The 72,089-nt window shown below is 37.2% G+C and overlaps 1 protein-coding gene across 1 annotated transcript; it reads right to left on the reverse strand.

The window, feature by feature from the left end:
- Positions 1-53,174: 53,174 nt before the first annotated feature.
- On the reverse strand, positions 53,175-59,813 carry LOC133522682 (uncharacterized). The gene has a single exon (XM_061858083.1). It carries the CDS (start codon positions 58,727-58,729, stop codon positions 53,441-53,443), a length of 5,289 nt encoding a protein of 1,762 aa, XP_061714067.1. The 5' UTR covers positions 58,730-59,813; the 3' UTR covers positions 53,175-53,440.
- Positions 59,814-72,089: the final 12,276 nt, after the last annotated feature.

A 72,089-nucleotide genomic window follows, 5' to 3' on the forward strand; every position in this document is an offset into this window, starting at 1 on the left:
GTTACAGAAAATGAGTGTTACCTAATTCTAGGCGAAGTCGAAAATCATACAATTTTCTTCGTACAAAAATCGCATTTGGCAGTTGATGCGCAGTTGACATACAATAGAGCTCCTAACGATAATAATTAATAAATAAAAAAAATTGACAATTTTCATAGGCCAGTGTCCATACAAATCTGTCCAACCTCCTTTGTTTGTTTATATCATTTTGCATTTATATTGAACTCCACTTTATATTTATATTCCGTCGCTGTAGCCAACATTACCAATAGCATTGTATAGTACAAAATAACATTACAGGTACCTATAAGCCTAATTAAAATTCATATTGGCTAATTAAGATTACATTGGTGCGATTCGCGCAGACGCAGACGAGTCTTTAGAAAGGTCACAGATAAAGGATGAAATACTAATGTGCTGATACACACGAGAGCAATGAAAATGGGTGTGTACATGATTTTCAAGTAAAGTAGTAAATTTTTATTGCTCTTGAGTATATGAATTGTTCGGCGTAGGAACAGCAAAAAATCCATACGTAAGGTCAGGGAATCATTTTCAAAATTACATATATTACAGGCTTAGATTATATACAAAAAATGCGAGGATACATTTTTTTTTAAACTGTGCTATTTACAATTATATTTTTTTAAATTGAAAGAACTCCATAAAAGCTAGCATGAGGTTAGGATATCAGCCAATTTTGTTTAAAATTAGCAAATAAAATGATACATTATTATATGTACCACAAAGTTATGCGGGTTTTTCTCTGATGTTAAAGGAACGAACAATAAACAATATATTTTCTCGCACCTTTGTGGAAAAGCATTATAGGTACATCCGGAACAGGAATTGCTAGCGTCTTGTTACTTATAGAGTTAGCTTTGCTCGACTTTTTAAATTACACTCGTCCGGCAATCCCTATTGTTGTTGTTGTGAAGTGTATGCAGTGTTGGCCGAACGTTAATTGGAATTGACCAATAACCATTACAAATTGAACCGTAAACCGTAACCGACGGTTGTAGCCGGCTAACTAAATCGGTATTAACTAAATGAAAACAGGTTCCTATAGTAAAAATATAATAGTAAAAATATGTACAATAAATTAAACTAATATCCGTCAGTGCGCGAGTCCACTCTAAAACAATAAAATATCGTCACTGGCCTTAACGTTCTTGAATCTTCATGGAACCAAATGATGAATCCTGGCAGCAAGTGCTACTGAGGGCTACGCGGTCCCACCAGGCGCAAGCAGATGAAAACTTCAGCAGCGATTGTCAAGAAAATAAGTAGTCTTCAATTTTAAACGAGAAGAAAGGGCTGCAACAATCCAGAACATTCGTGAATTTAAGAACGCACGCGTGTGTTCTCAAATTTCCGGTCGGAACCTAACCCAAGCCTCATTCGGTTACAAGAGCCAGTGACGTACAAATAAGACTTGGATTAGGTTAAAACACAAGCAGAATTTAAAACTATTATACATAAAGAGAAAAACTGAGAAACTTCCTGCCTCGCACACGTAAACTATGTTCTAAATCAACGTACCTATCATTGCAATTCCACGTTGTAATAAGCTTTAAGACACTTTATATTATGCCTTTCACAGTTAAACTGAGAAAACTGAGAAAAGAACTGTCGCCAGCGGTATTTACGGTCTGTACCTCTAGTGTAACTTCCATTCGATAGCGTAACGTAACTTTCGCGTTTACGTTAAGTCTCATTTTGTATGGGATTTTGAAGAGCGCGCCAAGCGGGACGTTTTGGAAACTCAAAGAGCGAGTGTAAATTATAAGTACGTTTACTCAAATTGTCGCTCACGTTTACGTTTCGTATCGTATTTATAAGGGATCGCAAACCGTTTTATTTTTTAAACCGTTTTTGTACAATTACTCGGGAACGAAAAGGTTTTCGTTTTCGCTTGCGGTTACCGGTTAAAGAACTATTCTAATGAGGTACCAGTTTATGACAAATTAGTTTTATTTTGTGTTTGTGGAAAGAAATTAACCGGTTAAATTGAATATATCTACAAGATACAACGGCAAATATTGCTATCTTATTAACATACATGCAAATGAGTTTAACCGAGAGTCTCCGAAAGTCGAGAGTAACAAATATGAGGTACATCGTTCCGGCGAACCATAAAAGCTCGTTTCCTCTTATTTTTGGGAAAAAAGCAGACATAGGCAGATGTTACAAAAAAGAGGATACTTATTGGTTTTTAAATTATAAGTGCAACCTACATCCTGAGACAATTCCCACTAAGATTTATGAACATATTTAAGTGGCATTGTCCTCGGATTGAGGAATAAAATTTTAGGTAAAATAGGTACTAAACTAATATTAGTACGAGTACACTGACGATAATCTCTTCTTAACGATTCAATTCAATTCAATTCAATAAGCCTTTATTTAACAATCTTATTAACTAGTTTGCAAAATATAATAAACATCTTATTTCCTAGTTTCACTTATCCTTAGTTTAAAAACTATTATTATATATCAATGCTCAGTTTCAGACATCGGAGTCGAGATTGTCTTGCTTTCCAGCATAGGCCTTTCCCAAGTTTCTCCAAAGTTCCCGATCATGGGCTTTCCTCCGCCAAGTGGCACCAGCAAGAGCTTTGAAGTCGTCTTCCCATCTTCGTAGAGGTCTATGATTTTTTCTGCCACCTTCTTAACGATAAGGAGAGAGAACTAAGTTTTTTAGTTCATGTTCAATCAATAAACCCGTCACAAATGATAAAACTTAGTAATGTCATGTTTAAATATACCTACTTATAAATTTCTGAAAAGATTGGACATAAATAATAAAATATTTTTATTTAACTTTAATTTTATTACGGTCTATTTAAAAAACTAATAAACGTGTTTTGCACATTATATCGAAGCTAAATGATGAAAAAAATGTAGGCATGTAAATTTGTTAAATATGGTATTGAGTGAGCTCAAACTTTTACATAAGTAGTAGCTGATTGTTGATTTCATCTGCGCTAGATATATGACTTATACGGTCCAGACAATATCGAGCAGAAGTAAACTTATACATTCAAGAAATTCATTAAATTAAATTTATAAGTGACATTTATTTATTCTAATTTTATAAGTGCCGTTCAAGTATTTAACTAATCAATCTGCATAATAGAATGACTGTTTCATTTTCTATTTTATAATGATATCATTGATTTCTCCTATCTACTACTCGTTGTGGAGCCATCATCAGCAGTAAGCAGTAGTATCATAAACATGTTAAAATGTTTACAAGCCCTCGCATTAAAAATGGTGGAAATACAACACAAATTATTATTGACCTAACTGATAAAGTATTAAGGATGATATTCAAATGAACATCGAATCAAAACATCACCAAAGGCGATGAAGATAAAACCTCTTTAAGCACGTTGATTATGAAGAAAAAAATGTCACAATTGGGTGAGATACGATTATTCCAAAGTAACCAGACTCGGATGACATTCAGTTTGACACTTGTCATGTAAAAAGTTAATCGAGCAAACTACTGACGATACGTTTTACGTTAATATGCGAGTGTATTGCGCAACGTGACACTTGACAATTCTGAAAGTTAGCTCACTACTTTCATAGTTAAATTATTTTCGCATGTTGGCAGACCTGGGTGGTAATCATCAAATTACGAAGTACAGTCCATGTGGGATCTTCCAGCGTATAAAGACCGCTTCTTTATTTGTTCAAGGTATAGGTACGAGGCCAATGAGTAAAAGAGAAGCTTTAGAGTGTCGAACAAGCAATAAACTTTACATTAACGTGGATGCCATGCCAGTATGTACAGCAAAACCCTTAATAATGGTCATATAGCTGAGTACCTACTAATATTACCCGATGCCTACCTGAAGTCCGATATTTTTTCAACAGTTTCAGCATGCAATCAAAAACTGAACTGGGGGCCTACCCAAGATGACAATCGTTTGTGCTGACGTAGCTATGTATCTCTATCTCACTAATATGGAAGAGAAAGAGAACGGAAAGAGTTTTGTTATCGTAGCAAACTATTGTCATCTCGGCTAAGATGTAATCCCATCATCTTAGATCGCTCGTTGCATATCTACTTACCACTTTACGTGGCCAGTTAAAGCAAGCATGAAGAGCGTAACATATCATAATAAGCTTCAAGAAGCGGCGGCACAGAGGCAAGTAAAGTATTCTACAGGATACATCTTGCTGAGTTGTTTCTGAGTGCACATAATTTTTGTACACATAGATAAACTATACTTATATTACAAAACAAAATACCAACTGTATTGTTTATATTGGATACCTACTTCCAAGACCTGAAAAAATATTGTAATGTAGCGAACGATCAATTAAAAAAGGTGTATATTTTACTTCAACTTTTTAATAATTAACATAACTCTACTACAATAGTCCCAATGCCTATTGCGACCGGTTCATGGGTGTCTATTGTTGCGCCCGTGAACGGGTTCCAGCAGGCGTTCTACATGACATTAAAGCTCTCCAAGAGGCCTCTACGTGTTGGATCTATATCCCCACGGAAGCCTATCAAAAGACCGGGATTTATAGGCCCGTGAAATCCAAGGAGATACAATTATGTAAACAATGTCTTATTAGGTACCTATTAGGATAAAAATTGACCGAATAAGTCAAGCCTATCCACCGTTCTTCGGTCCGTAGCCTACTTCTCTCCGCTGAATGCTGGGAAGTAAATCTTCGTCCTCCTGATCCACTTGTACTTAAGCGTTTTGGGTATCAAGACAAGTAGGTAAACAATTATTTTGATGAAAAGTTCCATGCTGGAGGAGGGAATTTGCAACACGGTAATCCATGGTGTTTCACATAGGTACACATCACATACATTATGTATAATTTTCATTTTCATCACACTTACTCGAAAAAGGTTTTATTTCATGCTGGCGTACTGAAGGACAAAAGCCTATATTGTTCCCTCGGGAGTTATAGATTGTGAAAAAAAAAATAGCAACCGAATAGATCCACCGATTACCTTTATTAGGTATATTACCTCTATTTTTGTATTTTCATCGATGGTAAAGGTAAACAATATATACCTAAGCAAAGTTTTAGATAGATACGGCTATATAAAAGTAGGTAATACGGAATGGAGAGATCTAATTATATTGTTACTTTGTTACATGTAAAGTGAATTTAGGTGTGTTAATAATAACATTATTTTATTGGGAACTACGAAAATTCCGATATAAGTAATTTAACGGTCACGGTTAGTTTCACTAGACTTAAATTGACCGGGATATAAACCATGATTACCTTTTATATTGTTTTAATAATATCGGGAGTTCCATAAAATAATATAAAACCGGTCAATTAAAGTCTAATTCAACTGTCTCCTAGCCTAGACGATATTGACCCTGCTTACAAAGCTAGAGGTCCCAGGTTGAATTCCCGGTATGGGCAATTATTTGTGTGTTCATCACGAATATTTGTTCCCGAGTTATGGATGTTATCTAGGTGCATAGATAACAATGAATTTATCTATACAAGTCTGTGTATCGCCGCCTAATACCCCAAGCACAAGTTTTTCTGAATTTGGGACTAGGTCGACCTGTGTGAGATTTTTATGGACTCACGAGCTCTCACCACGTACCAGCCTCATTCCTATCGAACACGTCTGTCAAATGGGACTATAAGAACAGTAAAGTTCGTAAGCATGATCCTGCACCACCCATCCACGAGGACTTAAAACGGGTTTGCTGAAGGAATGTGTCATCATGTCACAATAATTTCTAGAATGTAATTAATTCAATGAAATAGGTACCAATTCACATGTGTCAGAAGGTCAGAGGATGGCAGTTATTTAAAAGACAAGGAATTTTGAATATAAAGGATACTATACTTATTTTTTTTAATGATTTTTGTCAAACGGTGTCTAATAAGAAAAATAAAAATATGTTTTACGGTTAGCTTTCATTTGATACCATTTTCTTCAGAGTGGCATGAAAATTGGAAAAGTTATTGAGTGAAGAACCAAATATGTGAAGTATTTAAGAATATAAAGTGCTTGCTATTTCAAAGCTAAACAAGAGATAGCTAGAGCTAGAAGAGATTTTCGGGCAGTAATCTGCACAGAAAACTATTTTTGCCTGTACAAAGTTTAATATCTAAAAATATCAAAAAGTAAGCTCTGCTTAAACTGAATATTATCGCCCTTAGTACAATGGCATAAACAGATGTTATATTTTAGACGAAATTCCTACAAATAACGTTTTCTTGCTCTCCTCAAAAATTGGTTAAAACCGAGATACAGCAGCAAATGCGACATGCCGTGGCCTCGTACGTCTGAACTTTTTCTTACTGCACGTTAAATGGGGTTGACCGGTCGAAGTATTTTACAGATGGCGCCAGCATAGGTTTTGTCAGTCCTAACGAATAGCGTCAGATTCTTGATTTTATTGTACTTTAAAACACTTTAAGCCAAATTTCAGAACAAAACTAGAGACAATTTAATAGTAAATATTTCATAAATGTTAGAAAATGTAAAAAATGGAATTGCCACCTGAGGGCGAAACTCTAAACGCAACATTTCACTCGACAACTCTCGAGTGACTAATTTAACTATTGAGTTTAGGTTTCGAAACGTTTACGAATGTCATATTTGAATTTACACTCGCCCGCAGTCAGCGCGTTTGAAAACGGATACACAATATTCTTGTTCAGAGGTCGGCAACAGGCGGCCAGCGAACCATCCTGGTTATTTTGTATATAAAATTTATATCAGGTCTACGTCTCTCAAGTCGGCGCGTTCGGTACGCAAATGATCATGACATAACATGACATGACAGGGACAACATGATTCGTGGCCTCGCGCTTACAAACATCGATTTTGTTCGTAGTACTACATGATGATGATGATGATGATGATGATGATGATAGTAAACACCCCTATAATGGAACAGGCACTAGTAATGGAATGGTATAGACAAATCCTGTAAAACAAGTATTTACCATCAGTTTTTAATCGCTGGCAACATTTTACCATAAACAAGAGCCAAAGAGCTGCTTAAGTTTAATTTTTCATTGATACGTGTTATTTTGAAAATTAATGGTGCCACAAAAACCACAGTTTTTATTGGTTAATAATATTGAAACCAATTGCAGTAGCTTTCATTAAATACATAGAACACATAAAGGACGAATTGGACATTCAACTTTTAAAGCGTAAAGCGGTAGAAACTTTACAGGTGTCGGTGAAATTACAAAAACACTCCAAATTTTCTCTTAAATGTTCCATGATTGGTGCCGTTAACATATTATAATTGTATCTGTACTTAATCTATGGTCTATTCAGATTTACTATATAAGTATCGCGAACCACGAAGAAAGGGTGCATATTTTTAAATAGCTTGATTGTAGATTTTCATTATCGAAAAGTATTACTATCAAGTAAGTAAGGCAAGCGCAAGCCCGTGCGGCATTTGAACTTGAGAGTACTGCCGCTGTCGGGAACTTTTTTTGTATCCTTTAAAATAGGTATTTGTTGACAATTGTTGTCGTTGTCAGTCGTCGTTGACATTGTCGAGTGCTCTTTGCATAATAATAAATTATCAGATATAGTGATAAAGTTGCAAATTATAAACAATGTGCATTGGCTGCTTAAAGGTTGCCGACCACTGCATTTATTCAACCGAAATATAACGCGAACCAATTAAGTGTTGATCTTATTACGCTCGAAGATCCCACATGGGCTGTACTTCGTAATTTGGCCACCTATACCACCCAGTTCTACCAACATACGAAAAAGGTAAATTACTGTCAAAATGAGCTATCTTTCGTAAAGGACGAGTTTGAGGTTGCACGTCACACTCGCATGTTAACTAAAAAGTATAGGTTTTTAGTTTCCGAGTAGTTTTCTCACCTAACGTCATCGAATAGTTAACGAATATTTTGCTGTCATGATACACTAGACCTTCTGATACAACCATCAAACATCCAAGAAAAGAGCGTACCAAGTTAAGGCCGGCAATGCACTTGGAACTTGCATAAAAAAGTGGCTGTGACATAATCGGACAGACAGACGGACATGACGAATCTGTAAGGGTTCCGTTTTTTGCCATTTGGCTACGGAACCCTAACAAGTACCTAGTTTGTAAATAGCAATATCTGTCACATACTTATTGCCAGTGATTTACGGCTATTTACACAGTGAAACTATTTCTACGAAACCAAACATTTAAAGATAACCCAAATTACACAAGTCGACACAATTCTTCTCACACATCTTCTATCTTTAGGCACATCTTGCACAACGTATATTATACATACCACGTCGGTCGCTAATAAGCATACGACCCATCTGGTAGTAAGCGGTCAAAGTGTCATATAGACGCCTGCTGCTCCGAAGGTGTTACATGCGCATTGCCGACCCTTGAAAATCATGGAGGTTTAAAGAACCCCGTACTAATAGCCCTTCGAAAAATCCTCGACAGGGAAGCTCATTCCACAGCCGGAGTGTCCGCGGGATTTTTTCTTAAAACGCACAGTGCGCGAGCATTTAGGTTCTAGGGTGTGACGATAAACACCCTGCCGACGGCGGGCAGTGCGGTGGTAGAAAGAGTCCGTTGGCATCATGTCAAACAATTATTCAAAGCACAGCCCATTACATTTATTTTTTATATTTATTTAAAGTTAATCGAAACCGGACATGGCATTAACCTGTCTCTTTGCCTTTGAAATCTTATCATCTGCTATCAAATACTAAGCTGGGGTGTTATTTTTAACGTTTACCAAGTGATCGCCTCAATGAACCAGTGCAAGGATGCCTTCGTAGTAATTCTTGTTACACACTTGGGGAAGTGACAGGCGAATGATAGACAAGATGACAACCGAACGTTTGGTAAAAAGGCGTGCTGCGCATTTGTGATATAGGGAAGACATTGAGGTAACAAATTGGCATCGGCGATTGATAATAGACATACATGACGAATTAGCTCTGCAAAATGACCTCACACACATTGTGCCGAAGCGGGCGAGGCGTCAACATTGTGCCGCGGAGCTGTTTAGGTCGCAAATGGCGGCCCGTATGACCAACGTACGGTCATATATTTTAATTGTTGTAAATACTACCGGTATGAAATGTCCAATGTAAAGTAAACCCTAAATGACTCAAAAATTAAAGTCCGTGAAGTTGTTCGTATAGTTGTGCCGTTCTCGAGAATGTTCTCCATTTACTAAGGGGAATGTACTCGCTCGAGAATATTCCCCATACAAAACGGAGAACATTCTCGAGAACGGCACAACTATAGTTCGTCTAGACACTCGCGTGTTTGCGTCGTAGAAGCTCGGAGCACGATCAGGATGCGTAGACAAAATGTCTCTGTCGCACTAATGTAGAAGAGTGATAGAGAGAGATAACTACGATACGCTACGGAGCGTGAACGATTGGCATCTTTGTCTACGCACCCAGATCATTTCTCCAAACAAAACGTACTCGACTCTTTCGTCCATGGTTTTTGACCCTAGCCTAGAGCAATGATTTTTTTCAACACAGATTAATACTTATAACATCAATATCTGTGTCGGACTGTTGTGCTTTTTTGATATTTTTGCTTTTTAAGCGTTAGAAAAACATAGTAAAAATTCAAAAGTGATATCAAAATCCAAAAAGCAAAACAGTCCGACACAAATAATTTCAGTACCATTTAGATTTCAAAATTTCGTTACGATTGGTTAATTTTTAGAGGAAAGCGAAAGAGTCGAGTACGGAACCTCGTCTTTCGAAAATTTTACGCAGGATTTCCTAAGCTGCAGTGTCCTTATCGCACTAATTTTAGGAGCCACCCCCGTTAGCGCGACGGATAATTTTTTTTAATATATTTACCTAAAATTCTCAAAAATGAGAAGCGAATAATAGTGCGAGTATCGGTTTTTATTTTATTTTTCAGTTATGGTAAAATGCCCACAACAATGTTCACAACGGTCATTCTCTCATTCTACGTTTCTGTGCGCTATGTTTCATCGAACGATTCGAGGCGATAGCGAGCGCGAGAATTTTACCGCGGAGTAGTACTACTATGCGATACGAGAATTATACTTATCGTGGTTTCAATCATGAAAACATTTGCCTCCATTTGGTAGAACAGCGATCGGGATTAAATACTTGTGTCAATAAAGTAAAGTCTACACTAAAAATAAACTTAAGAACACTTGTTACTAGTGAAAAGGGGTATACGAGTACCAACGTTTCATAAAACCAAAGAGAATTTGAAATGGAGGTGGATTGTCAAAGACAATTTTGTAGCCACAGTAAATTTACTGCCATCTTTCGACACATGATTAAAACTTTTAGAACGCCATTTGACTTATACTCTTTTTTCAGTAGAGTGACAGTTACGTACGCTCGCCACGGTCCGGTTGTATGCAAATTCAGTAGACGTACGTCAAAATTCATTATTTGGGAATCAAAGAGATTTCACGCGCCGAACGTCGGTATCGTTCGAGTCCTGATGCGTTACCATGGGAACTACACAAAAAAAAATTAGTACATCTTTTGCTGGCTTATGACGGTTTGATAAGGTATCTTTTTTTGCCGAATCGATATCGGACCCCACGAAATACTAATTTTCAGGTAGACATTTGGAGCTGTATTGGATCTGGATCTGTAAGTAAGTAAATATTCTTTATTGCACCAACAACTATACATTTTACATACATATAAAAAACAAGCAACAAGTAAGAGCGAAATGCACGTGCGAAAATGACATCATTTTGTCATTATCAGTTGTAAATATTATCTACGAGTAAGTTCTTTATTAAAATGAACGGGTCTTAAAAACAATACAATTACCTATAAATCACCACCATTCCACCATTTCGGCTTCACATCTCTATTTCTATTGTTTTGTTTATCTTTGCCCTGTATTTGCTATATGTGTTATTTGATTTTATGTGTTGTCTGTATACATGATTTCTATTCTATTCTAAATAGAACACAAGATAATATAATATGATGCGAACGTTGCGTGTTTACACGTAATGTTAGCTTTCTCTCATGCACTTATAATTGGGGCGTTGATATGTCTTCTTTTGTAGACATATTGTTAATAATAATAATAGGCCTTTTCATCTGTGTGAGATGTTTTAAGCAGCATCCTGGTAACGACACTTGCGTTCGTGGCTGTATAGCCCTATGCGAGAGAGGATCCCACGTCCACACACGCGGCAGGTGTATGCTTGCCCAGGTGGGCGAGGGTTGGAGGCCTGCTCGTGGCGCCTCATGCGTTTTTCTCTTAAAGAGATAAACCAGGCAGCGTCGTGTTTGGCTTGACCATCGTGAACAGCACGACGCCATACGGGTCGGTCTTCGGCCAGTTTTTGCCATTGGTTACATGTGATATTAAAAGCAACCATATCACGCTTGACGCAATCTTTGAAGCGCAGCATTGGCCGCCCGACCAGTCTTTTCCAGACATATTGTTACAGCGACGGAAAATATACAGTGTGGAAAGAATTAATGAGCCCTGGAGGGAAAGTACCTTAAAACCTTAAGTTTGCCCATTTTAGATTTAGATGAAAAAATTGCTTGTATCCGGGAAACAAACCGACTAAAAATTCCAAAAATAAACACTCGCTGTTACATTCCGCTAGTCGACACGGTTAATGTTAATGTTAAAATTACTCCAAGAAAATAATAAAATAAATCTAATGCAGTTATTGAGGTTCATTGAGTGATTCCTGAGTGATATTGGTAGTGCACACATCCCCGTATTCAATTATTGGTAACACCAAGGACTGCACTAACATCTTTTTCGTATTTACAGGTAGTAAGTTTATAAGTGACCTTCCGACTTGTCTCCGCGGTTTTCGCGGTTATAGCCAAGTGCATTTGAGTAGCTCGCGACACAATTCCCGTGGGATGTTTACCTAATTTTTGAGCACTTGACTTCTATAGTTACTATATCTTTGCGTAGATATGAGTAATGTTATATTAACATATTACGTTAGTATGCAGTTGTATTTTAATTTAGCAAGCAACACAATGGACCCGTCAAAAAATTACCCTAATAGACAATGCCGTGGCTAACTAAAACAAATACCGGGACAACGCGAGGAAGAAAAGAAAGAAGAGCTAATCAATGCCGAGGCTGCCATCTAAAGGTTAAGTAAATACGAACATTACGAACAATTGTAAAAGCAAAAAGGCGTATAGCGTATATGTACGTCCTTTTATGAAGAAAAGAAAATAAAACTCCCGTGAGACTCGAAAATATTAAAATAATAATCTGTAACTTGTAGTAACTCTTTTGAAATAAGTAGTCTTAAGCATACAATGAAATGTGTATGAGCCATTTGCGAGTTTCCATAGTACCGCCTCAGTTCGCCCGTACGGCACAAATCAATTTGAAGAGTAACATCCATAAAGCGAACAAGTATTGTTTTGGCAGCTGTTTACGAGCTTTCTTGGACAACACTACAATATGTCTGCGTTTTTATTCTTGGTTGATAATAGAATAAGCAAGGCCTTGTGGAATGTTGGGAAAATACGTTAAAAATAATATATAGAAAAGTTAAAAAAATACCTGCTCGCGTAGCCAACATGTCAATAGTTAACGCCCTGTAGCGAACGAAACTCAAGTCACTGTTGCACTTGTGTGGAACAGTGATAGAGAGAGATGACTACCCTACGTTACGGGGCGTTAACGATTGGCACGTTTGCTACGCGGACTGAGCGATGGTAACTTAGCCGTAAATTGTACGACTTTAAAACGGCCGTACAAAAAAATGGAAAAACCGGACAAGTGTGACTCAGACTCGCCCACCGAGGGTTCCGTACTTCTTAGTATTAGTTGTTATAGCGGCAACAGAAATACATCATCTGTAAAAATTTCAACTGTCTAACTATCACGGTTCATATACATTCTAGTATACATATTGGATACAGCCTGGCGACAGACGGACAGACGGACGGACAGCGGATTCTTAGTAATAATGTCCCGTTTTACCCTTAGGGTATGGAACCCTAAAAATCGATTTTCGGTAAAGGATAACATTCAGACAATCCTGAGGAGAGTGTGGTCTAATTTCCCGATTGGACAAAAAGTTCAGATGACGTTCGCTTTGATAAAAACTAGTCTGTGCCATTTCTTAGGATTAACTTACCGAGCTCCCTAGGTGAGGATACGGATACCTGATGTTGAGACGCAAAAAAAAACGGCTAAGTGTGAGTCGGACTCGCGCACGAAGGGTCCCGTACCATTACGCAATAAACGGCAGAAAAAACGGATGTTTGTATGGGAGCCTTCCTTAAATATTTGTTTTATTTTAATTTAATTATTTATTTTTAAAGTGAATATATAACTAAATATTCTGTGAATATTTCAAGCGTTTACCTGTTGCTGTTATCAATATCGAGCAAAAACGAGCAAAAAAATCACGTTTGTTGTATATTTATTTAATATTTATTTTATTCTGATTAGTATTTGTTGTTATAGTGACAACAGAAATCCATCATCTGTGAAAATTTCAACTTTTTGACTATCACGGTTCATGAGATAGCCTGGTGACAGACGGACAGACAGACAGACAGACGGACGGACAGCGGAGTCTTTGTAATAGGGTGCCGTTTTACCCTTTGGGTACGGAATCCTAAAAATTACGTTTCTTCCTGTTTCCTCATTTTGGAAATGTCGTAGCCAGATTATAGTATTTGATCATTTCATGAAATGCCATTTTAGAATTGATCACTTCATATGGTAAGGTCTGGTTAGACTTTTTAGAATTGATCACTTCATATGGTTAGGTTTGATTAGACTTTTTAGAATTGATCACTTCATATGGTTAGGTTTGGTTAGACTTTTTAGAATTGATCACTTCATATGGTTAGGTTTAGTTAGACTTTTTAGAATTGATCACTTCATATGGTTAGGTTTGGTTAGACTTTTTCATGATGTGGCCAACCGATCATTACATGAAACGATTGCCACATCACGAAATAATCAATTCTAAGTTCTGGTCCCGAGAATCGAATATTTATTTATTTATGCTAAAACTAAGAAGCTTTGGTAGTGGCTTTAAGTGGGTGCTATTAAATATTAATTTTTACGCTATTATAATAAATGGCGAATCTCGCGTGACCCAAGGCCATGATAGTGCGATGTGCTAGTCATCAACAATTACATTATTGACAACCTTCGATCATGCAACGATATCACTAGAAATGTAATAGTTACTGCATGATTGCTGCTAATAACGTATTTGTATAGAATCCGGACAGAGTCCGTATAAGTTAGAAAAAATATATTTGGGCACAATTTTACACAGATTGACCTAGCTCCAAACTAAGCTTGTACTATGAGTACTAGGCGACGATAGACATACGTATATAGATACATACTTACATAGAATACACCCATGATTCAAGAACAAATATCTGTGTTCATCGCAAAAATAAATACCCTTACCGGGATTCGGATCCGGGACCATCGGCGTCATAGGCATAGGTAGAGTCACTAATCCACTAGACTAGACCGGTCACTAATTTCGTACCGACTTGGATATAACAAAGTGTGGGAGTATCCATTACTCACTTGGCTGGCGCGATGACCCAAAATGAGTCTTGGCCTCCAACACAACAGTCCGCCATTTTACTCGATCCTGAGCGAATTCACGGAAGATTCTGGAACCCGTCAATAGGTACGATGGCAGTTGGAGGGAGTATCCATTGAAACCGTCATATTTTTTTCGTCAAAATGAGATGCGATCCTCTGTCGGGATGTATTAATTAACAATTAATTAGACTTATATTAAAGTTACTTACAATAAGTCATATAACGTAACGGGCTCGTCATTACCCAATGAGGAACCATTTGAAACACATAATAAATGATTAAACATTCTAGACCGACAAAATCAACATTGTAATTCATGGACGTCATTTTGGGAAAAGGATTCAGCCCACAAAATTCTTTTAATAAAATTTTAACCTTCTGTCAAAAGGAAGAATCACTAATTTAAATGTATTTTTTGTGGATGGATCTATGGACTACGTTCTAATGATGTAATGATACTAATCTATAATGCCTTTAGCGGATGGCGTTTATGAAAATTTGCCTATACATATTATTTTAACTACACCTTACAACTTATAATAAATATATTAGGTACATAACATACCCATAATATACTGTCTATGGCGGGGATAATCTCCTTTATTATTGTGTAAAATGCGTAATTATCTCCACTTATCGCGCCTTATCGTTTTCGACATGATTTGCGTTTATCGGCCGTATTCTGTTTAATTTACTCATAATATTAGGAGTTTCGTCATAGTACATATTTATCTCTCTACATATCTATTAAAATAATAAAAAAATAAACGAGGGCGCCACTTTCTTTGTAACTGGCACACTTTTGACGTAAAATGTTTAAACATGGCAACAATTTTGTATGGAAACTGTTTAGTTCCATTTTATTTTATTTCTACTGTTTCATGTCGCACTGTGCCTATTTGAACATTTTGTTCGCCATTATATGTCACATTTCTATGAAAATATGACGTTTATATTGATTTCACACACTGTTCTATCAAAATCGATACAGAGTTCGCTTAGGCCCAATCTTATCTTTCTCTCTCTTTATCGCACTAATATTTAAGAGTGATAGAGAGACAATAGCGTTCCGTTTCGTTTTCTGCCCCTGATTTCAATATTTTCAATAGGCCCCCTGAGGATTCAAATTTGAAAAAAAAAATGCTAATTTGCGAATGGTATGGCATTTCACTATGAAAAAAAAAAATGTTTTGGAATGTATAATTTGAGCTCTTTCAAATGATACCCCACTTGACCTTAGTCACTAGAGTTTGAAATTTTGCTCCTCTTTATATTAGGCAATTTCCATAGGTAATAAAAAAAAATACTTTCGATGTGTCTGGGTTTGCGTTTTTCGTAATTATTATAGTTATAGTATTCCAAATTTCAAATCGATAACTTAAGTGGTTCTCGAGATATTTAGCGATGTGACAGATAGACAGACAAACAGACGGACGGACAGAGTCGCACCATAAGGGTTCCTTTTGTAGCTTTTTGGTACGGAACTCTAAAAAGCGAATGTTGTAGGATTCGAAAAAATCGGTAGCAAATAGCTTTTACTTTTAAATAAATATGATGATCGTATATATATAGTTTATTTGTATATACTGATATACATTGCAAGGCCTTTATCTACCAACTACAATACCTAATCTCTTCCATATCTCAAAGAGCAAGGCTGTAATCCTGAAATTGAACTTGAAAACTATGTAAATGTTTGCAAAGCGTCACGCAATACAATTATTTTTAATCAACATAAAATCTAGTTTAAATATGATCGTCTATAAATAATTAATACAGTTATATAAATACCTATCAATTGTAAAAGGATTAGCTCTGTCACCGGTGACCGCAGAGCTGGCAGCTTCCTCTCTCAAAGAATTTTCTTGCGATACAGCGAGGAAATGCTGCTAGCATCTACGGCACCATGCCGCAGGGGGATAGTTTTTAGTATTTTATTTTAAGACTAGTATTATTTATTTTTAGATCTAGGTTTTAAGTTTTGTAGTTTAGTTTTTAGTATAATAGCTACTATTTTATCTAATATTATCGGAGGAGGTATCGCTTCAATATGTATACCCGTTGCTTTGGGAGCAGTTTAAAAATGTGATCAGAGCCTCTAGTGTAAATTTATTCCATTTCGAAACGTGACGTACGCGTTTGCGTTAATTCTCATTTAGTATGGGATTTAGACACAGCGCGCCAAGCGGGACGTTTTGGAAACTCAAAATCTCATACAAAATGAAACTTAACGCAAACGCGTACGTCACGTTACGCCATTGAATAAATAGGGGTACTGAACCCCTAGTGTAATTTTTTTCGAAAGCGTAACGTGACTTTCGGGTTTGCGTTAAGTCTATCTTATTGTATGTTATTGTTGTTGTCCTAAAGCACCCCAGAGGTGCGAAGGGCCTTCACACGCTCGCGCCACGCCTTCCTATCTTCAGCTCGCCTTCTGGCCTCCCTCCAGCTCAACCCGACCGCTCGTAGCTCTCTTAGGACGGACCGTTGCCAAGAGTGTACAGGACGCCCGGAGCCACGGCTTCCGCCCGGCGGTTTCCACGCGAAAGCTATGGTAGCATTATTCGTTTCCCATCTTCAAATAGTATGTCCTATCCATCTCCATTTCCGTGTCGTAATTTCTTCGTCAATGGGTGTTTGCCGGCATATACTCCATAGGTCTTCATTTCGAATGGTTTTTGGCCAGAAAACGCGAAGCATCGACCTGAGGGACTTGTTGACGAAGACCTGAAGTTTATTAGTTAGGCCTTTAGTCACTCTCCACGTTTCGCAGCCAAAAAGCAACACAGATTTCACAATGGATTCGAAGAGGGAAAGTTTAACCCGTCGCGTGAGCACATTCGACTCCCAAACAGCCTTTAACTGAGCGAACGCAGCCTTCGCCTTCTTTATCCTGTTGTCGATGTCTTCATCCGCTCCACCTTTGCAGGATAGTACTAATTTTGTATGGGATTTAGAAACAGTGCGCCAAGCGGGACGTTTTGGAAACTCAAAATCCGTACGTCACGTCTCGCTGTCGAATAAATTTACACTAGGGGTACTGTAGAGGAGAAAATCCGGACATACAAAAGCGTGTTTGCCCAAGTTAAAACGGGGTCCTTCGCATCCCACCGCTCGGTCAAAAGAGCAAGTATGTAATACACTGAAATTGAACTTGAAAACTATGTAAATATTTGTGAAGCGTCACACGACGATATTTTTAGCTCGCTAATGTATCACGCGGGTCCATCAGTCATCGTCGGAATGCGGATTCTGTGACAAAGACGTGTAAATAGTAAAGATTTCGTCTTCATGCAAAGCACACTGACAATTTCGACGCAATAGTTCTCATTCTTACTCAGGAACATTGAGGATAGGTCTCTTTGTGTACTCGCTCAGAGTGGCTCGTTTCTATTGACCGTAATTGTATAGTTATTTATTACTATTTACTACGTTGTTTTTACCTACCTTTATTTTGTTAACTTTGTGTTTAATGAACCTCCAGGTCTATTTATACCGTTTCTCAGTTTCTGTACATTATGTAATGTTACATTTGTATTATGACTGCTTGAGTACTAAATAAATAAATAGTTAGAAAACGGTGTGCGACGTCGTCACTAATGGATTGTATTATTCGAAATAAAAATATTGAATTGAATTGAAAACGTTGAATGTATGTCAGTTTCAGAAAGTTGTGAGGGCTTACCAACAAGCAAGCTGAGGGCCTACCGCGAACACGTATGTCCGAAAAATACGACGAATTATGTACGAAAACCAAACATGATACATGATCTAGACTAAGTAATTTACAGTGGTCGATATAAAAATTTATTAGGCGATGGCACTTTAGCCAGGCCTAAGTCGTGTTTTGTATGGCATTTTTTCCTTAACTTAACTGATCTGTTAGAAGATTATAGAAATAACTTTATTAGGGTTTTTAGACTCTTACGGACTACGGTAGTATCTACGAAATAATCATGACGGTACCAGCGGAGATTGAATGAAACGTCAATAAGTTTTTGGCAAAAATAATCATTTATATCGCTTTATTTTATTTTTATCGCTGACTGTAGGTACTTTTCTTTCCACAGGCAACTAATAGTCATCGAGAGAAGTCTAAAAACCCCAAACACGATTTAGGTTGCATTGTTTTATCACAGAGTTCCCATGGCCACCTCCTGTCTACATAATCAGATCAGCTTTATGGTACCATAATATTGCATTGTTAGCCGACTTACATATGTATGCAAAATTTCAGCTCAATCAGTAACCGGGTCAAATTTAGTATCCACGTTAAAACAAACATACATACATTCAAGGCAAGTTAAATAAAAGCTTGTAATAAAAAAAAAGAAACATCTTAAGAGCCCATCAACGTGCTCACTAGCGCCACTGGAAAATAATTGTGACTATTTTAATTTTACGATAGATATTTAAAAAAGGGGGCCGCTACGTACTGGTTTTTGTTTTTAAGTACCTTCTGAATACATCAAACTAGTTTATATGTTGCTGGATTCGTCGATCTATGAACTCAAAATAAAAACGGCCGTTTTAACTTTGGACGCCTAGATTGACGAATCCAGCAACGTAAAATCTCTGATGTATTCAAAAGGTACTTAAATACTACATACAGTACGTAGCGGCCCCCTTTTTTAATATCTATCGTTAAATTTAAATAATCACAATTATTTAGCAGTGGCGCTAGTGAGCACGTTGATGGACTCTTAATAAATTGACGCAACTAATGACAGTACTTTGTACGCACATTAGCAGTTTTGAATTTTTATTCGTCTCTGTTTATATGCAATATTATTACTCGGACGATTAGCGAAAAGTACGAACTTAGTACAAAATACCAGTCAGTTACTACCTTTTACAAATACGGGATAGCAACATCTGGCGTTTTATGTGACACGTGTCAGTCATAAAGTCGAAGCTGAATTTTCACGAGATGACTTGAACGCGGGCGGACTAAGTGCCTGTTTCAAGCAAGGGTGCGTTTATATTTATTGCAACTCCTACAAGGTTACTTGCTCTCTTGTTTTCGCATCGCGTTGGTCTCACGTAAAGCGTCCTTTATGGTATTTCTATAGTCCGTCTACGCTATATTCGCATCAACTTGGTATGACATGTTCCTGGCGTAAAAACTTAAGAGTGGTCGAACTCTTATTATCGGGGCTGCACATTGACCGTAATTTTATGATTAAATGGCAATTAATGATAAAAATACCTATTTTTATTACTTATTTCACATTTTCCTTTCCAGATAATATAAAAATTGTGGTGTTTTATAATATGTAATATTGTATTTTAAAGTCTTTCATTTAGAAATTTAGTACGAAATTCGGTGTTCGTGGTAGGCCACAGACCTGTCAAACGCTTCGCTCTATTTGTATGCGGTAGGCCGACAGTATACGCTTTCGTGTACGCTAGCGTCGCACAGAACTTAGGCCGAGATGCAGGAGGGCCAAAATCCGACACTATGACCATCGATACTTAGCAAAAGTCAAACTGCATGCAAATCTTCTAAAAATCTGATACTTTATTTGAAGAATAAAAAACCTTTTCTTAAACAATGTAAACTTAATGAACGTAACCTTACTCGCATCCGAGTAAAATGCATCAGACGTCATAATGTTTCAGGATTGGCTATCACTCACATGCTATTTCTGCTAAGTTTGCGTCTGACTTTTATGATATGAATCATATAAATGATGCGATTTTTAAGACTTTTCTTTATCGTAAAGTTTATTAACGTGCAACGTTTTTGACGTCAGGTCCCAAAAATAGAAATGGAAACAACTCGTCAAGGGGTTTTACTTCTCCCCGAAATGTTATGTCACAATCATGACTTATTATTGGCCTGGCTAGTATTAACACATAAAATAAGGTACCGTCGAGTTTCTTATCTTCGCCGGTGCTACCTATTTTCGCCTAGTTTGACATAAGTTGCCATTAACAAAATGTTTCTTATGTAAGCCTTACATAAAACTGCTAAATACAAAGTATTTTTTACGGGTGTCAACATTCTTCGAACAATCTGCGGCTAACTTCACACAGTTGACGTTCAGTGAGGTTTTTTCGCGACACCGACCAGACATTTTTTTAAACCAGTGTTTTAACTTAAGTTTTAAACAGTGATACGGACCAGGTAATGTTAAACTTTTTACATGATTATATCCTATAACTATTTGTTTTTCAAATGAAACTATTATTTAATAGCTAGCTTACGTTTAGAAGTCACAATTGGATAAAACATTGGTGAAGGTACTTTGCGTCCATCTTGTTGCCAAATTTCGCCTACACCTAGGGTTGTCAAATTTGTTGTACCACATAAATTGGTGGATGACATTACTTGTTTCCAAATTTAAATATTTTCTTGTGTTTGGTTTTTCGGAAATGGCTTTAACAATTTGGAGTAAAGTCAATAAGTAGATTAAGCTATGCCTTAAAGATATGTGTAGATTTATTTTATCCCAGTATGTGGTATAAACTTGTTGTATAAGTGTGTATAGATAATATTTTTCTCGCAAAATTATCAACTTTAGCCGGCAAAGGTCAGTTTTCAATTGATATATTAATCAAATTTCTTAAATTACCTTATAGCTACCATGGCAAAACCGCAAAAACGTAAAAAACGACAGTATACTGTCCATCATTCCAAGGATTTAATAGACCTAGCTGTGGAAGCACTAAAAAACAAAACGTTGTCTTCATATGAGGCTGAAAAAACGTTTGGCATCCCTCGTAGAACATTGTTGGACAGGTTGCATAACAAGCACCCTAAGACTCCAGGATGCCCAACTAGGCTTACTGAAGAAGAGGAAGCTAATGTGTGTAAGGTGTTAGTTGTGGCCGCCGATTATGGCAGTCCTCTAACCCTTCTAGATTTGCGAATAGTCGTGCACAGGTAATATTTCAAAATATTTTTATGGAACTTTAACAATACAGTCTAGTTTATTGAGGGGTCATGCGTGTATGTTGTTTTCCTATAGATCCATTATTCCTTAACGGATTAGTTTTATGCATGGGGATTCAAATTATATGAGCAAGGTGATATTTTGTTGTGTATTTTAATTTTTAATTATTACCTTAACCTATGTTAATAATATTCAAGACTAAATGATTTGATTTGTTTTTTACTTTGAAATTCAGGTATTTATAATTTTCAGATACCTGGAGGCCAATGGAAAGCTTGCAATTTTTAACAATAAATTGCCTGGCAAAAAGTGGGTATACTCTTTTCTAAAGAGAAATAATTCTAAATTGACTAAAAGAGAAGTACAAAACATTAAGAGAAGCCGTGCAGAAAAAACCCATGATGAAATTAACGAATATTTCAAAAATCTCAAAACATCTTTAGAAGGCGTCCCCGATGAAAATATTATAAATTATGATGAGACAAACTTGTCGGACAATCCTGGAGCCCAGAAATGTTTGTTCAGAAGAGGCGTTAAATACCCAGAAAGGGTGGTAAACGTCACGAAAGGGGCTATATCTATAATGTTCGCCATAACTGCAGGTGGGGAATGTCTTCCACCATACGTAGTGTATAAGGCGGAGCATTTGTATAGCCAATGGACCATTAATGGACCAAAAGGATGCAGGTTTAATCGATCTAAATCGGGATGGTTTGACAGCATTTTATTTGAAGATTGGTTCAAAAATATCATTTTGCCGTGGGCTAAAACTAAAACTGGTACAAAACTCTTGATTGGAGATAACTTGGCATCCCATATAAATCACCAAATTGTGAAAGATTGTGAGCAAAATGATATACGTTTTGTTTTTTTACCACCAAACTCATCACATCTAACTCAACCTTTAGATGTTTGTTATTTTGGACCATTAAAAAAAAATTGGAGGCAAATTCTATTAAACTACAAAATTAAAAACCCGAGAGAAGCGACAATTCACAAAGGACATTTTCCAGATTTACTAAAAAAACTACTCGAGTCACTAAACGAGAAAACGCACAACATAATCAGTGCATTTAAAGCAACTGGAATTGCTCCATTGAATCCCGACAAAGTAATCAGAAAACTACCCGGTTCAGACCAGTCATCGATGACCTGTACAACTGTCGACAATACTCTGCTAGACTGGCTAAAAGAGACACGTGCTCCAGCCCCAAATAAAAAAATAAGAAATAAGAAATTAAATGTCCCACCGGGTCAATCTGTCTCCTCAGACGATTTCAAAATGTTGACACCTCAACCAAGAAAAGAAAAGAGAGCCAAACAAAAGAAAACACCAAAGAAAGATATTTCTACGGTTCTGCAGGTGAATTCGGGTTCGTTATTTGAGCCACCGTTTACACCGAAATGTCCCGACAGCCTTAAGCAATTGTGTATCACGGTTATCAATCATCACTTAATCCAACATGTAGAAACCCCTGAGGAGTTAAGTGTTCATAGTTTTACTGAAATTTTAAGGACTGATAAAGTAAATGTGCCATTTATTGCAGAATTACCAGAATGCCTGCAAACTACAAAAACTAAAATTACAGTTACCTCTGATATTACTATCCAAGCAAAACCCTCTCAAAGTAAGCAAAAAAAGATACATTTAAAAAAGGGTCAGACTAAAATTACACGATCCGCTTTACAGATGAAACTAGTTCCAGTAAAGCACGAAATGGCGACTGAACAAAAAAAAGAACTGGCAGATTTTTCACAAGAACCAAAAAACGAACAAGAAGAAAAAGAACATATAGATGAAAGTAGAAAAAGAAAAATAAAACATGAAGGAACCAATAAAACGAAAAAAGTAAGCAAGAAACGTAAAGCTTTAAAACAAAGGAATAGGAGATCTTATAGTACCGAAACTAGCTCAACAAATTCTAAAACAGAAAAGTATGTTGTTGATACGGATGATTCCGAATATGGGACAATGGACGATTATATTGCGGCGTATTTACAACAAGAAGAAGAAAATTTAGAACCGCCGATACCTTTCGGAATTTCTGATATTGGATATCTCATAGAGGACGATAAGAAATTAAATACAGGCTCCTGGGTTTTGGCAAAGTTCGTAACCAAAAAGAGTGTAAAGCATTTTGTAGGAAAAGTAATAACTATGAAAGGTAACGTCCCCGAAATCAAATTCGTGAGGAAAGTGAAAGAATCGAAATTTAATACAGGATTAGTATTTTCCTACCCAAGAGTTGATGACATCTGTACTATGAAGCATTTAGATGACATTCTTTTAATATTGCCCGAACCAAAAATTTCTCGACGGGGACAAATTGTATTCAATAATATCAATTTGAGTAAATACAATTTACAGTAGTTTCCAAATGAATGTACCTACCTCCCTATTGGTTTTTATGTCTATTACAAGTTGATTGAAAGTTGAGACTTAATTATTATTTAAGTGTTGATATAAACTGTAAGAAAAGCTGACTGAGATTTAAGACTTAATTATTATGTAAGTGTTAATGGAAATTTATTAAAGAATATAACCCAAATGCCTTTATACAGTTCCTGTTAACTTAACATGATTTTAGACTGATAGATTTTGTTGAACACTATTTAATGCCAACAAAATGGCCATATTCTAATTGCTGTCGCAAAATTGATATGTTATTACTTATTTTACGTGTAAGCCAAAGCCGTTACTATTATTGTTATTCGTAGTGCAAACGCAATAAAAAGAGTATTTAAATTAAGAAGTTAAATATTTTAGTTTACGCTATATGAGTATATGCGAATGTTTATCTCTACTCTTGCCGATGTTGAGTAGATATTTTTATATGTCTAACTTTGAATAATAAGGTTGATTTGATCTCAATTACTATCATAATAATAAGCGAAAAGAGATAAGTTTTTTGTTTAAATATTAAACAATTTTATTAAAAATATTTTTTTTACTTATAAACCATTACTCCCCTTTATTTGGCATGTTGGTTAATTTTTGGCAGCCCTAGCTTCATTATAGAAAATGTATGTAAACAACTTCAGTTTGGTACCAAACTTCGCCTACCACACCGTTTTTTAAAAATATGCCTAGTCTGGTGGAGTTAAGGTTCATAGTATATTAACACATTCCAAGGAGATAAGCCTTAACATGCATAAGTCACAGAAAAGTTTATTATTAGCGGTAAGGCATGCCATAGGCGAAGATTGGGAAAAATACCCATACTTCGCCTATTGCCTTCGGGGCGATTTATTACCAAGTTAACCAATTAAATTTAAAGCTTTAGTGGTATACACAGATAGTCAGGAGTACTAAAAAACGTTTTTTTGCCATAACGCACCAAAATGCTTTCAAATTTGTAAGATTTTTTGGGAAAAGTGTCAAAATCCAGGCGAAGATACGAAACTCGACGGTATTTTGTTTAAATGAAGCTTAGTACTACACAGACATTACATGAACTTCACAGGATATTTTAATTAAATTCATAAAATAATGTAGGTAAGTTAAGATTTTAACGTTATATGGTTGATATGACAATTTTAATATGCGCACAAAGTAAGAAAGATAAAATGATTTGTTTACGCCTTTTGCTATTTATATTAAATCCATTATAAGACCTTACAATTTAAGACTTTACAATTTAATTAGTCCGTATGAAAACAATAACAATGTTATAAATAGTATAAATACCCAGTATGTTGTAGATAACACTCTAATTATAGACGGTCTTGTACCGTCATGCTGACATTATAACAAATGGCAGATAAAGCTATTATTGTACGAGGAAAAGTCATTTTAATCATGTAATATGTATATGTAGTATGGAGGGTAGAGGTAAGGAGAACAATCTCTTATGGGAGAACTGTTGCAACTGCAAATGTGTCCAGCTGGCAGCTGTAAATAATAGTTAGAAATCGATCTAGTGGCACTAGGGTAGCACAAGGACATGACTTACACGTTAACATAGACGGAGTGAAGAGCGCTGTCTGCTGTCACTGTCAGGATTTGAATATTTTTATCAAAGTCAAAAATTTGTTCACGATGTATTGTGGCGACAGCTATTTGAGGTTTTTTGATGGACGCTTTTCATACATAGATTGTTGTGCTTACCTCAACCCTCCATAATGTGACCTACACAGGTCTACCTGCAATGTATCATATTTAATTATACCGCGCAAGGAGGCGGGGTATAATTTTTTATGAGTGGTCTCTATAGAAAATGGTTGTATTGCTGACAAACAGCGACGATAGTATTAAGGTGTTTCCGTTTCCGGCTGGAACTAGAGATTTTTTGCGGCATCGGCACTCCAGTACGGCCACCACCGTTTAAGCCCATATTCTATATTGTTGTGTTTAGGAAAAAGTAGAAGAAAAATGTTTTTGATGCGAGAGATTTTTGGCCTTTGTATAGATAGTAGGCTGACAAGAAAAAAAAATTGCACACTTCAATTTGAAGTTATCATTTTGGTTCAATTTAAAACTTGCTCGTGAAAGTGCTCATTCACTGAAAGAAATGTTTGCATAACTGTAACAAAATTTTGGTTACTGTTTACACAAAAATTGGGACTTGCGAACTATGTGTTATATGTTACAAAACCGTGTTTGGCTATCAGTGTTCAGGTACTGGGTATACACTACAAAATAAGTTTGTAAATTTATGCAAAGTTTATTTTCTTATAACCGTAGTTTAGTTATTTAGTAAAGTTACAAAACCAGTTCGGCTATCTATTTTTTTCAGTGTTGTCTCCTGATAATGATGGATGTCCTTCGATACCTCCCTGGAGGGAGGTATGAGTGGCCGTGTCCGCCTCCTAGCTGCGACGGCTGTAGCGGGTCGCTCCCAACCGATGTGGGGAGGTCAATCTTCGTTATTTTGAGGAAGATATGGCTGCGGGTGTTGGCCAGCTCTTCGCTACCGATCGTTACCCAGCCCCATGACCCCTAGCCTGGTGATACCGTTTGGGCGGGGCCAGGTTTCGGGGCCGCGGTGAAGGCGACCAGTAGCTTAGCTGGCGTGTGCGGCGTACTGGTGAGGCTGTATCCGAGTGTGTTATCTACTAGGAGGGCTCGGGGTAAGTTCCGTGTGGTGGACCGTGTGGTGATGCGACGCCATGTCCTGTAGAAGCTCGTGGCCGGCGTTGTCCGCGCGGTCAAACATGGATCGCGCGAGACGCACGATAAACTCCTAAACTGATGAAGAGACTAGAGGGACCCTTGTCTCGTTGAGGGCTGCCTGCAAAATTGTGCCGGCTGTGCATACTCGTCGAGAGCCTCTCGCCGAGAGTCTCGGCACCGCTCCGATCCAATCGGAGAAGGGCGAGACCGAGAAGAGTAAGAGTGAAACTAGAAGGGAGCAGTAAACACTCGTTTTTGGCCTGTCTCGGGGTTTCTCGACGAGTGTGTACAGCCGGTATATGACTCGATATCGAGCAGGAGCCCGATTTTTAAATTTTTGACAGCTGTAAATAGTGACATTGAGCTCTAGAACATTTAATAATTTAGCGACTTCTTATTAGTAAAGTAGATATATCTTTCAGACATACAAGCAGTAACTGGATGAGAGCAAATACTTAAACAGTTATCCATTCTAATTGTATAAATAAATAAATAAGGCTGCATAAATATTATAGGACATTATTACACAAATTGACTAGGTCCCACAGTAAGCTCAATAAGGCTTGTGTTTAGGGTTCTTAGATAACGATACATATATGTATATAAATTATGTAATATATAAATACACAGAAAATACCCACGACTCAGGAATCAGGATATCCGTGCTCATCACACAAATAAATGCTCTTAACAGGATTTGAATCCAGGACCAACGGCTTCATGGCATAAGTAAATTTCGATAAATTATTTAAGCGGCATAATTAAATTTACTTTAGGTAAGAATAAGGAAAAATATCGTGTGTAAAATAATACTGTTAAGTACATAATGGTTATCATTTTCCTGTTATGTTGACGACAATTAACAGAAATGTACGAGTATACACAATTTAACTGGTGCTTACCAAAATTACGATTGACATCATAATTTTATTGACGAACAAACCCTTTATTCAACTGGAGCATTTGTGATAAATATAATTTTATTTCATTAGGTACTAAATACATAGATAACCTAGTATAGGAAAATCGACCGACATTTTAAGGCTTCGACGACTAGTCAGCGCTATGAAAAATGGCGTCGCTGCGCAGCCGTAGAGTTGACTAGACGCCGACGCTCGAGAGACGTTAGTGTGGGGTGGCTCTTAATTTTTTTTAAAGACTGTGTCAGATATCGATGGGTTGTCATATAGAATAGAATCCGGATGGACCCGGGTATGTCCTTAAACTACGTCCAAAAGAGAGGTATGGGCACTGTGAATGTCATCTCGCTTTATGTGGCAGGGCACAGCATAGCGGATGTCATTCCAGATCTAGAGCAAAGCCCAACTGGGGAAGTACCTCTACGTTACAGAAAACCGCAGTCAAATAACACTAGACCCTACTCATAGTGTTGTGTTCCTACCGGTGAGTATGGTTGCCAGAGCTCAACGAAGGTGCGGAGTGTTAGGGTAACGCCCATGTAACACTTCTGGAGTTGCAGGCGTCGCCTATGGTCAGCCTATGGCTACGGAGACTGCAGCGATCTTTTCCAGACAACCTTAGGGTAGCAGGATATAAAGAACAGAAACTTATTTAGCAACAGCTAGTGTAGGAATAAATTACAGGAATAAGAAGATCCCATCAAAAACCTTTTCATGTAAAATGTTGCCAAGACGAAACCATAAGGCTCTCACTGTCATTTGACAGTGCTTTTTATGCTTAATAAGTCCACAATTGACATCATATTCCGAGAATTTTGTTTGTTTGTATAATCCAATCCCAAATTATAAGGGTTCAAAAACACGACGAACCGCTTCGAAATAAACGGGCAGACGGACGTACATGACGAATCTATAAGGGTTCCGTTTTTTCCATTTGGCTACGGAACCCTAAAAAGGTACCTAGTGCCCTTGCGCTTAGTTTTGCTCGTCTTGGCAGATTACACATTAGAATACGAAGTGTCAAGTCCCAGCGGTTCTGCGGGAGCCGGCCACAGAACCGCTGGGACTTGACACTTCGTATTCTAAGAACACACACTTTAGAACACACAATTACGGATTCGATGCAGTTCGCAACCCCGCCGTATCAGGATACGGCGGGGTTGCGAACTGCATCGAATCCGTAATTGTGTGTTCTTACTTTTTAAACGACTTCAAGATTTCAAAAGGAGGAGGGTATTAATTCGGGTGTTTTTTTTAAAAGATTTATTTCATAACAATATATATGCTAGTTTCAAAGTGATCGAAGAGCCAATAGTTGCCTGAAAATAAAGACTTTCATTTCATTCATTTATACTTTACACCCCTTTTTACCGTTACTTACTTCAATAACTCTTTGATGTGAGCAGAGAAACTGACCTGACAGTTTCCGCTACAGGAGACACAGTATCGAGGGTAAACGGCGTTCCGATTGACCGAGTATCGCCCTAGTTCTGTATGTGCACTTGTGCAGTCGCTGGGTATTTGTTATAGCTAAGAGAATTTGAAATAGAGGTGGATTGTCAAAGTAACTTTACTGCCATCTTTCGACACATGATTACAACTTTTAGAACGCCATTTCACTTTGATCCTTATTATTTCACTGATATGTGTTAAATTTGTTAAATATCAAAAAGTGGCGCCTATCCGTCTTTGCTAGTAGTATTTTGAGTAAAGATAAACAGTCATGCTGTCTTTTTTATTGTCAACGCTTTAAAAAAAATTGTATCTGGAATTTGAAATAGAGGTGGATTTTCAAAGTAAATTTCGTAGCCACAGTAAAGTTACTGCCATCTTTCGACACATGATTAAAACTTTTAGAACGCCATTTGACTTTAATCCTTATTCGTTCACAGATATGTGTTAAATTTGTTAAATGTCAAAAAGTGGTGCCACCTTACCGGGCATAGGCCAAAGGTATGGTGCACAAATTAAATACAACCAACCGTAGCTTTTAAATATATTTCTCGTTTGCACTGTTCCCACTAGTTATTTATTTAAAAAGAGCTCGCCATTTTCACTAACCGCACACGAAAACTAGCGTAGGTTTTTAATAAAGCATGCTGCATAGTTTATTCAGCGGGTTTACATTCAGCCTCACAATTCTGGCGGACTACCTATTCAAAAAGCTTAACAAACGATGCTGGGGGACAGTGTAAGTCTGACGTTACGTATATTTGTTATGCCCGTAATCTGCATTTGCTTTCATATGCAATCAAATGTTAACGTGTTGAGTCTTCGCAATTTGTTGCAACGCCGACGGAACGGCGACCAAAATTGAGACTGGAAAAAACTATCGGCCCAATTCGAACTTTAAGATAAGTACGTCAAATATTAGGTCTAGCTAGATGCGATATGGATCGGATATTTCATGTCATGTCGTAACTAGACCTAATATTTGATGTAAGTATCTTAAAGTTCGAATCGGACTGTAAGTCAACGCAAAATGTGTGGACAAGTTACCCACGTAACGGCTACCTCCCAAAAATATTTTTTTCTTATGTGATACTCGTACATACGTACATACGCTCATGTTTAAAATGCTCAAAAGTTAAGAAAAGCTCAGTCCACATTCGAGAGAGGTATTTTTACTATTTTGCTTAAATGGGTCACCGAAACCGTTAAACAATCGTCATGTTTAGTGCGTGAAATGTAACGTAGGTATGTTGAAACGTTCAATATGAGAAAATACTTCAGTAAAAGGTAAAATTTAAACGTCACTGACATTCAAAATATAACGGTAAGGAGAAATAAAATGCCATAACGTGTTGTGAGTAGTTACGAAGCCGCGGCTAAAAGCAGCAAAGTGAAATGTCAGCGAATAAATACGCTAGCTTTTAGAAGCGCACATATTTCGTGCCATTATTAGTACCATTCTTATACCCTACTGAACTCCTTTATAAATCATGTGAAGTACTAACTGTTCGTCAACTATGTATATTAAGCACAACACTAAAGCATCATGCCAAAATTCCTTTTAACACTGAATATACAAGGTGCTAACGAATTAGTCACGGATATTTTAAGAGATAATACATTACATTAAAACAATTAACTTTTAACTGTAATTATGGAACCTTTGTATATCATTTTTTTGTTTTCATTTACCGAACAAAAAAAGATATTATAATTATTTTGTAAAATAATCACCCTATTATGTACCTGTCAAGATGTTTAACATTGTCTGTCATGTCACGTCAAAAGTTGTTTTCCTTCAATGTCATTATGATTCGGCGGGAAAACTGTAGGTTATTAAATACTAGCGTCTGCTCACGGCTCTGCCCGCGTGGAAAAAAAAACTGTCCCATGCGAACAAGTAGTGTGAAAAAAGTAGTATGCTATTCCATACTAATAACCTATCTCTGTGCCTAATTTCATCCTGATGTAACAAACATCCATCTACCCATAAAAACTTTCCCATTGAATAATAATTAGGTTAGATATTTAACGAATGCTAACCTACCTAATTAACTAGTCTAAGTAATTTAAAAAGCAAGCACGGACATAAGAAAACTTTTATTAACATAAACTGTTTATAAAAATTGTTGAAAATGGTGACCATGGTTTTCAATGCACAATAGTGCTCGCTTTCGGATATTTTCATTAACACGCATTAAGATCTCTCTTTCCCTTTTCATAACCTCAAAGGCGTCGGTAATCCGTGTTTGTAATTCTTCTGATGTTCTGATTGTGTGCCCGTCGTTTCCATAAACCAAGTCTTTGGCTCGTCCCCATACGTGGAAATCAAGCGGTGTTAAATCTGGTGAGCGGGCTGGCCAGTTCACTGCACCTGCTTGAACCCCACCCCGGCCAATCCATCGTAATTGGAATCGCTCCGTTAAATACCTTCTTACGTTACGATCGTAATGGGCTGGGGCACCATCATGTTGAAAGTACATTCTCCTACGGAGATCGACTGGTACTTCGTCTAGCAATTCTGGTAGGGTTTCTTGTAGGAATTGAAGATACGTCCTACCATTGAGGCGGTTGAGAAAAACAGGGCCCAACAAATAATCGCCAAGTAATCCTGCCCACACGTTAACGCTGAAGCGAGTCTGAAAGTGGTCAGGACGTGCTAAATGGGGATTCTGTTCCGACCAAAAGTGTGCATTGTGAATATTAAATAATCCTACCCTCGCAAATGTACATTCGTCGGTCCACAGTATGTTACGTCTTGCGTTTCTAATAAGCCACTGACTGAAAAATACACGTGGTTCATAATCCTGTAGTTGCAGTTCTTGAACACGTGTGAAATGGTAAGGATGCCTTCCCTCACGTTTTAGAATTTTCCATACGTAGACGTCACTGACATTAAATACATTCGCTGCGTCCCGGGTACTGCTCATGGGATGGCGGTCAAAAAAATCCAAAATTGCTACTTCTAGACGAACTGGGTACCTAGGCCTACCGGCTTCACCTATTGGCATGAGGTTTCCGGCATGAAATCTTTGATGTGCCCGGTAGATAGTCTGAGGATTCACAATCGTATTGTATCTTTGTGCATAAAGTCTTGAAGCTCCCGCCGCACTGTAGTTTGAGTCGCGATAACATGTTACCATGTTTAAGTACTCGTTAAGTGTGTAGCGGTAAGGCATAATGGTAAATTAATTAAATTTCTTTGCAACCGACACAATCAGACAGCAAATTGCATGACACTGACATCCAAGTATTTTATTTATCAACTTTAAGAGGCCACTTGAATGATAGTTTAAAGAGGTTCTAGAATGTCTAAAGAGGTCTCATTTAATTATCTTATTAACAGGGTGTTTTAACGTAGCAAATTTGTTTCCTAGTTTTCTCCAAAAAAACATAACATAACCAATGCTGTTTCATACTTAAATGTACTCCGAGAACCGAGTACTATCAGCTGTAAAAATATCCGTGACTAATTTGTTAGCACCTTATAGTAACAAAAGGCGCAAAGATATTACCTATATGTATTCAAACCGTACAAAGAAAGCACATATTTTCATCTAGACTTTTTGTCTTTTTGTGCCCATTTTTGTCCAACAGATTAAATGTAAAACTAGAATTATACCTTAGCTATACTGGTTGGAAGAGTACTCTGCGATCTACGACGCGCCCTTCCAAATATGACATACAATGATGTCGATGATACAGAGAACTTACGAATAGTCGTAAAATGATTATTACCTACTGTACTTTGATATTTAATACGAAAGAACCTACTTATTTTGTTAAGTTGATAAAACTTTTATTATGTACTACTTATAATTTGTAATTAAATTAATAGTACTCAAAAATTAATTAATATTGTCCTTTTCTGTCTGAAACACAGGAAATCCTAGTCAGGCATTTGTAAAATCACTTTTTTTAATAACAATCATAGTATTTAAGAAAAACCATTGTACCACTGTCTTTCAATAAATTAGTTGTACTATTAGTACATATGATAATCTATCTTCATGGGTTTTTAAATAAATTCGTAATTTAGGAACCTATGCCCGCCCCGGCGGCCCCGGTATCTACAGGCGAAGTTATCTTGAGACGTAGACTTTATGACGCTTATAATAATTTTAAAATGTAAATTCAAATATTGTCGCACTTCTGTTGAATCAATCCGTAGGTAACAAACGAAATGCCATAAAATAATTCCAAATAGTTTATTAGCCAAAATGACAATCCTATTTGGTTAAAAAAAACATTTTGTATAGGAGGTACCCTCCACAATTTTTTTGTAGTTTAATTTTACCGTTCTCTCACCATTCATAATTTACTTATCCAAATTGCAACTTTCTAGTATACTAAGGATCGCGGCCGGACAGACAGATGGACATGGCAAAACTATAAGGGTTTCTAGTTGACTACGGAACCCTCAAAGACTTAACAAGTAGACAACGGAATCCGTATATGTAATGACATTGTACGTTCACTAACGTGTCAACGTCAGTTCCACTTTTAATTCCACTCCGTCAAACAGCTGGATCACTAATAATCGATGCCGCCCACTTTTGCCTACATATAGCGCTGAAATCGTCGAGTTTCGCTCTGGTTATATATATTAATATTATGCTTAAGCATAGTAAATTGTACTTACGCGATATCAGTTTAAGGTTGAATGTTAAATTAGGAACATAGTGTTGTGTTCCTGCCGGTGAGTAAGGTTGCCAGAGCCCAACGAGGGGGGGGGGGGATGCTAGGGTTGGCAACGCGCATGTAACTCCTCTGGAGCTGCAGGTGTACATAGGCTACAGAGACTGCTTACCATCAGGCGGGCCGTATGCTTGTTTGCCACCGACGTAGTATTAAAAAAAATAGCAATTTAAAAAACTAACTTCCGTGAGAGTAGACTATAGGTTTTATTCACGGTCACTCACGGTTTTCAATTCCAAAATTTCGCGTAATGGCCCCGCGTGCCGAAAAAAAATTGAGAAACCCGTGGTATAATAATATATACTGAAACTTTTATAACGAATATTTTAAAGTCCTTTTAACTTCTGTTTTTTTTTTTTAAATTTGGAGAAATGTCACTGGGCGAAGAAAACAGGTATAAACATACCTGTTTTCTTCGCCCCGTGACTAAGAAAATAGGTAAAGCATACATTGATATAGATAAACATAGGCTATGTTTATCTATAGGTATGTTATTAGCATGTAATGATGTATTAAGATTATACTTTAAGTTATTTTTTGATGTTAGCTGCAAGATATCTACATAGGAATAAATTTAAGTAGATATACCTACTTTTAAATGCGATACCTGTTGCTATCCTACATTAAAATGTTTATTACTTACTAACAAAACGCTGACTGAAACAATTTAAATAAATAAGTTAATCAAAGCGGTGGTGGCCGAGTGGATATGACGTCCGACTTTCAATCCGGAGGTCGCGGGTTCAAATCCTGGCTCGTACCAATGAGTTTTTCGGAACTTATGTACGAAATATCATTTGATATTTACCACTAGCTTTTCGGTGAAGGAAAACATCGTGAGGAAACCTGCATACATCTGAGAAGAAATTCAAAGGTGTATGTGAAGTCCCCAATCCGCATTGGGCTAGCGTGGGGACTATAGCCCGAGCCCTCTCGCACATGAGAGGAGGCCTGTGCCCAGCAGTGGGACGTATATAGGCTGAATTATTATATATTATATTATATAATCAAAAGATAAAACAAGTCCATTATTATTCGATATTCGAATCCGCTTTGCGGTCGCGCGACGATTGGCGTCGTATTTTTTCCTCATTTCCTTATTATTTGGCTGTACGAATAACATGGGAAATCCAATTTCTCTTGCCAGCGATGCTGTCTATAATACTTGATATTATAGTGGGGTAAGGATGCCAAGTTCTTTAATATTGATAACTAGTATGCCTAGTTATTTTTGTACACATAGCGTGAGGAAACATAATTTAATTTTTGAAATAAGGCTGACCAGTCGTAGTTATTACAAACCATATATATAGTATTGGGATATGTCATATATTGTAGTTTTTGCAACAGTTATAGAAAGCGTGTACAAAACAAAACCTTTTTGCCTTGTAGACTTTGGAAAATCCGTGTCAAATTAACTTTTACTCTCAAAGGAAGAGGTCGGATATCCGCAGCTTTTTAGAGTAAAAGTTGTCGATTATCACATCTTACAAAATATTTCGCTTACAGTATTATGACTACCAAACGCTTTCTCTCTATTTGCTCCTCTACACGCTGACCCAGCGCTGGACCAGCGAGGTGGCCATGCGATAGTTATGGCTCCTCTACACGCTGGCCCAGCGCTGGATCAGCGAGATGGCCATGCGATGGTTATGGCTCCTCTACACGCTGCTGGCCCAGCGAGATGGCCATGCGATCGTTGAGAGCATGTACTATGAAATGGGCCACGTGTAGATGCGTACGCACAATGTTGGCCCACTACCTTTAATATGCGAACGAGAACCCGACACCGTGGCCATCCCATCGCCGCGCCATAAGCCATCCGACACCACTATCTCTACACGCTGGCTCATCTTAGTTGCGTTTCGATCGCTAAGGAGAGTAAGCGATTTTCACGTTGGCTATGCGGCCTGGGCTATAACTGCGAAAATCGAAGTTCGTCAATTGCGGGCATTTTTCTCTGTCTCAGTAAGTAAGTAAGTAAGTAAGTAAATATTCTTTATTGCACCAACAATTATACATTTTACATACATGTAAAACTACAAATGAATTTTAAAGGAAAATAGAACCAGGTAACAACAGGCGGTCTTATCGCTAAAAAGCGATCTCTTCCAGACAACCTTTAGGTAGCAGGAAATTTCGAACTCATACAAAAGTCAACAGGTAGTGCAAGGAGCTAAATATGGAGACTATTAAATACAAACACACATACTACTTATATAAGTATTAAAACAATACCTAATATACTAATAAATATACAATATAATATAATACAATATATATATATATATATATTTATACTTACACATATACAATATATAAATGGCAACTTAAGGTAGAGATAGAAAGTATAATTTCAGCTGATTTTTGAAAATGGGGAGAGATTTAGCTAATCTTAATTCTACTGGCAGAGCATTCCATAACCGAACAGCCCGGAAGGTAAAAGAGCTATTATAAAATTTTGAAGTAGATAAGGGAGGAGCAAGAATATGAGTCTGAGAACATCTGATAGAAGAGAGATACTTGAAACGCTCTTTGAGATAAGGTGGTGTAGCGGGGTTAAAGAGAATGCCATAAAGGAGGGCAAGAACATGAGAGTCACGGCGAAGACGAATAGGAAGCCACTTGAGCTGAGAACGAAACTGAGACACATGGTCATATTTGCGCAAGCCAAATATAAACCTTATACAGAGATTCTGGAGGCGCTCAAGCTTATTCAGCTGATCCTGCGTAAGGTCAAGATAGCAAATGTCAGCATAATCTAATATGGGCAGTAAGAGAGATTGAGCTAGCGCAATTTTAGTGGCGTAAGGCAAGAAATTTCGAAGTCTGCGGAGCGATGCAATTGCAGCAAACATCCTCCTACTAACCTCACTCACCTGAGGTGCCCAAGAGAGACTCTGGTCCATCATGACACCGAGATTCCTTACCCGGAGAGAAAAGGGAATCTGAATACCGTCAAACACAATGGCAGGTAGAGAGCCAAAATCAATCCGGGCAGTAAGCTTTGAGCTACCTACTACCATAACCTGAGTTTTAGTAGGGTTTACCTTGAGACCGTAACGCTTACTCCAATCTAAGATGCTCTCCAAGTCAGTGTTCATGGCGCAGATAGTCTGTGGTAGATCGGCAACAGAGCCCTGAGAGTATATTTGAAGGTCATCAGCGTAAAGGTGGTAGGAGGACAAAATATTGGAAGTGATAGAGTTTATAAAGATAGAGAAAAGAAGAGGAGACAGCACGCCGCCCTGTGGGACACCAGCAAGCGTGTTGCACCACGAAGATCGAGAGGAATCCACCTTTATACGCTGCCGACGCCCTACTAAATAACTGCGAAACCAGTCAACTACCGCAGGAGATACATTAAGTGAACGCAATATGCCTAGCAAGATATCGAAGTCAACCGTGTTGAAAGCATTACTGAAATCCAAAAGCGATAATACCGTGATCTTACGATTATCCATACCAGCCCGGATATCATCAGTAATTTTTACAAGAGCGGTAGTTGTGCTGTGGCCTGAACGGAAACCGGATTGGTATGGGTTCATGAGCGCATGTCTGTTCAAAAAAGAAGTAAACTGCTGATGTACTAGACGCTCTAGAACTTTTGAGAGGAAAGGAAGAATGGAAATAGGACGGTAGTCTGAGAAGGAGGAGGGACTGGACTTTTTAGGCAAAGGAATAACGTCGGCATCTTTCCAAAGCGATGGGAAAACATTAGAAGAAATGGAGCTATTGAGGATACAGGTGATAATAGGAGCTATGACGTCAATGAGAGGAAGGATCATGTTTCGGCTCAGGTTATCGACTCCAACGGCATTAGACGAGATGGCTATTACGTTCTTCTTAACGTCACTGTCAGTAAATTGAGCAAGAGAGAAAGGGGGATAGTCAGGAGTTGGGATATTTGAAAGAAAGTTAAGGGTGTCCAACTTAACTGACCCAGAAAAGGAGGCAAAAGAAGAGAAGTGCAGGTTAAGCTGGTCAAGGTCAACGCTATGATCGACTGAGTTTTGAGGTTGCTTCCCAACTTCAAGTGACTTTAGAAACTTCCAAACTTTGGCGGAGTTACCATTTTCCACGGAATTGTGAATGTGTCGCCTCTGAGCATCTCGGCATATTGTACTGCAACGATTCCGCAAAGCATGGTACCTAGCCTTGTTTTTATTTGAAGGGTATGACTTAAATTTAGATTTAGCCAAATTCTTTTTTGCTATTAATAACTTAATGTCCGCAGTAAGCCAGGGAGCAGGAAGGTGCTTAATTTTTACCGGGCGTATAGGAGCGTGAACATCGTAGACATGAGTTAGAGCAGAGTTAAGTAATTACGTCTTAGTGAGAGTAAAAGAGAAATATCTGTGGCCCCATGTAATATCTCGCGCCTGCACAAGTACCAGCGCAGCGCTGCACAAACAAACCTCGCCCATTTGAATTTCAGACTCGCCCCGTTTTCATTTACTAATTCGACGCTAGTGTTGTGACGTGGAATATTTTCATATTTACGGGGAACATTTCACGGGCAAGGAAAACCGGCCATGTGCGAGTTGGACTACTGCGTACCATTACGCAAAAAACGGCAAAAAAACACGTTTGTTGCGTGGGAGCATTAGGAGCCCCACTTAAATATTTATTTTATTCTGTTTTTAGTATTTGTTGTTATAGCGGCAACACAAATACAACGTCTGTCAAAATTTCAATTGTCTAGCTATCAAGGTTCATGAGATACAGCCAGACAGAAAGAAATTAAATATTTACTATAAAGTGTCATTTTTATTTTGAATATATATTGTTTAAGTATGCTATGAACATTATTTTAAGCAACCAGTGATTCTGATTAGTTAAAATGGCTGTTGATATTAATCTTTTTCTATTTTTGATCACAGTTTGATTATTAAATAATTCGGCAAGACACCGAATTTTCAGAAAAATACTCACTACCTTGTAAAAAGATGCATTATTTCGCTTTAGAGAAAATTATGCAATAATATATGAGATAAAATCTTTCAATAACAATTTTTTGAGAAAATTTGAGCAGGAGCAACACTGCCTTGAGTGGGGTATACTTTCAGACGTGTTTCCGAGAAAATTCCTAGAATACTTGAATATTCTCGGGATAGTCAATCACTACCCGAGGCGCCGTTCGAAATGCTGTCCTCGCCTTTTGATGTCTCATTGCTTATTCATTTCGAATCTAGTATTCGGTGCAATACCATGCATCTAGCTCTTTTTCAAAAGAGGAAGAGGGAGAGCTGACGTTTGAAATGAATTAAGTACACTGGTGTTCATTCTCTCATGCTTCAGTTATAGGCGATGAAGGTGTTTAAACCTGTATGTTATTATTACGTATTTATAGTATGTTTCGTTATAGAAGTGGTTACGAACCCTCCTCTGAGCCAAAGAGCTATGAGCTCCCATTGGGAGTCTACCAATTTGTTTTTGGACTGCTATTTATGAATTTTCGTATGATTATCTTACACTTACAGACTGATGAAAACATTGTGATTTTCAAGATGTCGTGGCTTTTAAATTTAGCAATAATAAGCGAATCTGGGATCCCAAAAGGACTAGCACAGTTTGTTCAATTCCCTTCCAAACATCAGATAAAAATAAAATAAAATCGGGCGATGTATTAGTGAAGAGCATTGGCGAAAGAGCGTCTCCTTGTTTTAGACCAGTGACTAGTTCAAAATCGGCTGTTGTTCTCCACGAGTTTTTACACTCATGTTGCTTACTTTAGTGGCGACAACTATTATTTTTAGCAAGTTGTCCAGCACCTTAAAGCACTGCAATATTATAGTGTCTCTCTGACATAAGTATGCTTTGGCAAAATCAACAAATAAAATATGGATGTCTCGTGACATTTCTTTTCTATCACCTGTTTCAACAGTACTGCGGTTTTAGCTATGAAAGCAGTAATAAATATGAATGAACCAAACAGGAACTCTCTAAAATTAATAATCACCAACAACTAAATTAACAATTGCATTCGGGATATTTTTACTCTGCATGAGTCTCCGCCTGATAATGCGATCTCAAAGCATCTTATAAGGTGTCTGTGAAACTAGCATCTCACTGTTATATGAGAGTTCTAGCACCCTTAATAGTGGTTATTCTGTCCATAGTTCTGCTGACTTACGCAAAAAAAAAAATAAGATGCTAACTTTGCATTATGGCACTGTAGCATCTCAGCCGTTATCAACACCACGCTTATTTAGTTATTTCAGCGCTAATTTTACAAATTCTGTTACTTGGAATAAATATTTTGTTTCATTTATAATTATCCGAAATTATCCGCAATATTGGAATATTAGGACATTAAAAAATATATTATTGGAAATATCCGAATAAGAAAATCTGACGGATTATTGCAAACCCTAATCGTGTTTCAAGGATCAAATTGGATACTAATATTACTAATGTTGTTTCGGATGAGATGTTTGCCTGTACAAGTTTGTAAATAAAAAAGTAACAAATACTGTATTTTATAGTTGAAAATGTTTCAATTAGTTACCTTTATTCCTTCCTCCTTAATATGATAAATACCCTAACATATCGACACAAGCACATCACTCAGAAAGCAATAAAATTCTTTGGCGAAAATGCGTTAGTGTGTGTGTTGTGACTCGTCCGTACACAAAAACAGATCGAGGTGTGTAAGATTTATCTATGTAGTGTGTCATTTTCTATGTATTTATATATATTTTAAAAGAATAAACATAAAATACTACTTTGGTATGACATAATAATCCATGAGAAGATAAAACTTCTTGAAACGAGTCTTTGTTGTTTTATGTTTTGAACTACGGGTGGCAATAAAAATGAATTTGATTGCAGGAAAAGTTTTTTTTTATGAGCAATAGACAAGTATTCAGATCGCGATATCGCCTTTTCTTCTTCTTTGTCATCACACTGGCCATACACCATGTGGTCATTATATCAGGGCCGGTGGCATGCTTCAAAATCCGTCGTCATTCTTCCTATACTGTAGCCCTTCACCTTCGCCTCCTAGATCGCATTTTACACATGCAAATATATTGATAAAACCTTTATTCGTTTCCACAGCATACATGGTAGGTAGGTAAAGAAAAAAAAGGAAATATGCAGCTTAGAATTAAACTTAAAAACTAGTTTATAATTCTTGAAATAAAAGAAAATAATACATAAGTATACACAACCATGTGTCGTGGCAGAGAATAGGCGCTGGCTCAGCATGACGATGCGGCAAGCCACATCGCTGATATTCTTTTTTTTTTTATGGTAGTGGAGGCAAACGAGCAGACGGATCACCTGATGGTAAGCGATTACCGCCGCCCATGGACACCTGCAACACCAGAGGGGTTGTAAGTGCGTTGCCGGCCTTTAAGATGGGAGTACGCTCTTTTCTTGAAGGCTTGAAGGTCGTATCGGTCCGGAAATACCGCAGGCGACAGTTCATTCATTCATTCTGCCAGGACTTCTTGTCAAATAAAACCTCTTTAGAATGTTTTGATGAACTTAATTTAGTTTAGGTTTCAGGTTTCTAGTAGGTACTAGAGTCTGGCTAGCCAAATATTGTTGACAGATTTTTCCTTGTTGTATCACCAATTGTCTATGATTTAAAAAAAAAACGAAAGCCTGTAAATTTATGTCATTAATTTTCATTCAAATTGTTCCCGGTTTATAAGGGGTTTGATATATCCTACACTTATTTGAGTCACTTCTTTAATAAATACATACAAATATAATATCACTATGAAAGTTTAAATGTGGTCTTGAGCGTTCAGTGCCTTCATTGGTCAGTTTTGGCTGACCTTCAGCCCTCAGTCGGTTACGAGCGTTAAGTCCTCCCTCATTCACTCTCGATCAAGTCGACCTTCAGCAGGTCGTCGGTCGCTGTGAGGTCGTCCAACGCCCCATCTTCCGGATTTACGACGCCACCCGGAAACTTTCAGGGGGCGGAATTCCGAACACTTGCCGAGCGCGGTTTGAGGAGTTAACACAAATCTTAGAATTTCTCTCTTTTCGGCGTTAGCATGGCCGCGTTTTTATTGCCCGTCGTATCATGCGTCCCTTTCGCACTTATGGACTTGTTAGAACGTGACAGGCACGGTGACAATGGTTACAGGGGAGGCTTACGTCTTCGTTTTCGAGCTATATGTAAGTTTATAAAGCGCTAAGCTTAAACTTTAAGTTTAGCGCTTTTTAAACTTACAGGTGGCACCACGGACGCAATTTATCTTTCCAATTGCAAAACATAATTTTAAACCATATTTACTAACGTGGAAAAAAGAAAATATGAAACAGCAAATTTTTTTCGCAATTCCGGGTTTGTTCCCATAGTAAAAGTTGCCCAGTATATACTAAATAAACAACCTGTATGTTAAAAATGGATCACGTAGTATGGGTATGTTCCCTTAGTTTTTTTAGTTATAAATATCTCTAGTCTACGTTCGGTAAGCGATAGTAATAGCACCTTATTACCACTTCGGTGTGCTAATGGACTGCTCAGAATAATAGTATTTTTTGATAGATGACATAATTACAATATTTTTGCTTAGTATGCTATTTTAATAGTATAATAAGCGTTATAGTTTGTGTCATCTACGATGATGCCCAAATTTGTCAAATCTAGCCTTTAATAAGATGACATTAAGAGTCGAGGCACGCGTCATCGTGAATGACACGATCTGTGTTTACCAAAATATATTTTCATATGAATAAATAGGTATGATTTTAAATGCCTTAAATCCAACCACAATCCATATACGAGTAATGACGTCTAAGATATCGAAGAGACCGAAAATATATGCAAAATGCCTTTAGTTAAGATAGAGCAACAAGATAAACACGAGGACTGATATTGGACTGGAAAAGACTATTAAAGGCGCATGGCACATTGCATCCGATTCGCACGTCGCTCCTATTTTTGAGCGAGACAACACTATGCGCGTATTATAGGCTGCACCAGCGAGATGGCCATGCGATGGTTATGGCTCCTCTACATGATTGCCCAGCGCTGGACCAGTGAAGTGGCCATGCGATGGTTGAGAGCGCGAACTATGGAATGGGCCATGTGTAGATCCGTACGCACCCATCGCCATCCCGCCGCGCCATAAGCCATCTGACACGACCACTACGCTTTCTACACGGCCCATCTTAGTGGGCCAGTATGATGGCCCATCGTGTAGAAGAGCCATAAGGTGAGAGGTACGGGTACAGCAAACATGGTTCAAATTAATTTTCACTCACAACCTATTTCCATTTAATAACCTATCAAAGCGATTGTCTCGTGTCAGAATACTGATGCGTCATAACGCATTTCATGAATGAAGTATCATTTAACACATCAAGATGCAAACAATGCAAACGATAATGCAAATACGGTCATAATTGTCGATTGTTCGGACCGACGTCATACGCGGACCATTGACTAGCCGGGTCTGCATCTGCAGTATCTGCACCGACTGAACGTCACGCACTTTTAACGTTTAAATAATACGCGCGACGTTAAGGAAAAACTGTAGTAGAACTGTACCTACTCTTGAATACTTCTAAATTTGACGCCATTTTTGCATTTTAGTGCTGGCAACCCTAAAAAAAAACTATTTGACAGCTGAATCTTTAGGGTTTGTAAAAATGGCGGGTTATACGAAAGAACGACGCGTTTTCATTATTAAACAATATTTCAAAAGTAATGAAAGCGGGCACAGTTAGAAATATCGTGCAAAATATGGTCGGAATAATGATTTGACTTCGTCAACTGTGAAGAGAGTGATTGCAAAATTCAAGGAGAGTGGATCAATTCATGATGATCATTCCACTGGTCGTCCAAAAACAAGCCGTGTGAATAGCAATATCGAATCAGTACGTCAGAATGTCCGTAAACATTCAGCCGAATTTATTCAAAATGAAAGAGAGAAAAAAAAAGTTATCTTCCATTAAATTCAAATCTTGCGTTATTTTTGGAACACCCGTTATTAATCAGGGTCACATTTTAGCTTGGGCTATTGGAGTGAGCAAGATAAGGTCATGTTTCTCTTGCAGATCTGCATTCGGTTGGTATGAACCCGGCAACTCGGACCTCTGACACCGGCAATTGGAACGCTCCAATTTATTAAGTTTAGGCGCCATATTGTTTAGGACTAATTGAAGTAGGTAATTGATTGTTCACACGTTTGTGAACGTCGCTGGAGATTTCGGAGGGTGACAATTTAATTACTTCGACGAAATATATTTTTGAAAATTGATAATATCTACTTAACTAGTTTTAATAATAGCTAATATACAATAGGTACACTAATTTGTGTAAAAATACGATCCGTAATACAGGGAGGAAAATAGGGGCTACGTTTGTATGTAGAAGCAGTTATCTCCTCCTCTTAATGAAGACTATCATTGAAGACAAGGCAATTAGTTTCGGCAACGCGCATGTAACACCTCTGGAGTTGTAGGCGTCCATATTAGGCTACGGAGACTACTTACCATCAGGCAGGCCATAGGCTTGTTTGTCATCGACGTAGTATAAAAAAAATGCCACTAATCGGTTCAAAAAAAAATATTTCTCAAAAATGTTATGCCATCTTCGCATTTTACTATAGGATTTACATTCTGTTAAGGAAACCTATTACAAAAATTGTGACCTATCCAAAATTTTGTGTCATGTCATACATAGTAGGTACACTACCGTCTAAGACCAAACACAATTTTTAGTTTCTTCAAACGGTATACCCAGGAAATTGAGACATTTTAAACTTACACCAAGGAGCCGAACACCGAAAAGGTACTATTTTAACCTATTTCTAAGAGAAAGTATCATATTTTGCTTCAAATTACTAAACTTTTTAGGTGGCATCGTCCAAGGGCTGAATTTATCGTACTTTTGTGTACAATAATGCTCTTCGGACCATAACATCGTACTGGAGCCCAAATTTTCGTACATGTACGACAATTATCGTACGCCTGGCAATACTGGACTGCTGCGTCGCAGAGCTCAATTTGATTTCACAGTAGACGGTCACTCACAGGTCACAGCTCGATGCTCACTTGTTCAACACAGAAACGTCCTATAAACGTCCCTCAAGAGCTCCTAAAGGGCTTTCGGGCTATAAACTGTAAATATCATGGCGTTATGTTGACTCAGTCGGTATTTGCATAGAAGTGAGAGTTGAGGGAGTTTCAGTCTAATGTTATTGCTTGAGTTTGCATTGTATTTTTACTTTACTGCCGTATTGGGATTTACTAATATTTATTGTTTTGTTTACAGAACGGTAATACGAGATAAAATTGTTTGATTTATAAATAGCTGAGAGATATTAAATACTGTAACGGGTCACTCATACAGCCTTTGGCATAAATGTGAGTGACTCGTTAAAAATATTTTCAATATGTTTAAGTTTCCGGGTTGTTATATAGTAAATAACCAAAATTGATTCTTCTAGCTAAATGACGTTATAAAAATTGTGATTTTGTACACAAAAAAGACAATAATAGGAATATGTCCTTGTTGTTAATTATATAATATATATCATTTTATTGATCGTTTCTCAGTACCGCTTTGTTCCAAAACGTACCGACCTGAAAACAATAATCATACAAAATCAAAAACCTAACACGAGATCGTTTTTAACCTTTTAACATTACGATACTAATATTTATTTTATTTAAATAATTGTCCATCTTTGTTTACTTCACAAATTCCAAAGAATCCCGTGAAATGTCTTCGAGTAGGAAGATAATCGGATTCTGTTTCACAACCCACTCATTAATAAGATTATAATGACTATTTTTTTTCATAAATGTTTTCATGTTTCCTGCTATCTAACATCAAGTACTCGTATTCAACCTGCCTACCTACTTAATAAGGCATCAACATCAACATCATCATCATAAGTTTGAATCGGTTTTCAAATACATATACAGGAGCAGTATTCAGATTTTTAAATCTCAACTAGTAACATGTATGCATGCTATGCAAACTCGCACATTTGTTTTAAGTTTTATATCAAACTAGCGTGCGGTGAGTAAAGTTGCTAGAACCCAATGAGGGTGCGGAGTATTAGGATCGGCAACGCGCATGAACTCCTCTGGAGCTGCAGGCGTCCATATGCTACGGAGACTGCTTACCATCAGGCGTGCCGTAAGCTTGTTTGCCACCGACGTATTATTTAAAAAACTAGCATCTGCCCGCCTGATTTTGTTCACGTATAAGTCGTAAACTGGCCACCTGCACTTAGTACTTTCATCCTAACTCTTCTTGTCTGTTACCTTTCGTGATTTTTCTCACTTGATGGTCTCATCGGAAGATCAGCGCTGGAAGTCACCAGCAACATGCTGAGATGAGGCCATTTCGTGGAACTTTATACTTTCTTTGTTTTTGTTATATTATATAATGTAATGTGTCGTTTGTGTTTGCGAATAAAAATGATTCTATACTATTCCATTCCATTCCATTCCATTCCATTCCATTCCATTCCATTCCATTCCATTCCATTCCATTCCATTCCATTCCATTCCATTCCATTCCATTCCATTCCATTCCATTCCATTCCATTCCATTCCATTCCATTCCATTCCATTCAATTCCATTCAATTCCATTCCAATCCATTCCATTCCATTCTATTCTATTCTACATGAAACAGGTATTATTTATCTTATTATTAGGATAAGTTAGCAAAGCGTATCTTGATCTTTATTCAACAAGGAACGCGGTAAGATGAGATGAGAAGAAAGTTATTATTACTAAATAAACACCCTTGCCGTTTTTACACGGCTGAAATGTAAACGTTAATGAGACAAGGCCTTACAAGCCTAGGGGCATCCAGTTAGCTTCAAAAAAGCTCTGGAAAGGTTGCAGCAGAGGAAATACATAAGCGTTATGTAACAGTAATCTAACTTCTTGGTCTCTTTAATACGAACGAGGTGGTAGTTTATGGACATTTGTAAATGTACTGTATTTAGTCTAATTTGTACACCAGCAACATTTTCAGTTCCTCATCATGATAACTTAAAACTCTTAAAACGTCTGTTCTTGTCAGTCTTTTGATTTCCTCATACGGGGCATTATTTTTTCACTTGGTTGAGATATATAATTCTAGGCTTTTCTCTGATTCTCATCTGTTCAATTCTGCCTTCTAGATTGTAAAAAAAGTCGTCTATTTCTTATAGTATTTAATAGGCATCGATTTTTTCCCATCATACATACCTATGGTCACCTCTAATTATGTAATTTCCTAAACATTAGAAACCCTATGGGGTTAAGTAAAAAATGGGACACTTTCTACCAAAATCTACTAGAATCTATATGGAAATAGCGCCTTATTGACTCTATTACCCTTTTGGTTGAGAATAGCAAAAATTTTCTTAAGTAAGTTCGATTCCCAGTGGCAATTGTTAAACAAGTTTTATTGTCAAAAATTGCTTAATTTATTATTAATTTTATCCATTGTTAGTATGGCTTATGGCTACGTTAGTAACTTAACTACTACATAATATTAATTTATAACTAACATTACTTAGTCTAACATCCTATCCTTTCATAGGACTATCTCAAACGCATTCAGAAGGGAAAAGTCAACGTACTGCTTATCATATGTCTGTGTGAAAGCTCGCAGTAACGGAAACAGAATCTGTTACAACGAGCAGCTTTCATAATTAAATTTCCCGGAAAAATGTTTATGTGAGCTTAAATTAATTTAGATTTTTTATATTTGTTATTATTTGTCTGCATTTCTTTGCTCCTCAATGGCGTGAGCATTTCCAGACAAAAATTGTGACACAGTCATTTACTTTTTTCGAAAAACCATCAAGTTTTGGGTTATTCCTAGCTCTTAATCACGAGGACTCCTATCGATTTCAACAGGAAAAAAGTGTTAAAAAAAGTAAGTTTTTGCAATTTTTATGGACCGTCATAAAATTAACGCCCAAATTTGTATGAAAAACCGGCAACATTCTTTTCTTTGTTTCAATCAATAGAGTATAACCCAAAAGTTGTTAGTTTTTCTATTTTTTTAACTCCCTTTTATATTTTATTTTGCGAAATTAACGAACGTTAATTTTGCATACAATACCAGTGGGGTGAAACTGGACCTTTCAGGCGCGTTCGAGTCCGTTCCGTTCCACAATAATTGTTGGCAAAACTTGACATATTCCTTTGCGTGCACTACCACAGATAAAACAATCACTTGATATTTGACAACCCTAAATAGTCGAATGGGATAGTGCCATACATTAGAAAGGGGAAAATGTTTCGTCCTTGAATCGCTGTCAAACTTCGGTTTTGTGGGAAGTTTCATTTTTGTACGGTAGCACTATTATTTATTTTGTGATAATGTATGTATGTATGTATGTATGTATGTATATACTTTATTGTACATAGAAATAAACACACGAAAAATACAGTTACAGAGTAAATTAAATACGACAAAGGCGAACTTATCCCTGTATGAGATCTCTTCCAGTTAACCTTTGAGGAAATGAGTAAAACAGAAGTAACGGTGAATATGAATGAATGACAAACACAAACAAAAGTGTACAATCACTGAAATTAATGAAATGCACGTTTTGAATACACATTGATACAAATATACATAGATAGAAAAATAACCATAAAATAATGCATACATATATATATATATATATATATATATATATATATATATATATATATATATATATATATATATATATATATATATTATACATATATAAGGAAATTAAAAAAGTAGAAGTACCCAATGGAACTAGGAAGTCGTAACCAAAGTATCGGAAAGCCACAATTTTTTAAGCTTCTCCTTGAGTGATGCTACAGATTGGGATTGCCTCACGGACACCGGAATCTACGATCGGATAATACTTAAAATACTTCGTTCGAATGGTGACGTTATTTCATTTAACCTTAACATTTGTCATTAAAAAACTGTCACGCACACGTCAGCATCGTTGACACACACTTGCAATTATAAACCTAATAAATCTTACTAAACGCGCGAAGATACGAAGATAAAGATAAGAAAATAAAGCGTACAGTCGGCATCAAAGATAAGTTTACATTTTTCGCCTTATTATAAAGGAGAACAGAGACAATTTGAAGAATGATTAAGACACGTTTAAGATCTTTAAAGGATCGATAACTAAACGACATGTCAAAATTGAGCGAATTCAGCAATTATACGACATACAAACGATATCTAAATGAGAACTTATCTAAACCAGAAAGAACTTATCGTTATCGTATGTCATTCTTCGAATCGGGCCGTAAGGCACAAAAGTGTAAATATATCTTTGACGTCGACTGTAACTACTCAATAACGCTTACCTATAAACCGCGGCAAATTTGAAATACGTATGTACGCGAGGTGGATCGATCTTCTATACAAATTTTGATTATTGTGCCATTTTCTAAAGTCTTTCTAAGCTAACTTTGCGCCGGTTTGAATAGAACAAAGTGAGGAATCATTGTTATAAACGTATTTTCATCTAAATTTGAGATTAATTATGACATTTTCCACACTATGGGTAATATGACATTAGAATCGATTAAAAGGTAATGAGTTCCTACACAAGTAAAAATGCCAAAAGGCAATATTGCCTTGAGGTATATACCTCAGATATGTTAGCAATCTCGGTTTTCCATACAAACGTAGATACACTCTCATTTTAAAACGACTAGCTAAATTACTTTGAAACCTAGTACTTACGATAACATAAGGTATATATATAGTCCTGTAATTAGTTTATGTAGCTTCAGATACCATAGTTAAAAAAATACAGTGAATTTAAGTTTTTCATACGAAACTTGTTTTTGCTCCATTCCGTTTGTTTTTTAAACTGGAGCTATATAAACTAATTATAGGACTAGATATACCGCATGTCATTGTATATGCAAAGTTTCACTAGAATCCAACATGTAGTTTTACAATGAGAACGAAACTCCGTTTGGGAAGGTGAAATTCGTCCGAGCTTGTCGAGGACGCTTAAAACATGTTTTTCAGTACATATTGTGCTACTTTACCGCACTAATGCGAAAATTAGCATATTACGTTACTGTGTCGAACATTTAAAGGGCCATAATTATGTACTGTAAATCGTTGTACGATACATGTGCGAATAGGTAATTCGCAACTCGTCGATTTAAAACACTCCCTTCGGTCGTGTTTTAATTTATCGCCACTCGTTTCGATTTTTCCTATTTTTCGCACTTGTATCGTAATGTACTATTATAACAATATAACTCACGTAATATTGGTCGAATTTCGCTGCGAATGGTTACTCCAGTATTCCTCTTAACGGATTGAAACATTTGAAACGTGTCGAATGAAATCAACCAACATTGCGTGAGTGACCCGTTATATTATAACGAGTCACTCACAAATGCTTTAATAGTTTAACATAATATTTACTATTAAAGAATCTTTTTTTTCTTTCTTGACTAATTCAGTACTACCTTATTTTATCTTATTGTCTTTCTTTCGCCGCTGTAACGAGATTATCGAGTGTATCAAGTGGGACCGAAAGGGTTCTTAGACTTGAAGTCACTAGAAATAATGACATGGCTGCGACTGGCGTTCAAATGGCTCGAAATGTACGTATTCGCATACGATGGGAAATTATATTTCGTGGCTAAATAATTTTACCGCCAAAAAAGGCAAAAAGCCGCATCATACATACATACAATAATATACCTACAACTGAAGTTACGCTCTCATTTTTAAACGACATGCATTAATTACATGAAAATTGGCATGAACATTTACGTAATATATATTATGTGTATATATGTATACATATATCTGGTTTTCGTTTTCGTTGCTCAAAATGTTTGTTTGTTGTTTCTACAAAGAAAACCAGCCAAGTGCGAGTCGGAATAGCGCACGAAAGGTTTCGTACCATTACGCAAAAAACGGCAGAAAAGTCACGTTTGTTAACACACTTAAATATTTGTTTTATTCTGTTTTTATAACGGCAACGGAAATATATCATCTGTGAAAATTTCAAGCGACATACATACAGACACACAGACAGACAGACACACAGACAGACAGACAGACGGACAGTGTAGGTTTAGTACTAGGGTCCCGTTTTCCTACGGGTACGGAACTCTAAAATAAATAAATATAAACATTCTAGGAACAATTTCTAGGAACAAAACTTACGAAAATTAAAAAAAATAAGTTTTGCTTAAATGATACGGGTACCTTATTTATATTACATACGGCGGTGGCAAACAAGCATACGGAACGCATGATGGTAAGCAATCTCCGTAACATATGTACGCCTGCAACTCCAGAGGATTTACATGCGCGTTGCCGACCCTAATACTCCGCACCCTCGTTGAGCTCTGGCAACCTTAGTCACCGGCTGGACTGGAGCTCTGGTAACCTTACTCACAACACTATGTAATTTATGGTTTCAATATATACTAAGGAACTATTGCTATATAATATCCGTTTATGTTTACATACTTAGTACCTGGGCGACCGAGATTTGCTCGGTTATAACTATTTATTGTAATATGGTGGTGTATAGGTGTTAATCTTAACTACATTGTTTTACTAAATTAAACTTGTCTAAAACAATAAAAATTAAAATATTATATATAAGCTTGAACATATAAAAAAAAACAAAATTTAGTCACCGGGCGGGATTCGAACCCGTAACACTGGCTTGCCGCCCGCGTCTTAACCCGCTGGACCAGACAGACAGTGGCCTGCAATACGAAATTAGCGACCATATTCTGCGTCGAAAGAAAAACGCATGAAAACCCGAAATCACGCGTTTTCCCAAACATAAGACTAATCTAGATCGATTGTTTACCCCCAAAAACCACCATATACCAAATTTCAGCGAAATCGTTAGAGCCGTTTCCGAGATCCCTGAAATATATATACAAGAATTGCTCGTTTAAAGGTATAAGATTTGCGGTAAGAAAAACCTACATTTACGTAATCACAAGACATACAGTTGTATCTGTGTGTTTTCCAATTAGAGCAACACACTCGCAGGTAAAAATGTAAAAGATGCAAATAATAATCCCATTCTTCCATTTTAAGTTCTACGCAGTTGCGTGAAAGTTTAAATTTGTTTGAAGATGTTTCGAGTTGGTGCGTTTTTCGAGTAATTGTTTCGCACGTGACGTGACCTATTTTGTGCACGTTTAGCGATATAGCTATAGTTATGTTTGCTAGGATAGAGGGTATTAATTGAATAAAAGCGAGGCTAAATTGCTTCTGACTACTAAACCGCGAAATAGTTGATGAATTGGAAAAAATATCAAAAAGTATTTTTGATATTTCACTGATACCTGAAAAATTAAAAACTGTACCCCTAGTGTAAATTTGATCGACATCATAACGTGACGAACGAACGCGTTTGCGTTAAGTCTCATTTTGTATAGGATTTTGAGTTTCCAAAACGTCCCGCTTGGCGCGCTCTTTCTAAATCCAATACAAAATGAGACTAAACGCAAACGCGTATACGTCACGTTTCGAAATCGAATTTATTTACACTAGGGGTACTGATATTAAATACTTATTTTACAGGATTATTTGTAGTTTATTTCTCATAATAAGGTTATAATGAGAAATAACCTAAGTTACATTATACGATTTATTTGGGATTAGAATAAGTAGATTATAAGTACATTTTAACATTTGCATGATGTTTCGATTGAATACTATGACAATATTTAATGGAACACCTTATACCTACTTACGTATTCTTGCAAATAAACGCTTCTTCTATTCTATTCTGTTCTGTTCTGTTCTGTTCTATTATATTCTATTATATTATATTCTATTCTTATGGTGTCACGTCCATAACAAAAAGCGCTTTTCCAGATTTTACATGGGTGTTTACAATACCTATTGATTTGATTTACTTGCACATTATTTTCAAGGCATAAGCCAAGTTTATAGAAAACGTCAATGCAATTTTGATAAAAACTGAGATCTTCTCGTGCTACTGATGATGATGAGATGAATACTGATAGGTATTACGTTGATGTAAGTTACCCCAGAGATGCAGAGGAACTGCTTAAGCTGGCGTCATTAATTACGTGAGGGGGTTTTGAGGATTTTTTGGCCTTTCTAAATTTTATGTGAACACTAATAAATAACTATTAAATAACATAAATTAACTTGCAAAATAAATGGGATATTTAAACGGAAGATAAAACATTTAATATACGACAAACATTAAAGAGAGACAGATATATGGCTTAATTAATCCAAAGATACGTTACACGTAAACGTGTCAATTCGCATTTTTGGGATGGATTTGGATTTGGATGGGATGAGTAGCGTAGTCAAAGAAATTGACATACTAATTGACATTTATAATATATATACTTTTAATATTTATACCTACATACCGACTAGGCTGGTTCAAAAACTTTTTTTAACATTTTCCGACGGAGCACTCCCTTGTTACACTTATTATGGTGATAAACTACGCCAAGTATTGTAACTTTATCTCAATTAAGGGAGTGTTCAACCACTTTGAAAATATATAAACATTCGAAAAATCTTCCCCACCTTAGCTTTTTAATAATTATATTTGTATCGTAGTGTACATTACGGAGCCTTAATATGACTATTAAAACCCAAAATTATATTTTTAAACTATTTAATTGACGATGAACGTCTTACATGGTAGATATGAAAAGGTGCAAGGGACGGGTAGACATATAAAAATTATTAATAGCGGTGCAGTAAGCGCCTATTCAATATTGACGGCAAAATCACTCGCGCGCACTGAATATCACAGCAAACGCAGCAGGGGTCTGAACATCTTCCCGCCTCGTTGAAAGGAACAGCCTTTCAAAACTTCAAGTCCTCAGGTGATGGTAGAGGGCAGAGGCGAACGAGTGGTCGTCGTACGCATCCTTTCGTAGTGGTTATGTCTGCAACCCTGGTAACACCGTCGGCTCCCGGGAACAAGCGCGTAACCCTGCCAAGGCGCCAGCATAGCGGAGGCACGTGATCTTCATGGAGCAGGACCAAGTCACCCACATTAAGTTTGGCAGTGTTTGTTCTCCATTTGGTCCTCTCTTGTAATTCGGAAATATATTCTCGCTGCCATCTATTCCAAAAATGCTGGCGTATTTTTTCTATTCTGGCATAACGTTGAAGAGACATCTCCTGGCGTTTCTCCAGTACAGGCGACGGCAGTGCAGTCAGTGGTCTTCCGATTAAGAAGTGCCCTGGAGAGAGGGAAAGGAGGTCGTCAGGGGACGTAGACATGGGGCACAAGGGACGACTGTTAAGAATCGCTTCCACTTGCGCAAATAAAGTTCCTATCTCCTCAAATGTCAAATGACTATTGCCTATAACACGTTTTATATGGTGCTTTGCGGATTTTACTCCGGCCTCCCAAATACCGCCGAAGTGAGGTGCGTAAGTTGGAGTAAATATAAACTTTATATATTCTTGATTTGCAAAATCAGACAAAGGTTCCTGATTAGCTTTTATAAATTGACCTATTTCTTTAGCCGCGGAGACAAAGTTTCGACCATTGTCACAGAATATTTCCGCAGGCTTGCCTCTTCGCGCAATAAACCTCCTCAGCGTCATTATGAAAGCATTTTTGGTTAGATCACTAACCGCTTCTAAATGTAAACATTTATAGCGTAAACACACAAAAAGACATAAATAGCATTTTATTAATTTAGCACCTCGACCCTTTCTACTCAAAATGTAGAAAGGCCCCGCAAAATCTAAACCTACTGATATAAATGGAAAGTCCGCATTTATTCTCTGAGCTGGAAGATTTCCCATTTTTGGGGTCAGGGTCTGACCGCGAGCACGCCTGCATCGCATGCAATTGTTTACTGTGCGCTGCGCAAGGCGTCTTCCATTTATTGGCCATATACTCTCCTTAACAAGGGACAACAATAATTGAGGAGGCGCGTGCATATTTTTTATGTGCACATTAGCAAATATAAGTTTCGTTAAACGATGAGACGCGTGAAGCAAAATTTGGTGCTTCTTTTCATACGGATAATTAGATGCATCGATTCGACCGCCAACCCTAATCACCATGTCGCTATCTAGAAAAGGTGAAAGCTTTAATATTTTAGATTTAGAGCTCAAGGGTTTCGATTTAGTAAGCTTCTCGTACTCATCTTGAAATGATTGTTTTTGAGCGACTAAACAGAGAAAGTTAAACGATTCTGTTAACTCGTCAACAGTTAAAATACCTATTCGTTTATTTTTAGGATTTTTTAGATTAAATATCATTCTTTTAACATATGCAAACGATCTTTGCAATTTATTTAGTGTAGAATATTTTTCAAAGTCTACGATGGGTGTTTCTATATTTACAACATTACATTTAGTCTCAGGTAAGTCATCAATTTTAAGATTATTTAAAACTGGCCATTTAGATTCATCTTCAGTTAAAAATGTGGGTCCAAACCACCACAGATCCAGCTTTGGAAGCTGGCAGGCATCCACTCCCCGCGAAATTAAGTCAGCTGGATTTGCAGAGGTAGGCACATACCTCCACGTTGATTCTTTAGTCCTTTCTAAGATTTCATTTACACGATTAGCCACGAATACCTTTAATTTTGCGGATTTATTGTGCAACCAGCTCAACACGATACTTGAGTCGCACCAATGTACGACACGATCCGGCTTGTATCTTAGAGAGTCTAGGACTGCCCTGCTGAGCCTGGCGGCCAGCAGCGCAGCACCAAGTTCCTGCCTAGGCATGGTCGTGGGCGACAGTTGGGCTACTTTCGATTTGGAGCATAGCAGCCTTACAGTGACGTCACCGTTTTCGGTCACAGACTTCATATAAATACAGGCACCAAGGGCCGACTGTGATGCGTCACTGAAAACGTGCATTTCAATAAATTTTGGTGAATCACATAAAACTCGTCTATCTATTTTGAGATTTTGGATGAATGGTAAGTTTTCGACAAATTTTTCCCACTCTTTTCGAATAAAATCAGGAACAGGTGAGTCCCAATCTATTTTGAGCTCCCATAACTTTTGTAGAAGCATTTTTGGTTTAATTATACATAAACTTAAGCAACCTAGTGGGTCAAAAATTTTAAATGAATTTGACATAATGTATCTTTTAGTTATGACATCACTCGGAATAGGATTTTTCACAGGAAAGTTTAAAGTATCATTAACTGGGCTCCATCCTAACCCGAGAGTGCTAGCTGATTCACTAATGATTAAATTTTCTTGTGTATTTATGTTAGAATCTTCAAACAAAGACGATAAGTTACTTTTGTATTTTCTTAATATAAAACATCCTGTTTTTAGTGCCTCAGAGACTGATTTTTGTATATATTTTAGTTCGTGTTCACTATTGGCTCCAGTGATCAGATCATCAACATAAAAATCTCTTTGTATTATAGTTTTGATGAGCTGATCACTCTGCTCCTCCCCGACTTGAAATAAACATCGCGTGCTCAAATAGCTCGCACTTCCGGTACCGTAAGTGAGAGTATTCAATCGCAGCGTTTTAAGGGGGCTAGACTCATCTTCTCTCCATACTATCAATTGCAAATTTCGGTCATCGTCGTGAACCTGAACTTGGCGGTACATTTTCTCGATATCACCAGAGAGAATGTACCGGTATTGTCGCGCTCTTACAAGAATGGAAAAAAGAGAGTCCTGGACATTTGGCCCCACCAAAAGAATGTCATTGAGTGATTTACCAGAGGAGGAAGCAGCAGAAGCGTCGTACACGACGCGCAGAGATGTAGATTCGCTATTTTTAAAAATAGCATGATGGCATAAAAAATAGTTAGGATTTGGTTTAAGCAAGCCAGACTCAGACAGATGTCCTAGCTCTGCATACTCATTAATGAATTTAGTGTATTCGGATTTCAAGGTCGGATTTCGCTTGAATTTTCGTTCCAAATTTAAAAATCTTCTTTTAGCTAAGTTGTAGGAATCCCCAAGACAGTCAGGTGATTCAGTTAACGGCAATTTAACACAAAATCTACCGTTATCTAGTCGTATAGTGTTAGTTAGGAAATGATTTTCACATTCCTGCTCATTTTGATTTAAAGTATTTTTGTTGGGAACCTCTTCGGTCTCCCAAAATTTAGTTAGCATATTTTCGATGTTTTGTTGTGATTTAGATATAATTGCATGATTACAATTAATTTTATTTTGATTTTTGTTATTTTGGTCGTTTGTATTTTGATTTTTGTTATTTTGATTATTAGTATTAGTATACATTCGGCCGCATATTAACCAACCCAATTTAGAATTTCGTAATGTAGGCATAGAGGGACCTAGATAATGTTTTTCGGTACCTAGAATGTCCCAAAATATGTCCGCGCCGATCAAAATTTCGACCTCGCCTGGTTGGTTAAAATCAGGATCCGCTAGTTTGATATGTTTAGGTATCCGTAGACTTTGGACATCTACTGGACGTTCACGAATGTTGCCTGTTAGCTCCTTTAGAACAAAGCACGATAAAGCAACTTTATATCGATCATTTAGTGAATGAATGTGCGTAGTACATCTTTCGACAATGTTGTCTACACATTTGTTACCGGCTCCTATTAGATTTATGCAGTCGGTAGGATTCGATTGTAACGACAATCTTTCTTTTAGCGATTTTTTAATAAAAGAGAACTCACTCCCGTTATCTAAGAGAGCTCGTACTTTTTCCTTTTGATTTGTTTTAGGATTACAGACTTCAATTATTGCAGTAGACAAAAGCCCTCGCCTATTGTCTAAGTCGATAACGTTTGCCGATGACGAAGCGTTGCTGAAAGTGGCAGCATTACTTATAATGCCCGGACTAGGCTCGTGAAGCAAGCTGTTGTGCCTCTGCTTACAATCCCGACAAGGACCTCCACGACACTCGCTGATGGGATGACCCTGCCTAAGGCAGTTGGCACACAACTTGTAATTCGCGACGTCGGCTAATTTGTCTTTTATACTTTTACCAGCAAAAGTAGGGCAATCGTATATTCTATGGTTGTCACTACATATTATACATACAGCAGTACCAGGTGTGTAGTTATTTTGTTTAAAAATTGTCTTTGATTTTTGATAAACACCTGCAAATGATTTTATTTTGTTATTATTGTAACTATTATTTTGGTGATTAGGTGCTGGCGGGCTTGGTCGTGACGTAGAAGGTGAAAATTTAGACGTACCGATCTCATGTTTGTTGCGATTTAGTGCCTCAAGGACGTCCGCGCGGTTAATTAAAAATTTATGAAATTGATCCAAAGTAGGAACGTCATCGAGCGTATTACGGTACTCTTCCCATTTCATTAAAGTTTGGCTGTCTAGTTTAGACGTTAACATGAATATGACAAGCATATCCCACTTGTCGGTCGGCTGTCCCAAACTCGACAATGCTCTTAAATTTTTAGTGACATGATCGACTAAGAAACGAAGAGCCCTTTCGGACTCGCGCGCGGGCGCTTGTATGTTAAACAATGAACTTAAGTGGTGGTTAACTAACAACCTTTTATTATTATAGCGATCAGTCAGCAATTTCCAGGCTTCTTCATAATTAGCAGAAGATACTTCTAGGTTAGAAATAATTCTAGCCGCATCGCCCTCCAAGTAGGATATAAGATAGTGAAATTTATGTATAGGCTTTATACGTTCATTTTTATGGATTAGATTTTCGAATGTATCACGAAACTCAAGCCAGCGGAAATAGGCACCATCGAATTTTGAAATTTGTATTTGTGGCAATTTAAAACCTTGATCCTGATGATCGTGAGTACATTGAGCAGGCACAGGAACGGCAATAGAATTGCGTCGTTCCATTTCGATCGTGCTGTATTTTTCAATTAATGTTTTGGCCTTTGCAATGTTTGTAATAATATTTTGCTCAATCATCTCGCGTTCATCAAGCTCAGTCAATAATTGGTCAGCATTCAGGACCTCTATCTCATTTTGCAATGTGTCGAACTTGGATGACAAACCCTCGAGCTTGTTAAGCTTAAGACTTAGCTCCGCCAATTCAATATTAGAAATATCCTCCTTAGTACTTAATGTATTTATATAAATTTTAAATTTAGTAATTTGTCCTTTAATTGAACTTCGCGAAACGGTTAATTCTTTCAAGCGTTTTGCAACCAAAGCCTTTTGTTTCTCATCCTCGCTCGACATTGTTATTTAGTTTTACGTAAATGAATAAAAACTTTTATGTATAAAAAAGATAACAAAAGGTCTCTCTTACGCTCCTCACTACGGTGTACTTGCCGCTGGGAGTCCGGCTGCGCGAGCTCAGCTGACTGGTAGCTACTTGATATTTTAACGGGACTTGCTACGCTGAACCGCACCGTGACGATCCTGGAATAGTCGGCGAAATACTTTAAATACAATGAAATTATTAAATTATGTTAAATGAGCGCTAATTGAAAAGATGAATCCAATTTGTAATGGCAAAATTGTTTAGGTTACTAGGTTATGTTAAGTTTTAGCAATAATTTACGTTAATTTGTCTCGATAGTAGTTTCTTTTTAATGAAATATGTAAATAATGTATAGAATGAAACTAATTAAGCATGGGCCACCATATGATTTCGATATTGTAATTGAAATAATAATGTAGAAAGTACGATATTACCAAGGAATGTAACAGTTATTAAGTGATTATTTTTGACTACATTTTTGTGTATTTGCGTAGGTGGAAGTATAATATACCTCTTTAAGAGTATCTAAAAGAAAATTGTTTGCAATTTTGACTATTAGATGAAAAGAATTGGTGCCGTGGAAGGACAAAGGAAGGGCACTTAGCTCTGGCAATTGCTTCGACGCGCAGGGTGAACTTTCGACGTAGCACTGCACTGCACTCCACAATCCAGCCAAGATTTACTCTTCTGTCTTCTCCCAGGGACAGGAATCTTCTAGCTTTTACTGCATACGCGCCCTTGCTGCATACGCGCCTTTGGTATTTTGTACTTTCTTGATTATCTTGATTTTCTTACGTTCCCCTCATGGGCCACCAATTAATGTATCGTAGTGTACATTACGGAGCCTTAATATGACTATTAAAACCCAAAATTATATTTTTAAACTATTTAATTGACGATGAACGTCTTACATGGTAGATATGAAAAGGTGCAAGGGACGGGTAGACATATAAAAATTATTAATAGCGGTGCAGTAAGCGCCTATTCAATATTGACGGCAAAATCACTCGCGCGCACTGAATATCACAGCAAACGCAGCAGGGGTCTGAACAATATTACCTAGTTGCTACGACAAAAACATTATCTTCCTGTTTTCGGAAGTCGGGTGCTCAACAACTCACACCTTCATTTGTACGGGCTTTAACGAAATTTATTACCGCAGAGTCAATTACAAGGCGCCACATCCAAATAACTTTCGCTAATTCACTTTAAATTACATTTCTTCCTTGCAAAATTCAACTGAAATTAGGCGGAGTAAGGTCTGCTTTTGAATATCAGGTAAATTAGAGATAAGACCTTTTGGAAGTATTCTGAAAGTACTGTGATTTGAATTGAAATAAACAACGTTTCCAAATTCACTAAGCATTTTGCATGCGAGCATAGATTACCTCTCATTAGATCATTCGTAGTCATAAATTCTACTTGTATGTTTGTTACGCGATTACTCCAATCATTAATTGATTTTGATGATTATTTATTTTTGTTTGTGATTTGTTTGTATATGAATGCATCTAAAATTCAAAAAGTTCGAAAATTCAAAATTCAAAAATGTATTCTACAAATAGGCCGCAAGGGCTCTTTTACACGTCAATACAACATTTACAGTATCATCATATAGTGACAATGACATGAAAAATACATAGTAACATATAAATACAACAGAAAATACTTCAATTGCGGCAGTTGTCTAAGTTGAGTTCAATACCTGTTGATCCGATACTTTTTGAGGATACTCTAATTCCGGTGAGCAGTCGTGTTGAAAATCTTGGGTTAATTTTAGATTCCAACATTTCCTGGGGTGGGTTAGCTATCGGAGACAAGTTGGAAGGTCACTGGAACACTTAGAACTCTTTATAAACTTAAAAACTTTCTACATGTAAACACCAAAAAGATGTTAGTGCAATCCTTAGTGTTACCAGTAATTGATTACGGGGATGTGTGCACTACCAATATCAGGAATCACTCAATAAACTAGACCGTCTCCTCAATAATTGCATTAGACTTATATTTGGACTTCGTAAATATGATCGTGTCTCCTTCTGTTGTATGGTTCCCTATTTGGAGTTTTCATAGGAGGAACTAGAAATATTGGAAAAAATAAAAATGTGTTTTTTTCTGCTTTTCGATTTGAAATTACAAAATAACCGTAAATGGCAAGTACATCCTATGTTAGGCCGTTTTTTAGAAAATTTCAAGGAGTACTTTTATGTATTAACCATGTTCTCCCCATGATCGACATCAACTTCTCCACATTCTACTAATATGCTACTATTGGGACAGTTTTGCTCATAAGTGTAGTTCCTAAAAGGGGCAAATGGATTTATCTGAGTTTGAAGTTAAGCGACACAATTTATCATGCATGCTCTATCTAGGTTAGGATGATCTGCTTGTATACTACATTAGAATTTTAAATTCTTTGCGTGTCGGCTTGCAAATAGACCATTTACGTATTACCGTTTATGGTCATAAACTACTCGAAGGCAATATCCAGAATTTAGAAACAGCGCGTCAAGCGGGACGTTTTGGAAACTCAAAATCCCATACAAAATGAGACTTAACGCAAATGCGTATGTCACGTTTCGCTATCGACACTAGAGGTACAGAATTAAAAACGAAACTATAGGTACTAATTTCTAACATGACCTAACTTCCTAAACTAGGCTTTCCAACTTGAACGCGCCACCAGCATACGTTTGAAGTACTGTCCATTTTTACGAACATGGTCAAGAAACAAGTAGGTAGGTACCTACCGAATGTACTGTCAAACAACTTGATTCCTGACCCACGTGGAACATCATTTAAAAGGTAAAATTATTCTGACGCTTACTGTGAAAATGTTTTATATGTCCTTTGAAAATAAGTGTAAGGCTGCCATTTCCCTGGGGCCGAGATGAGAGAGAGTTTTTGTAACACGGACGTTATATTTAAATCCACCAAACAATTGAAAACTATGATATATCAATTACATTTCGAAAATCGATCGTCCGAGTTAGTACTTGCATTTAGTAGCAAATGTATGAAGTCATACAAAACACTAATCAATATGTAAACAGGTTATAAGGCAAGTTATACACGCTCGTAGGGGCCTTATCAGATAAGAATAAATCATTGTTTATCTCCAAAATGGTGTTAATTATTAATTAGAATACCAGTTTCTTTGAGAAAGTTACTTAATTTAAGTAAGTAAGTAAGTAAATATTCTTTATTGTGCACAGCTCAGTTAATTTACGCTCAGGAATACAACCTTTAAAAATATATTTTATTTTACAACCATAAAAATATTTGTTTGTATTCTAGCGGAGCAGACAAGCGGTGTGGATTACAACCATATATATAAGAATCCACAACCAATGTTATTGGGTATATCCAGCAGCGGAGCGGAGAAGAGATGTGAATTACAACCAATACTATTGGTTAATTCCCACACGTCTGCTCTCATCTCCTCTCATCTTGGCCTTAGTGAAAAGGTAGCCGAATAGGCATAATTTATATCAAGTTCCAGCAGACTCGACGTAAAGCAGCATTTTCCTTCACAATAACTTGCACCTAACACATTTTAAAAGGCTCTGCATATTGCATTTTAAACCCTTGAGGACGCATTAGCAAGGAGTGTGAAAGCCTTAAGCTATATTCATTTTATACGACTGAAGTCCAAGTACCACTATAACGTGGTCTATAGATCCATACAAAGTACGTGTAATCAGAGAAATACTTATACTGGTTATGCTAACACGCGCTCGGAATGACGGATACCCCTGAATGTGCCAGTTTCCAATACGATGAGAAACTTACGCAACATCGTAACTACATAAATCTGTTCTTGAAAATGCAACCTAAGTCAAATGAGGTAGAGTTCAAATTTCAATGAAACGGGTGTTTTATGGGAAGGAGGTGTCTCAACTCAAATACTGGCGCCATTCATGCGAATGCTCTGATACTTCTTTCATCTTTCAAAGCTAGACGAGTACTTTGTTCCGTCGTAGGTGGATCTATTTTAGTAAGAACGTGATAATGGCGCTTTTCTAGATCCCATACGATATTTTTCCATACGACACAGAACCTTAATTATGTTTTGTTACTATAAACAGCCAGAAGGCTGCTCTCATAAAAATATTATCAGGTAACGGTGGATTACCATTTCGAAACATTTCAGTCATGGGAAACATTAGTGGTGATTCTTCGATACACACGTTTTCGAAATGGGAAACATTAGTGGTGATTCTTCGATACACACGTTTTCGAAATTTTCCTCTCTGGATTATGGCCCGAGATGAATATTTTTTGTATGAGTTTAACATTACCATTACCTGTATTTAGTTTTTTTTGGTATTCTGGTTTTTATAAGAACTACTACTCACTTCAAACAGCGCTAAAAACCCGCCAAAAAATGCGCTGTGAACAGACATACAAAATCGGCAACGATAAACGCAAAAATCGAAACGGTCAGAAACAGATAATTTTTTTTTCATTGTTTCCAAAATTTCATTACGTTTGGTAAAATTTTAGAGGTGGGAAATGTAGAGAACGAAACCTCGATTTCTGAGATTTTTACGCAGGATTTTTTGCCTAAGCTGCAGTTATCCTTATCGCACTCATTTAAGAGCCGGCCCGTCAACGCAACGGAGATACTTACGTACAATTCTCAAATCTGAAAAGAGGCTCAGCTGGTATTCCGGGTCATATTTGCAAAACTAAATAACGACCTCCCACGATACTTACAATATTTGGCTTTTTGAGGACCATCGTTAGCGATGACATTTTGACAGTTAGGTACTTTCCCCGACAACTTAGAGTTAATTGTACCCCTAGTGTGAATTTATTCGATAGCGAAACGTGACGTACGCGTTTGCGGTAAGTCTTTTTTTGTATGGGATTTAGAAACAGCGCGCCAAGCGGGACGTTTTGTAAACTCAAAATCCCATACTCGTACAAAATGAGACTTAACGCAAACGCGAATGTCACGTCACGCAATTGAATTAATTTACACTATTGGTACTGGTTTTGAAACCAAAATTAGGTAATTTTATAGTGACACTATCATTTCAGTGAAATATTAGATGCTTACTAAATCTCTAAGTAATTATCTAATATTCATTTTGTTTGGCTAGTCGATATTTAGACACTACAAAAAAACTATAACTCATTTAAAAAATAACAAACAAATAGACGAATATAAAAAAGAATATTAAGTACTCAAACTTCATTAAGAATCAATTTCAATTAGGTCGTGCCTGACTTCGTATTTTTGATCAATGTGTCGTACACAAAGATAATAGAATATATATGTATATCAACTGTGACTGTACATAAATCAACTCCTTTATAACCCACCTGCTACCCGAGGAATTCGCTTCAATTTTACCCCACTTTGTGTTAAATCAAGGTCCTTTAAGAAGCACAATTCTTCTACATTGTGCTTAATAAAGGCAAAAATAGCGCGCGAATATGGGCCACGTCTCGCCCTCGGTAGAAAACTGTAGAATGTAGGTGCCGAATAGGGTAACCATGCATTTAGGTTCATGCCCACCTCTATAGTCTAATGTGTGTCGTTTAAAACTAAACTCAAACTAAAGTTTCACCTGTCTGGCATTATTTCTGTTCCAGGTCAAACAAGAAGTAGATGAGGAGTAGATACCTATATAAAATTTTTGACCCCGCAGTCGGACGGCGGACACGGCTTCTCATACCTCCCATCAGGGAGGTATCGAATGATATCCAACATTTAAGTACCTGAGACACTTATTGTACTTCGAACTTTATTTGAATTGAATTAATAAGTTATTATTATTATATTGGAGGAATCCATTGTAATCCGGAAAACGATTGTGACACTTGCTTCACTTGCCTGAATCTATTATGGCGATACTCGTATTGTACAGTCGAATTCATAAATATGTATACATTTTTTCAACTTATTGCAATGGATTAAGGTGAAGAAATGTATAAATACATATTTATGAACCCGACTGCAACATCTGTAAACTGACGTGCACAATCGGACAATAAATGATTACTTATAAGTTTTTAATGTACGAGTATCATTGGCAAGGGCAATTCGGGGATGAGGTTCGATTTCGTCGGACGACGCGAAGCGGAGTTACAATAAGGTGAACATTTCCGAGCGTAATGGAGAAAAGTATTATTAGGAGTCATTGGAGATCTATTTCTAAAAGTGAAGTAATAAAAAACAGTATTCGAGTGTGTCAACTGTTCTCATTAAAATGTGTAAAAGCGGATGTAATTCCAGTCCGGATGCGCTCATGGTCACCCGAGCTTTTGTTCCCACTGCGTCCTATGTGCTACTATTTATAGGAATATATTTACTTTGCGTTCTTTAAGTGTTAATTAGAGGTTTTGTTGTGTAGTATGTAAGAAGGGTAGTGCTTAATGACGAAATATGATAGACTTCGACATGTAATTAAAAAAATTAAATTAAAATCATCAGATCAGATCTGTCATTTTCAGCCACAAACGTCACTTTTGAGACTGACAAACCAGACCCATAAATATTGCGTATCTTGACTTTACGTTCGTATCTGTCAGTTTGATACAATGTAGCCTTCGAGCAACACCGGCTTCCGATACGTCGCCCAAGCGATATCTTACCGTACAAATAGTTCTGTCATTTTTTGCGGGGTGAAACGTGCACTTCTCACTCACTACACAGGTACAAAATCCAATCTGTAATGACGATACAAATATATAGAAAATGACACACGTCAAAGACAAATCTTGCACACCGATCCGCCGCCACAAAAAACTCAACAAATTGAAAACCTCTTCCTTTAAAATTCTTAGGTTATTTTTAACATGCCAACGAATTGAAAACTCCTTCAGAAATTCTCAATCACTTAAAAATTACATAGTTTCTTCTTTTATGTTCCGTGAATTCAGGTAAGTTAAGTCCACAACTTACAACTATATGATCCAAATTAAAGTATGCGTAAAAAATTATATAGCAAATCATTGGTACAGTCACGTCTGAAAATATCGATACGAAAAATATGCCAAAAATATGTATACACTACCTTATATATGTGGGCAATAAAGTCGTGTGTACATATTTTAGGCACTTTTTTCGTATCGATATTTTTAGACGCGACTGTATATTTAAAGCTCGAATGTCGAGTATAACTAGGGTTTCTGCGCAAGAATACTCGAGGCGAGAAATCTCGAGAAATTTGTTCGTCGTCGAGACGGGTAAAATAAACTCAATGCCTCGAACACTCGAGAAAAACTGTTTAGTCCATGTTTATAGTTATACGTCTTCGCTGGGTAGGCGGTAGGATTAACGTTCACTGATTAATTCGTCCGAGCGGAGCAGCCATTAGTTGTAACCGCAGGCACACTTGATCTAGACCTAACTAGGACAGGCTGTCTGTGTGCGTATTGTCGACATTCAATAAAACTACATAGGTTTTCTTTTTATGGTGCCGTCTTCTGCCGGAGGTTGGCTATCGTCTGGGCTATTTTTACTTTTGGTTTTGACGCGCGCTGAAGCTAGAAACGGCGATCTGGTGCACATAATTTTTAAATATTATTAAATATGTAGGTAATAAATTAATTGGAAAATGCCCAAATGAATCCGTGTAGCTATATAGGGGGCGTCCATTAATCTCGTCATATTGTATAGGGGGGGGGAAGGGGGTCCGCAAAAAATCACCAATGATCACCACAGGGGACGGGGGGGTATGGACACGTATCACGTGTATTTTTTTTTTCATCTGTGCTATACTGTATTATAGTCAATAAAATAAAAATAATAGTTTTCCGCCCTTATTATCCTTCACGTGTACTTAGGTTCATTTGTTAGAAAACTGTTCTTTAGTTATCGAAAAAAATACACGTCATATTGGATGGGGGGGGGGGGGGGTCCTGAAAATATCACCAAAGATCACCATGGGGGAGGGGGGGTCTAAAACAAGCCAAAAACGTATGACGCGATTAATGGACGCCCCCATATGCCAAAAAACTTTTTTGTAATGTGGACATGTGGACTAGTCGTCTTTACTCAAACTATTTATATAGGCGATTGGAACACGCACGACTGATTAATTGGAACTCCGCCGGCCCAAGCGGACCATTAGAAGTAACCGCAGGCACACTTGATTTGGACTCTGGACTGAACTAGTGATGGGCAAACTTTCTTCATGGGAGGCCAAATTGAAGGAATTTCACAGGGAGTTGTATTTTATGGAATTTTTAGTTTGAAATCGCTATCATATAGAATTATATACTTGCGTTGCGCTTCACTTTATACGACTGGATCGCCAAAATCTATCGTGGGATATATACACCGTGGGCCCATATAACCCGACAGGTATTAAAGGCGTATTCTTGACCGCATTTAGAGAATAAAATGTCATAGAAAGTTATCTGAAATTGGTTTTGTTTTAGAGATAATGAAAATTCTTGTGAAAATTTGTTTCTGTAATAACTCAGCGAAAAACGCCTGTTTGGCTGCGACGCTGCCACTATGTGACTTGGTTTAGACATAGATACTTGCAGGCATTAAGAGGAATTCCTAATAGTTGCGATTTTTCCATACAAAGACTCTCAACTGTTTCCTCTCTGGATTTTTAACCTAGAGCAATGATTTTTTCAAATAAGCTCAATATAATCAATATCTGTGCCGCTGTGTTTTGCTTTTATGGATTATTTGATTTTGAAGAAACTTACAGCGCCTCGAAAATCGCCAAAACGGCTCAATTGGATTGCCTGCTAAAAAATAAGGCGCAGTATACAAATATGACAACAAATATCAAAACATAGCGGCATAGATTATTTCTTCCCCTTGCAGTTTCCAAAATTTCATAATGATTGGTTGCGTTTTGGAGGAGGAAACAGTCGAGAGCGAAACTAATAAAAATAAACTACTTATTCGTTGCAATGTGTTTTTTTTGGCCAAGATGTAAAAAGAAATAAACTTTCATGTACAGAAAACAAACACACATAAAAAAATTGTTTGCCCAATTTCACTACAACTCATAACATTTCTTGCTCCTGTTAACCTCAAGAATGCGTGGTTAAATTCTATTGGATTATATGGGGCGACGGTGTATATTATTCATTTCGAAGTACTGACGGTGGGCCGGAAAAATCCTTTCACGGGTGGGAGCTGGCCCTCAGGCCGAACTTTGCCCACCACTGATCTAGACCAAACTCGGACAGGCTTAGTAGATACCTACGGGCAAAGATTAATTAATTTATTAGAATCTAAAAGGAAGGCAATGATATATTTTGGCTCTCTGGACAACCTGAACTAAATTTCCGCAGAAAGACCTACTACAAAATGATTCCGTAGAGCGCTATCTAACTTAGTTGATGTAAAACTTGAGGACTTTTTCTTCAAATTTCAAATATTAAATAAAAATTCATTTGTGCTACAATTTCAATCCTTCTTAACTATTAAGTCAATTATTTATCAAATTAAAGGCGTACCTGCTTCAAAAAAATAGTTTTTAATTCACGTTTCCCATTTTGATACATTTTATACTTTTAGATTCACGACATCCCGGGCTGTATGCTTATTTACCAACGTGGTGTCAAGATAAACCTGTGGAACTGACGAATGTTGGTTTCATGAAAATTGCTCATACGAGATCATAGGCGTTTTATTTCTTCGACGGCGTGAAAATTGGGGAAACCAATTTCTCCGAAACCTTTCTGGACAGGCCGCGTAGCCAACGTGCAAATCGCTTACGCTCCGTAGCGATCGAATCGCAACTGTCGCTGTCGCACTAATATGGAAGAGTGATAGAGAGACACCAAGCGATTCGTTGTCGAAGCGATAGCGATTGTCACCTTGGCTAGGCCGGCTGATGTACCTTAAGCGTTTTGTTTTTCAAATTCATTTATTTCCTTGACTACATTTTATTTGGCCTTCGCCATGTTGCGGATTTTCAGTGGTACTAATTAGTAGCGATCGGTTGGTGAAAAGAGCGTTTGAGGGAAACCGACAGCAGGCGGCGGCTTAGACGTTACTTTGCGGCTTCTGGATTGAAATATCATGAGTTCGCTCGTTTGCCCATGCTTAATCCTGTGCATAATCCTCACATAATTATATTAATTAACTTTCTGAGAGCTGCAATCGATGGGCCGAAGAGCACCATGCCATCATTATATTTGAGTACACATTATTGCTAAATGTAAACTGTATGTAGCGACACTGTCTCAGGGCCAAATAAAATTTTGTAATAGGTAAAACTAAAATATAGTCTAAAAACTACAACCCTACTATGGATTTTGCTTTCACCTGACCACGCTTTTTGCATTTTGTTACTGATTTAAAATATTGCCTTTTCAAGCGGTTACACATCATTATCAAAATGAAATAAATAAACATTGGAGTTTCTGACCCAAATTAACTAAGGCCCACAGTAAGCTCAAGAATGCTTGTATTGTGGGTACTCAGACAACGATAAATATAATATATAAATACTTAAATACATAAGAAAACACCCATGACTCAGGAACAAGTGTTCATCACACAAATAAACGCCCGTACCGGGAATCGGATCCAAGACCATCGGCTTCATAGGCAGGGTCACTACCCACTCGGCCAGATCAGTCGTCAAAATTGACGCTATATACATATGATACGAGTGAAATAAATCATTAGCTGAGCAACAAACACCTATAGGCACTTAAGTAAAACGAAGGTCAAACCCAGAGCATTTCTCTTAACCGAAACGAAATTCCATAACAATGAAAACGGGTCATTGTATATTGAAATTTGTACACAAAGCAATGCAGAGGGAAACCTCTGCATTGCTCTGTAGTGTATTTGTTTAGTACAAGATTGATTGTTTGCGTGCTGCCGTTCATCAAATTGGGGAAATAGAAAATAATCGGCATTACTTTTGGTATGTCGACGGCCAAATTTGAACCTTAGGCTTTGCATATAAGATTGCTTTTTGTTTAAGCTTTATGTTACTAAGAGAAACCCATTTCTGGGGGCTATTTTGTCAATAGCATATTAGTCTGTGGTCAGTAGCATCCATACAGTCAGTCTGTGGTCAGTAGCATCCATACAGTCAGTCTGTGGTCAGTAGCATCCATACAGTCAGTCTGTGGTCAGTAGCATCCATACAGTCAGTCTGTGGTCAGTAGCATCCATACAGTCAGTTTGTGGTCAGTAGCATCCATACAGTCAGTCTGTGGTCAGTAGCATCCATACAGTCAGAATGGGAGGTTGCGGCTGCGCTTGATGACATTTTTTACGATAGCAAAGTTTAGTTTTTTCGAGTTTCTTAATTTATTCGGTGTTTTAATGTATGTGGGTGCAAACAGAAGTTATATAACTTAGAAAAAAAATCTGGCGTAGTTCTGAAAATATGATTGACTTAAAGTTTTTTCCCTATTTTAATTTTATTATTGAATGCAATTATATTACGTGTACATAGTAACTTGTATAACAAAACATACTCAGTTAAATAGTTATAACTTAACACCCACGTTGAAGACTCACAATCTTCGAAGCCTAGTCATTTTAAATCTAGATAAATTAGAGCCTGACGTTCGTAATTAGTCCGTGACAGGGAGGAGATTAAGTGAGGCATTATGAAACTGTGACGTCGCCTAGGGTGGCGGAGAATACGGTTTACATTAAGAAGGCTCTAAATAATTACTAAACAAATTATAGCACTTACGACTGAGGCAGTGTTCCCAAAGGATGTGGACCCTGGTATGCAGTGACTGGTATATGTGAAAGGGAAATCGATATGAAAATCTATTTACATACATGACGTTTTTTTAGTATCCTGCAATAATTTTCGGGGTGAATAGAGCAGAGCTTTAACTATGGGATCAATACCGAAATCGCGAAAAAAAATAGACTCTCGCATACAAAATATCAATATCAGACTAGCCAAAATATACATTAAAAATATTAGCTGTTACATATGAAACAGCCAATATTTCAAGGGCGGATCCACCGTTGTGGGCACGACGGGCATGCCCACAACCCTAATAGTATTGATTCGCCGAGTAAAATTACGCCGATTTTTGTTTCGCAGACGCTTTGGCAGAATTTCATTACGCAGAGTAGTCAGTTGGCAACTTGGCATAACATTTATAAGCGGATTTACTTTTCGTAGAGTAATCGTTTTTTTCATTTTAATACGTTGCTGTCTCTTTTTTATGTATAGTAAAAAAATCTAGTAACTTAACCTAGCCACACAGTATTTTTATGCGACAGTTCGTTTTTGTGGGGGTCGCACCTCTAACCTAACCCGCTTTTCCGGCAACCGTTTGCCTTTCTGAGGGTCGCAGTTCTAACTTAACCTGCTTTTCTAACAAGAGTTCATTATTAAGAGTGTCGCAGTTCTAACCTAGCCCGCTTTTTTTGGCAACAGTTCGTTTTTATGTTGTTGTAAAAAAAAGAAAAAAATAGACTAAACAAGTTTGATAAACTAAAAATTGTTCAACATTTTTAAATCAAGTTAAAAAAAATTGGTCTAATGAATGTTCTTGAATTGTTGTTAGGGAAATGGTAATTTGTTAAATTAAAATCTGTCAAATAACTATAGAGGAAAAGGTTGATTGAAAAATGTACAGTTGCAAAAAAATATTTGGGAAATGAAATTGGGTAATTTTTTTTTTTGGTAAAACCAAAATTACCAAAAGTTACATCTAGGTACGATTAAATCCCTCTGCAAAACGATGTTCGGCGAAACGTTGTCTGCGAATCAATAATCAACAAAAAATATGTCGGGGAATCATTAGGTACCCCCTTATAGTCTTGTGACGTAACACTTTCACAGTCTATTGAGATCGATAGCCTGATGATCGTTCATGAACGAGGACGATCATATCTCATGAGTCATGATTGTTCATGAGTAAGTTCGTAATCCGACTCGCATTTGGCCGATTTTAGGGTGGCTCTGACCACAACCTTTTTTGAGGGCTGGATCCGCGCCTGCAATATTTTATATATTGCAGATAACTACAATATGTGAAACAGCGTAAAGTTTGTGCCGTATACGAAGAAGCCCCCCTCTCTTCGTGCTAATCAACTATAGTACAAGTGTGCAATCTTTTAGCAGTGTAGTAACTATGTATATACACATTAATGAGCTCGCATAACTAATAGCTGTGTATAAACAGAACAGGACTGGACGGACTGGACGTGCGCGGCGCGGCAAGTGGCCACCGCTGTCGTCCATAACAGAATCATTCAAGTCAAGTCTATTCATTTTGATCGTGCCGCTGGGAGCCAGGCGGCGCGAGCGGTGGATCGCCGCGCCGCGCCGCGCGCCGTGTGCGTCCAGTCCGCAAGCGATTAGCAAGAACAATGGGGCGCGTCTTCGTGGATGGCGCAAACTAACTATATAC

Source organism: Cydia pomonella, chromosome 11, assembly GCF_033807575.1.
Source record: "Cydia pomonella isolate Wapato2018A chromosome 11, ilCydPomo1, whole genome shotgun sequence".
In the NCBI taxonomy this organism is placed as follows: Eukaryota; Metazoa; Arthropoda; class Insecta; order Lepidoptera; family Tortricidae; genus Cydia; species Cydia pomonella.

What these genes read in the sequence shown, in the direction of transcription:
- LOC133522682 (XM_061858083.1), bottom strand. Translation starts at nt 58,729, where the DNA reads ATGTCGAGCGAGGATGAGAAACAAAAGGCTTTGGTTGCAAAACGCTTG.